Source organism: Protopterus annectens, chromosome 11.part0, assembly GCF_019279795.1.
Source record: "Protopterus annectens isolate FY-2018-M chromosome 11.part0, PAN1.0, whole genome shotgun sequence".
Classification (NCBI taxonomy): Eukaryota; Metazoa; Chordata; order Ceratodontiformes; family Protopteridae; genus Protopterus; species Protopterus annectens.
Window position 1 is genome coordinate 958,177,825 of NC_056745.1, and position 72,089 is coordinate 958,249,913.

Here is a 72,089-nt window from a genome sequence, read left to right on the forward strand (position 1 = left end):
ACTGTGGTATCATTCTGGGTGATGGTAGGATACTGCTCAGGGCTAGGGTCATACCTGCCTGTGCCACATAATCTGAGAGCTCCTCCATGTCTCTTTTCATGTTGTCCAGGAAGGTGTGTCTCAGGTCATTCACACCCACATGGACAGTGACAGAGTCATACCTGTACTTGCTGTGGAGTGACCTGAGTGTGTATGTTATGTGTCGGATTCTGGCACCTGACAGACAGCTGACTGTTACCTTCTCGATATTTAACCCAGTGAGTGGGACATCAGTGTGCCTCACTATCGAGTTACCTATGATTAGTGTATTGGGCAAGCTGTTTTGTCTTAAGGGCTTAGGTTGAGGGTCACACTGTGTAGGTGAGCTATGTGTCTTGTAGTTTGTACTGTGTTGTGGTGGTCGAGTGCATTCCTTGTCTCTGCTGTTTGGGTAGAATTCTATTGAGAGCCTCTGTGAAGGTGGGTGTGTGGTTTGTGTTTTTATGTGAGAGCTGTGATGGTGGGTGTTCTGGAGGGCTATATGTTGCATTTGGTGTGGTGCAGGTGTTGACCTTCTCCTCTTTACCAGCTGTTCCTGTCTTGGCTTGAGAGTGCATGCCTTCCAGTTTGGATATTTAAGTGCATCTTTCACAAGTCTGAGTGTTGGGAGGTAAGAGGAGAGGGTTATCTGCGTACATGACGCAGTTGCTACACTGCTTCAGAATGCCCACGTTCATCAGGTTAATAGGAAAAAGCACAAGGAACTAACATTTAGACATGCCAGGAGGGATAGTCATTATTACTAAGTACTGGATACTAGAGCTGTTTCATTATATATTCCTTTTAAAGGAAAAATGTCACTCAAGGTGTCTGAGTCTGTACAGAGCACTGCCAAACACTTCAGGGGAAACTAATATGAAGACCCTGACAATTTAAGGATGAAGTATTTAGGCAGATATTCTGAAGTTAGAAAGAAATCAAGCAGTGCTTACTGAAAAATAAAGAACTAGCTTGTCAAGAATGATGAAAAGAGGGGAGTCGCATGAATGGCTACTGCCTGGCTGCTACTAATGCTGATCTCAGCACAGCTTCACTCTGTTGGGATGCAATATTCCTTTGCTTCTTCTCTCACTAGAAGCAAAATGTTAGCACCAATCTTAAGACGAGAAGCAGGCCACGGCCTGTTTGGTGATCCACAGTCTTGTCCCAGATAATGCAAGGGTCTGCAGATGCTTAGATCCCTTACAACATTATCTGATTGAAGGTGTGTCTGTCAACTATATGATAGGATGTAAAAATATTTTGTTTTCTTAAGTGAACTGTAATGCGTTTTTTCTCATCTAATTTCAGACATTTGTCATTGCACTAGCAGTTAATATAGTCTAACCCATGTTGGAGCAATTGCGAGCCAGCAGAGTATTGAATACCAACAGTATGTTTACTGCCACCTACAAACTTAGAAAGCCACAGGCCAGGAATGTTGGCCTGAAGGTCTTAAGAAACAGATGCCAAATAGGAGAGACCTTGACAATAAGACACAAAGTATACCACCGTTAACTTTTTTTGCTTTCAGCAGGAATAAATGTGACTGTAATTGCATGAGTCTGGTAGAAACCAACTAGCTATCATCCATACTAGGTAGGAATTTAGTTTCATATTTAAAATGTTGTCAGTAATACCTGAATGGGGAATAGTGTCCAAGGCTTGGGCTAGGTCCAGCTATGCTGTATGTGCTGTATATCTGCTATTGGCTACTTCAGTGAAATTTTCAAAGAAATTAAAGAGGTTAAAAAGACAGGACCTGCATTTGACAATTCAGAACTGATGAGGGTCCAGTGATAAGAGATTTTCGATGTCTAAATTAATGAGGTCTGGAAAGATACATTCCATAACTCTACATATATGAAATGAATGGATTTATAGTTACCAGGGTCTGTGTTTAGGCTACCCCTGTGTAACAGCATTATAATGGTTAGTTTTTAGTTTTTGGGAATGTAACTTGTGGAGAGGCTTAGATTAAAGGGGTTAAGTAGAGGCTCATATAGGCCATATTTGGCAGAGGTAATCAAGTGACTCTGTATTGTTGTCAGGCCCTATGCATGTGGTGTTAGCATCTAAGGTGGCAGAGCGGACTTGCTCCATAGCAATTATAGGAGCTACATCAGATGGTGGAATCTGCAGGAGTTTTCCAACCTGTTGAAATCCAGGTAAGATTACTGCCTCACAATAGCACACAGAGTACATAGGTGAAGGTCAGCCTTCACACGCAGCATGGATAAGAAGCACCTCGCAGGTCACAGGTGACAATGGACATCTTTGCTGTGATGCTGGAGTTACACACTCAGGGTCCCTCTATAGGTTTCATCACAACATACACACAGCACAGCTGTGCAGCTCATATAAGTTAGTATATTGATGGGCAGTTCTGATATAATGTGCTGTCTTCCCACATACATACATTATGCATGAGATATATATGTAGTTAAAAGTTGCAGGTAGCAATAATACCAATTAGTTTACATACCTGTATTCTGTTCCATGGCAAGTGCTCATGTGTGTAACAAGCCTGAAAAGTACACCTATCATGGTACTGCAGAATGTTCTGTTCCTCCTAAAGGCTGTGTCATCTTTAAAAGATGCTTTCCTGCTGCAAAAAACTAGCATCAAAGCATTTTATTTGTGTTGCTGCTGTTGCTGCTTCTCTTTTGCTATGTGATCTGACATTTATAATGATCATGCAACCAATAAAACTAGAAATATATAGCAGCTTATGCAATATGTATCCGAATGAGGGCAAACTCCACACTTGTTTATGAGTTATTATACTTTGGTGAAGGACACAGATGATAGGAAGTAGGGCTAAGTTCTACAACACACCACTAATATGCCACGCTTGACAGTTCATGTAGAATACCATCATATGTGCATGCAATGTGGCGCTAGAACACAGTTTTCAGTCAGAAATTACATTTCCACTGTCAATCACAGACTACCACTTTACTACTTATGAAAGGTCAACCATTTTCATAGGTTATTAATAGCAGTAGATGCTAATGTTGGTGCTCTATGGATAGCACCTGCCTGATGTGATAAGGGTAGCATAATCATGCACTTTTTCCTTACAGCTGGTTGAGGGAGTGGCTGCTGGGAAACTATGTGAGCCCAAGTAGGAAGGTGGATGCTAGGGTCAACCTGTTTGAGCTACTGACTGGGGCTACTGGCATCCACAGAATGAATGAGAACTGCAGACACAAGATACATGACATATGACAGCACCACCCAAACAATCTCTGTCATTGTGAAGTGGGGGTTAGACAAGGATGTTCCATTTGGTTCAGTAACTGTCTTTGATATTGCTATTGATTTTTTAAACTGCAACTTTGACTTTTTTTTACTGTCATTCACAGCTGAGTCCTTAATAGTGGTTGTTCATTTTGACAGAAACCAGTGCCACATGGACTATTTTAGGGCCTGAATCTGTGCTGTGCTATGTCAGTTTTGCTTGTTGATTCATTATACCACTGCAGTATACTGTGGAATTAATACACAGCAGTTCAGATGACATGGTTTGAGTACCATGTCAGGCATCTGCTATCTTGCAATTACATATGGAACTTCAACTTCATAGTGAGATTGTGGATACATTTCTATGAGCCTGCTATCTTGCATGTAGAATTGTACCATTGTTCTGAAGTTGTGAGCACCATGTCAGGTCACTGTCATCTTGCTTATACAGGACTGTGGGTTAACTTTGAGGTTGTTGGCACCATCCCAGACTTCTGTTATCTTGGGAATACAGGTGGAAGTTTAGGTTTGAACTGTTGTCTGTATCTCATATACAACTATATGTAAAAACTGTTATGTCCCTTTTCATATTCTCCATGTGGAGAGCAAGAGGCTGACTGTGCTGTCTGCTATGGATGCAGCAGTGATTTTCAGCATAGTGGAGGTCCTTTACCTATTACCTAATGACTTGTACTACACACAATGTACCACTTGTAGGACATGATCACTTATGCCACTCTTCCCATTGGCTCTCCCTCCCTCCTGTAGATCTTCTTGAAGCCACTGTGATGCAGGTGCATTGGCCACCACCTGCCTCTGCCATGGCTGTAGCTATAGGGGGTGGCAAGACTGTGAGTACCTCATCATGGGGAAATTCTTACGTCTTCCATGTAAGTATCCAGAGTGTATTGGCCGCTGCAGCCCAGTCAGTAATGTGGCACATGATGAAGGAAGCAGTTGACAGGACAATGACCCATGGGTTAGCCAGTACTGTATCTATCCTGGAGTAAATTACTAATTAACTTGACTGGAGATCCTCTGCTATTAGGCCTCCAGAAGTGAGTTTAGTCCTTCCAGTGGACACCTTGACCGCTCTCTGTCATAAACTATTAAGTGCTTTTGTCCTAATAACTTTCGGTCTTCTTCAGAACTGTTAACAAATAATACACAGCCATATTTAAAAGATAAAATAATAGTGCGGTACACATAATGTAATTACACAAATCTGCAACATATAAAGATGTTCTCCTCTACTAATACTTAAAAGTCATGCAAAAGTACCCATGAATACACTGATTTATAAATATTAGACTAAAATGTTTACAAATAGAATACATTTGTTTAAAAAAGTATAAATCAAATACTGGGTGCTCTTAACTTAAGGATGTTAATACATAAAGCGTTGTTTGATCCAGGGTAGTTAGACAGAGGGCAATCATTGCTGCCAAACAAGCTCCATCTCCCCCAATTTCATTTCCCATTTGCCAGACACACACACACACGCACACACACACACACACACACACACACACACACACACACACACACACACACACACACACACACACACACACACACACACACACACACACACACACACACACAAGCATTTACCCTCAAAGTGCCTCCTCACACTTGCACTTAGCTTACTCAGAAATATCAGTCTTTTACAGTTGGTAGAGAATAAAATTCTAAGGTTTATTTACTTATCACACCCCAAAGAATGTTCTTTCTTAACTCTTCTTAATGCTAAGTTTCTGCTAGAACAACGTTTCTACTGAGTACCCTGACAGATCGACTACTTAACTGCAGATATTGCCTCTTACCCAAATACATGCATTTAAAAAAATCCCTCCACAGTAGGAACAGCTGTTACAAACTGAGGAATAATGATAGCCTGCAATTAGTTTCATGAGATTCATGCTAGGTAGTGCATGGCCACCCCTTGCACTATGGCTTATGTGCTACTTTGTTTACTGTTCTTTAATGTAGTTCACTTATGGATTTTCTTACTCTTCTTTAATGTGGTTCACTTATGGATTTTTAGCAGTGCACCTCTTTCTTTACTACAGCTCATCTCTCTGCTCTGATACACACTTTTACCATTTGGATATTTACTTATACTTTGTTTGAATGTCTATGCCTGGAAAGCACCACTGGAGGACCTAACACCAGACTTATAAGAAGAAGAATAAAAATAAATATTAGTAAAAGAAAAAAAATATGACAGATTCCTTATACATTGCCTTTCAAGGTTATGAAATAAGCATTACTTTCTAATCAAAGAAACAAGTCATTTTTCTTTAAAAATAATCTAGATATATGGGGCAAAAATATATGGGATATCATAATCAAATTTCTTGAAGGCCTGCTAGGTTATGAGGTTCACAATCAAATGCAAGTACCTTTGTTTGTTTATGTACTATATGATTATGTGAGAACAAACATTGTCTTTTGATATCTTCTTACATTATATAACGAATTTTTGTCTGATTTGTATTGAAAAGGGTGATAAAATCCACTTTTAAATTTGAGGGATGTGGTATTGTGCACAATAGGTTGTAGGCTTATTATGAGGATTATTCAACTGAGATCCGCAAAATGGGAAAAGGGGTTGAGAATGGATGGATGGATGTAAGGGGGCTGGCAGAAGAGTTTAATTCTAAGATGCATGGCTGAAAGGTAATAGTCTTTTTTTAATTGCTCATATTTACTAAGCATTTTCAGCTATACTCATCCCACAATTCATGTCTCTACAACATCATACACCCATCAGAAGTTAGTTGCTTTTCAGTACTTTCTTCACCAGCTTGCCATACAGGTGGTATAACCCAAAGCTGATGATTACATCATTTTGTTTACATTTTATAACAAGCATTTATCACATTTTTAACCCAATCTATACTCCATAACAACACTAAAACCCTTTCAATTAATCAAAACTACAGACAAAAAGATAAACATACCCAAACTCCATTGATAAACTATATAACCCTGTGCGCTTTCAAAGATTTAACTTACAACCTTAAAACTTTTGGGAAATAAATGCCTTTCCTTCTCGGTTATGGAAAGCTAATGAGTTTTGGTAATGTTTATGGGAATATACAACTGGTAGAATTCTTCACTGAAGGGCAATAATTGATACAGTTACGTGTGGTTAAGGACAGGAAAAGCAGTTGCCTCTAAAGTTTCAATGTTGCTTGATTATGTAACTTGTCTATGCTGTGGAATATGTTGCAAGACAAATCCAACAGATGTATACAGACACTGGAAATGCTCATTGAAGTAGAAGCTTTTAATATTTCACACTGTTCACAAAGCTTTCAGGTATGGCTACCGTACTTCAGTGTGATAACAAAAGACTACATTTAGCACAATGACTTCAATATATAGTTAATTAACAAGATCACATGACACAGCCAAGAAAATTTTTAAAGAGCTAGCAAACTCATCACAAGCAAAGATAAATGCATTCAAAACATATGCAAACAAGTACATATAAACAGAAATAAAAACTATTAACACATAAAAAACATTTAAAAATGTGTGCAGGGAAATGCATGTGAAAAATAAATTTAAACTGCATATAAAATAATAACAAACCACTAGCACAAAATATCATGTTTCCTTTTCAATATGTTTTATGCTAACTTTTGCTTTTATTCCTGGTTCAGAGTCAGCTAGCAGCCATGTAATCCAATAATATTCAAAGATCTCTAATTTATTATTCGGGTCTCCACCTCTTTGAAACAATCTGTATCACCCTGAATTTAAATTCATGGTTCCTCCCTTTTTCTAAAATATGTTGATTTAAACCGTTGGTTGTAACACATCTTTGTATTTCAGACGTGTGCTCAATTATACGATCTTTGAGCTTATATGTGCTTTTGCCTACATAAAATGCAGGACAAACAGTGCACATAGCAAAGTAAACAATATTTACGGTATTACAAGTAGCACAACAGCTGAAGCTAAATTACTTATTTGTTTTTGGGTGTATAAAGCTATCATTAGTTATAATATAGCTATAGTTCACACAATTGTAACATGGAAAAGTCCCAAACTTACTCATCTTAGGATTAATTTTGGTTGTGTTATAAGAAAAATCTTTATAACATAAATGCTTCCTAAGGTTAGGACAATTCCTATATTCAAAGCTGGGTTTTGAGCCAATAATGGCTTTAAGCTCTGGTTTACCCTCAAGAATGCCCCAATTTTTTGATAAAATGTTTTTTACTTTATTCTCCCTGATAATGTAAGGTGTAGTATACCTTAAGTAATTTTGTTCTCTCTGTACCAAAACATTAGAATACATATTCTCTCCACCAAAATAAGGTATGGCTGAACTGCTCCTCTCTCTCAGAACTTTCAACTTTACCCCTTCCAACTCTTTCTTTAAATTCTTTGATCATTTCATCCATCTGTTTAATGCATATCTCATCACTGGTATTCGGTCCACTTACTCTTGACTTCTAGCTGTACCTGTAAATGTATGGGAGGCATGCATACTATGTGGATGTGTATACCTATTTGCCTGGATAGTCTTTATATATATATATATATATATATATATATATATATATATATATATATATATATATATATATATATATGTATATATAGACATAGTGATATTCTCATTTGACTAAACTAATTTCACATCCAAAAAGCAAATCTCAGTGGCAGAAAAGGTAGATTTAAATTTAAGAAAGGTAATGGTACTATCTAAATAGTCTATAAAACTAGTTAATTCACAATCATTGCCCCTCCAGATAAAAAAAAAACATCTACCACAAATCACTTATAAAAGGTAACCTTGGACCTGAACTCTTGTGGTGCATCAAATACAAACTGTTCTTCCCACTGATGAAAAGTAAGGTTTGCATAGGTGTTAGCAACTGATGTGCCCATTGCTACACCAAAGATTTGGAGATATAACTGTTAAATATGAACAAATTGTTAGTCAATACTAGCTATAATAATTCACAAAGTGTTTCAACTACTAGAAAAGCTCACCAGACTCTGTTACACTTTGCTGTGATGGAAAGGCTAGATTGCTTTTCATTTGTTGTATTTTGTATTACTTTATTGCCTTTTTATATTTTGAATACTGTGATTTTTGTTTTCTTTACCTTGTATTTTACTTGTATTCTGCTTTTAACTTCAAAAGAGACCACAGCTCTGTCTCTTGTGAGTCAGGCAGAAATTAGAACTGATCAAATAAGGACTCATACATAACATAGAAGAGGACACTTAAGGTTAATCATTTGTAAACTGAGGGGGTGGAGCAATGAACTAAACCTTCTATTTAAGGGGTACAATAAAACATTTCAGAGCTTTACTAGAAAAGCTCACCAGACTCTGCTATACTTTGCTGTGAAGGAAAGGTTAGTTTGAAAAAATTACAGTCAGCTGCCTGTCGGGTGCCGGGATCCGTAAAATAATACATGCACTCAAGCCACTCCACAACAAGTACAAATACGAATCTGTCATTGTCCATGTTGGAGTGAATGACTTGAGATGTACCTCCCTGGACTGTGAAAAGAGACATGAAAGAGCTCTCGGATCATGTGGCCCAGTCAGGTATGACCCTAGCCCTGAGTAGCATCCTGCCTTCGCCCAGAATAATGCCACAATATAAGGACAAAATGATTGACTTCAACAATTGGCTAAACTTCTGGTGTCATTCAAAGGGAATCCAGTATCTGTCTGGGATGACATGATCAACAGACCATGATGCTTTGCCAGAGATGGTCTGCACCTGTCACCCCTGGGATTCAAATTACTGGATAAGGATCTTGCCACCACTATAGTGCTTTTTTTAGGCAAAGTTCAATGGACAAAACCACTACCATAACAGGTACAAGCATGCAAATTCTGAAGGTAATGCTACTCAATGATAGAAGTCTAAACCTCAAAATGCACTCTCTCAAGGCACTCCTAAAAATGAAGAACATCAGTATCTGTGCAGTAACTGAGACCTGGTTCAAGGCTCCAGAGAGCACCCCTGCAATACCAGGCTACAGCTCTTACCACACTTTTCGGCCACCAAACCAGGACCGAAACACTAAAGGTGGAGGAGTGTCCATATTCACAAGGATATTCACACCACCAGGCTAGTTGCTCAACACAATGCATCTGAACATCTCCAGGTGCAACTAACACTAGGTAAGACTGCAATCCAAATTGTAGCTTGCTACAGATCCCCCACCATGCCCCAAGATTCTCACTACACCTTTCTAAACATACTGGAAAATATTAAGATACAACTAAACACCCCAATACTGGGTGATTTCAACTACCCCTGCCATTAATTGGGAAAACTACTCGGGTACCAACACCTTTGCCAAACGGTTCTTGGAATTCATAAATTCCAATGCCCTGGATCAACTAATCCATAGTCCCACCAGGGGCTCCAATATCCTAGACCTGGTCATTACCAACATGGGAAATCGATGCTCCACACCTATAGTCACCCCCTTGTTCGTCAGGTCTGACCATAAGCTAATCACCCTTAACATCCACATCCCACCCCTACCCCCCAGTAAGGAAACCTCCATAAAAAAACTTCTCCAAAGCCAACTTCATGCTACTCAAATCAGAAGTGACAAACTTCATGACACCCATGCAGACGGGAACTGAAGGTTCGACTGCTGAACCCTACACTAAGGCACTGTACAAGAACATCTGCTCATGCATGAATCGTGCCATCCCAAATAGAACCAAGATGCTCTCCTCCAATAAAAGGAAGCCAATCTAGAGCTCCCCTGCCATAAACAAACATTACAACAAAAGGAAGAAACTGTTAGAGAAAAGAGGAAAATCCTAGGATGCAAAAAACTCCCTTACCAGCCTCAGTAAGAAGCTGAGATCCCTCATAAAATCTTCAAAGCTAGTTATGAAAATAAAATTGCCAAAGATTCTAAAGACAACCACAAGGCATTCTATAACTATGTCAAGAATCTAAATGGCAATGCTCAGATCTGCTCTGTGCTACAAAAGAATGGCATTAAATTTACTGACCTCAAGGATATTGCCAATATCCTGTCAGTTCAATTCAGTGCCAACATCACCCCCCCCCTCACCCCCTAAATGGCCCATCTCAATACCAGAAGATTGCCAAATTCTGGTAATAATGGCCACACAGGTAAAAAACGCACTTTCCAAAGCTAAGAATACAGCATCCATGGGAGCAGATGACACCCCGGGCTGTGTATTACATGAACTACAAAATGAACTGACACCTCACCTAAGTGTCATGTTTAATCATAGCCTCACCTCAGGCTTAGTGCCCAGTGCTCACTGAGTGGTGCACAGCTACAGTTATCCCACTCCACAACGGGGGATCCACCTTGGATCCCGGAAACTACTGCCCCATCAGTCTGACGAGTCTGATCTGCAAGGCCATGGAACGTGTTATCATGGAACTTATAAACAAAAACATTGGCAACCTTCAAACACTGGACCCCACCCAGTTTGGGTTCGTGAATGGCTGATCTTGTCTCCTGAACCTGATTGACTTCTTTGAATCGGTCTCTATAGCCATGGATGAGGGTAAGACAGTCCACAAAGCCTATCTGGACCTTACCAAGGTCTTTGACACCATACCCCACTCTGGAATCAGAGATAGACTTACTAAGCTGGGCATTAATCCCTACATCACTCGATGGGTTGCCAACTGGCTTACTGACAGAACCCACACTGTAAAAGTAGCTGACTCCAAATCCAGCTCCAGATAAGTGAGAAGTGGAGTACCTCAGGGTTCAGTCCTGGGACCGCTCTTGTTTGGCATCTACTTCTCTGAAGTACAGGCCAGCACTAAGGGACTCTGGCTTACAAAGTTCGCAGATGACTGCAAACTGGGAGCCATTATTGAATCCCCAAATCATGTAGCTACTCTACAAAAGGGCCTTACAGAAACAGATGCTTGGTGCCAGAGCCATGGGCTCAAGCTCAATGCCAAGAAATGTATAGTTGTCCCCTTTGGGAAAAAAAAAATGTACCCGTGAATTACCACATAGGTGGCAGTACACTAAACACCGAAAGTGTGACTTAGGGACAAAGGTGGACAGTGGTCTCACCTTCAATAACCACATCGCCACAACAGTCAGGAAATCCTTCTATGTGGCACACCTCATCACGAAGGGCTTTTCATCCAGAAAAAAGGAGGTCATTGTCCCACTGTACTCATCCCTCATTAGACCCATTCTAGAATACAACGCCCCATTCGGTATGTACCTCTTAAGACATCTGCAACAACTGGAAAGGCCATAGAAACACCTCACTAAAAGAATCACAGCCCTAAAGCAGATGCCCTACGCTGACTGCTTTAAAAAACTCCAGCTATACTCTGTCACATATCATCTACTCAGAGGCAATCTCTGCTTAACATACAAGGCCATGTCAAACCCAGAGCTTTTGGACATGCTACACTTAAAAAATCCCAATCCCTCAGAGCCACACACTCCAGGGATCTAAATCTTGTCATTACAATAAACAAAATATGCTGGAGGGATAGGTTCCTGACCCAGAGACTCCCCAGACTCTGGAATAGACTGCCCATACATGTCAAGCAGAGTGCCTCTTTGGCCCTCTTCAAAAGGAACCTTGACGATTGGATGGGAGAAAGGAAATTCACTCCGGGGATCACATCAGTCACTCTGCTAAACAGGGGTCCAATGAAGTAAATAGTGTGAGAAGAAATAGCCAGGGAATTGTTATGGCTAGTCTTGTATAGGCCCTAGGGCTGATAGCCTAGTACCAACCTATGAACCTATGAACTTCTCAATTGGATAGGTCACTGTTATGATTTAGGAACTCACGTATAGCATCTAAGCCCTAGTCATTAGGGATGACTCTAAATAATGAGTTGATGTCCAATGTAACAAACAGGAAGTCATTATTTCCCTCATAGATATGCCATTGATGGAATTTTGTTAAAAAATCTTTTGTATATAACTTTTTACTTTAACAAGATATTTACTAAGCACAGACTGCAGGTTAAGAGATAAGGGTTCAGTAATCCATCCCCCATCAGAAACAATAGGGCGCAAATGGGGGGGGGGGTCAAACTTTTATTACTTTTAGGCAGACCATAGAGGACAGGAATTACAATCATACAAAAGACTCCAGTGGCAACGTTTCAGCTTTACAGCGTAGAACTTGAAGTCATCCCTCATGGTGTCAGGATCCTGAAAATGTCTGCTTCTGGAAACATTTATCCTGAGCTTTTAAAGAATTGGCAGGAGCTGAACTTGAAAGTAAGTACTAAGTACATAGTTCTTATGAACTAATTTTTTGTAAATGTTGAGATTGAATTGCAGGAAGAAATTATGAAGTTAGAATGTGAAATTACCAGACTTCCAGGGTTTAAAGAACATTTACCTGTATTCAACTTAATGCTTGATAAACTGGTTAGTTATGAACAGCAATTGGAACTAACAAAGAGGTGTAAGCTTCTTAGAGAAATTAATGATTTTAAAACAGGTAACATTTTTTCTTGGCCCAAGCCTTCACAGACTAAGAAAGAAACCCCCTTGAAGAAGGAGTCGCTTTATGCCTTAGACCATTTACTTTTACTGAATCCTCTAGGGCCAATAAAAATATTTCAGTGCAGTTACCTAGTGCTGGGACTTCTGTAACTCAAACTTCTGCTTCTCCTGATTCCAGTGTGACCCCGACCCTTAATAGTACTCGAACTTCTCATGCATTACTAGCAAATGAAAATCCTAACACTGCTGAAGATTTTCGATAACTAGCTCTACAACTGTTACCTCATTTACCAGAACATATACAGACAGGCAACAAAGACAGTCTAAGGGGTTGATTGAAGAAGAGCGGAAGTGGCTGGGTAGGACCAAATTACAATGGTCCACAAACTTGCAGCCACTCAGTACTTTGGGAATGTTAGAAAATAATGCTGTTATAAATTTGTCCAGTGAGAGACTGTCTACATTTAAAATTGCAGTTCTCAATAAAGGACTTCAGTATATTCCTTCAAATGTGGATATGATAGTAGAAGCACTTACTGATTAAGACTATTTGTGAGGAATTTAAGTCATAAGTATATCTTTAGAGACTCCACTGGTCTGGAAACTCAAAAGTGTAAAAAAAAATCAAGTACTTTTATACCAACAAACTGCCTAGTAATTAATGCCTTCTCCAATGTGTGTGAAAAAGAGTTTTGTGAACTGTATGAACAAGGCTCCAAAGACAGATTTTATAACTTGACACATGATGGATATGACGCTCTTATATTAAGTTACAGAATAACACTAACATCATTATTAAACAGACTGATAAGAGAGGTGCTGTTTTCATTCTTGATAAAAATGACTATATTGGTTCATAGGTTCATAGGTTGGTACTAGGCTATTCAGCCCTAGGGCCTATACAAGCCTAGCCATAACAATTCCCTGGCTATTTCTTCCCACACTGTTTACTTTCATCAATGAGTTCCTAGCAGATGACAGCATACCTCTCAAACTGGAATCATAAAAAATCTGGACGAATGCCCATGAAAAGTAGGTACAACAGGTCAAAAATCTATAACATTGATTAACATAAAATTTGCATATATAATTATGTAAACCCCACCAACTCCAGTGGAATTGTGGGATACCAGCTTTTAAATGTAAATTGAAGAACATTCAAAAATATTAAACAAAAAATATAACCGGAACAATTGTGTTTTATTTATGTTAATATTTGAACTTGTATCAAACTTTATACTTGTGTAAAACTAAAATACAATTTTCTTTTATAAAAATAAAATGAACTGCTCCTACACTAATATTAAATACAGTACATTACCAAAATGTTTATCAAAAGGTCAGCTTGTCATGTTAAAATATTTTGCTTCTAATACTACAGCCTTTCAGAACCAGATATGCTACCTAACACTTCAAGTGAAAGCAACACCATCTTGAAGTATTTTAAACTTCTGGTTCATGTTTAAATCATCTATCAGCCACAGTAAACCCATATAACAGCTAACCTGACACAGCAACTGCATTTGTTCTCAGGGAACAGACAGTGGTGACTGAAGTCCCTTCACTTCCCTCCTGTTCCCAAAATTATTACAGGACATGTCTTATCTCCACTCTCTAAAACTAATAGCACCTATGTTGGCCCAGACAATATGCCTAGTTACTTAATCAACAGCATCAAACACTCCCTCTATGAATCCTTCCTAAAAGAGTTCTGCTTAAGCATAGCCCCAAGTTCTATTCCTGAAATTTGGAAAATGGCTATTGTTATGCCACTCCAAAAAGGGGGGGGGGGCACCTCATATCCCCAGAAAATATACACCATTCAGCCAAATCACCCTAATTTGAAAACCATGGAATGCATAACTGGTGAGGCTCTGATATAGAAAAAAATCTTACTGCTCTAAATCTCCAAAAATATGGCTTTGTCAGAAGTGAGCATGCCTATGTAATTTAGTATACTTCTTTAGACAACATCACTGAAGCTGTAGCTAGCAGCCAAGTATTGCCTGAACCTGGCCTCAGCCTTTGACACTTTTCTCCTTGCTGGAATTATAAATCAACTTAAAGGCCTAAAAACAGGCCACTATGCTGTAAGATGGATAAGAAAACTTGCTGACCAAGCCCACATAGCTAAAAGTTGCAGGTGGACAGCACCCTAAAAGCAAAAAACATGATTAGTGGCATTCCTCAGGACTCACTACTGTCACCCCTTCTCTTTAGTATCTACTTCTCAGATATCCAAACCATTAACCCTGATATAAGATTAAATTTGACAATGACTGCAAGCTGGATGTTTTTATTCACTTAGCATCTACCACCATCCATGTTGCTACAGCAAGGGTTAAACCATACAAATCAATGGTATATTAGAAAAAGGCTTACATTAAATGCAAAGTATTGCAGTCACCTTTGTCAACAGCAGCTTATGCAGTACAGACAGCACCCCACTCCAGAGTGATTCATTAGAAGTGTTGGCACCATTAAAGACAGCTCCCTATCCTCTGTATACCACATAGTGACAGTAGTCAGAACTGCCCATCCCAGTTAATAACTAAAGCTATCTCATCCAGGTCAAAATAAATTATTTCTCAATACTCTGCACTGATCAGACCAATTGCAAAAATATAATTCTAATTTTAGTAATATCTAATAATTTAGTAGTAATTTAGTAATAAAAAGTATGGTTCTGACAGAAATCCAGCTAAAAAATTCTTGGTCAGCCTGATGGCTTGTGGAAGACTGTGTGTGTTTGCATCACTTGCGACCCAGGGTTCATATGATGGCAGCTGATGTTTAAGGGTTCAGGCAAAAGGTGGAAGAGGAGGAGTGAGTGGCAAAACAATTACTTTCTTTCTTGAGGGGCTAGGATTAGAAGGTATAGACTGACTCATAAATGAAGACAAGTATCACCAATTTCAAGCCTTTTAAGAGAAAGGAGGTGGGACTGGGGATCTGGGATAAGTTTCAATGTATAAAGCAGCACATGTGAAGCTTTGCACACAGCTGGCCTATAGTTTAACTGCAGCATATCTTAAATTCCAACATGGAAGATAATAGTAGGCAGGTCAAGTAACAAGGAAAAACACCCTCCTTTCACAGTGCAGTGGTCCTGGAACCTTGGACTTCAACTCTTGGAGGACAGAATCGGTTGTATTAGGTAACTTTTCAAAAGTCTTGAAGTCTGAGACCAGGAGGAGGAGCCCCAAAAAGAATTAGAAACTGTGTTTTTGAATGTATCATGTTCTTAGCACTGCATGGCATGGCATGACCTTCCAAATGGCTCAGATATGAGCATATCAAGAAGTCCAAATTAAGATAATTTGTGTAAATGGTGGTGCTGTTTTTAAATAGCAAAACTTTGAGATAAACAACTTAAAGATGGATAAGGCTTTAAATGAGAATGCTTAAAGTGTTCTGTCACAGTTTTACTTTTACTTTATGCACCATGGCATGTTGTGCCTTAAGCTCTGTACTCTCATTTCTTTTGTCATTGTTTTATGGTACCAAGACTAAAGTAAAATCCTTTGTAAAAAAAATTATTTTCCCTACATGATAGCACTGATGTGTTCAATGAACTTTACCCTCAGTGATGTCAATGTAGTGAATGCATTCATATACTTTAATGTATGTATTACAACACATGTGCAGGTCCTTGACCATTAGGGTATACAGATGTACTCAAAGCTATCCTTCAAACAATGTCAGCAAGTTATTCAGTAAAACTATGAGGGCATATTTTTAATTAAAAGTGTGCAAAGCTATTTATTAAGAAGCCACCTATACAATTTTGGTAAGATGGGGTGGAAAATACATCACAGCACTTTAGTTACAAAGTGCTGCAATGTATAGCAAAACTGCAATGAACACTAAAAAACAGACACCAACAAATCACAGAAGGAGTTTAAGCTGTCTGAAGAATCTATCAGGGGAAGCACAAGACCTTTTACAAGCCAATAACTGAATCAAAGGAAGAATACGTATATGGCAACTTAACCAAAGACATGGGCAAAAACTATGGAATCTCTCTCTCTCTGAAAAGTACTGTATACATACAAACTAGTAAGGCAAAGTAAAGAAGTCACTATGGATTTACAGTTCGAAAAACACTGTAAGAATATGCAAACAAAATTTTGTTGATTCAAATAACTAAGTATTAAGTAAATTAGAGTGCAGCTATGGACAAGACCTACCCAAATGCAGCAAAGTATATGGCAGAGTGTCAGCTGTACAAGACTATGACTCGAGTCCCAGTCACACTAGTCTACTATGAACGTAGTTCAACTAACGGTTATGTATGTTAAAAAAAAGGTAAACAAACAGACAGTCCGAGCTGGGAGAGCCCTATTTCGACAGGCTGGTAGTCTCACTCATGAAGCTGATGTCATTGCTCATGCCCTGCACATGATGACATCAGTAACAACTTCCAAAAAAAAAAAAAAATTCAAAAAAACCCAGGAATTAAATGGGCTACTCAGGAATTCATGGCACCCCATTATTTGGACCTCAAAACCGATAAATACCAAGAGATTTGGTACGGTTGAGAGGTATGGATGACAGAACTTTTAAGAAAATTAAATTCTGTAGGGTGGTGACTTTTATATGTAATATCAACATGCCTATCTATGATTTACAGCTTATGAATGATATAACTATTGATTAATTCAACTTTTTTTTTATTGTATCCTATCCTGTAATTCTTGTCCTCTATGGTTTGCCAAAAATTCATAAGAGACTGACTCACCCCTCATGTGCCCTATTTTTTCTGGCAGGGGATGGATTACTGAACCCCAGTCTCTTTACCTGCAGTCTGTGATTAGAAAATATCTTGTTAAAGTAAAAGTTCTATATAAGATACTAAAGATTTTTTTAACAAAATTCTATCAATGGCATATCTGTGAGGGAACTAATGACTTTCTGTTTGTTACAGTGGACATCAACTCTCTATTTACAGTCATCCCTAACGACCTTGGCTTAGATGCTACACAAGGGTTCCAAAATAATAACAGTGACTTATCAAATAGAAAAGGTGAAACACTTTGTGAATTACTAGAGCTAGTATTGAGTAATAATTTGTTCATATTTAACAGTTATATCTCCTAATCTTTGGTGTAGTAATGGGCACATCAGTTGCGAACACCTATGCAAACCTTACTTTACATCAGTGGGAAGAACAGTTTGTATTTGATGCACCACAAGAGTTCAGGTGCAAGGTCATCTTCTATAAGCTATTTGAGGACAATGTTTTTTTTTTATCTGGAGGGGTAATGAATGTGAGTTGACTAGCTTTATAGACTATTTGGATAGTACCACTACCTTTCTTAAATTTAAATCTACCTTTTCTGCCACTGAGATTTGCTTTTTGGATGTGAAATTAGTTTAGTCAAATGAGAATATCACTATGTCTATATATATATATATATATATATATATATATATATATATATATATATATATATCTTTTCTGCCACTGACAATTGCTTTTTGTTGTAAAATCAGTTAAGACAAACAAGAATATCAGTACAGCTATACATAAGAAGGAAGTCCAAGTGAATAGGTATATACAGTGATATAGTACTCATGCCCCTCAAACATTTAAAGGTATAGCTAGAAGTCGGTTGTTAAGAGTAAGTAGACTGAATACCACTGATGAGATATGCATTGAACAGATGGATGAAATGATGAAAGAATTTAAAGAAAGAGGTTATGATAGCGAATTCTTGGAAGGGGTAATGTTGGAAGTTCTGAGAGAAAGGAGCAGTTCAGCCTGACCTTATTTTGGTGGATAGAATTTGTATTCTAATGTTTCAGCACAGAGAAGCGAACAAAATTACTTAAGGTATAAATACAACATACAGTATGAGGAAGAATAGAGTAGAAAACATGATATCAAAAATTAGAGCATTCTTGAGAGTATGCTAAAGCTTAAAGCCATTATTGCCTCAAAACCCAGATTTGCATATAGGAATTGTCCTAACCTTAGGAAGTGTTTATATTATAAAGATTTTTCTTATAACACAACTAAAATTAATCCTAATATGAGTAAGTTTGGGACTTTTCCATGTTGCAATTGTGTGTGCTACAAATATATTATAACTAATGATAGCTTTATACACACAAAAACAAATAAGAAATTTAGCTTCAACTGTTGTGCTCCTTGTTGTTGTTGTTGTGTCTTTCGGCTTTTAGGGGTTGCCACAGCGGAACTCCGGTCTGCTAATGATTGGCAGTAGATTTTTACGTACCGAGTTGCCAGCTCTGATGCACAACCTTCAACGAAGGTATGCCCATTCACGCATGACTCCACATAGAAGACGCTTTAGCTGAGAATCGAACAGGACAACGTCTTACTGTGAGGCGACAATGCTACCTCAGCACCACCACCACAGTAATACCATAAATATTGTTTGCTTAGCTACTTCCACTGTTTTTCCTGCATTTTATGTAAGCAAAAGAACACTTAAGCTCAAAGATCATATAATTGAACACAGTTCTGAAATACAAAGATGTGTTACGACTAATGCTTTAAATAAACATATTTTAGAAAAAGGGAGGAACCGTGAATTTAAATCCAGGGTGATATAGATTGTTCAAAAAGTATAAGAGGTGGAGAACTGAATAATAAATTACAGATCTCTGAATATAATTGGATTACACAGCTGTTAGCTGACTCTTAACCAGGAATCAATGCAAAAGTTAGCATAAAATCTATATTAAAAAGGACACAGGATATTTTAAGCTAGTGATTTATTAGTATTTTATATGCAGTTTAAATTTATTTTTCACATGCATTTCCATGAATGTAATTCTAAATATTTTTATGTATGCTTATTTTTTTTATTTCTGTTTATATGTACTTGTTTAATCATGTTTTGAATGCATTTATCTTTGCTTGTGATGAGTGCGCTAGCTCTTTAAGAATTTTTCTGGTGGTGTCATGTGATCCTGTTAATTTACTATATATTGAAGTCATTTTGCTAAATGTAGTCTTTTGTTATCACAATGAAGAAGGGTAGCCATACCTGAAAGCTTTGTGAACATTGTGGAGCTTGAGCATTTCCAGTGTCTATATAAATCTGTTGGATTTTTTCTGTATTTTTTTCAGACCTTGTTTACCTTTGTGTTGGTCTTTTTCCTGTTATTGGATATGTTGCAGGGACAGGACAGCAGAGTCAGGCTGCACAAGATTTAAATAGTGTTTACTAGTCCTCCCTGGTGATTCTGGTTGTGAATAGTTTCATGAGTAATATGATTTGACATTTCAAGTGGTACAATACAGGACTGTCAGTTAGTTTAGCTTTATTTAACTTGCTATGGAACATGGCATAGTGTCAGCTGAAAATGCGAATTCAGGAGTGGAGACAGAACATTTGTCTGCATATTCTGTTGCCCATGAGTTTGAGTTTTATGAATCAACTCTTGTTTAACTTAATAGCGGTTCAGTTGGCTTCTTAACTGAAGACACTTGTAGAACCTAATGAAAGGATGCGCATGAGAAGGAAGCCATTTGACATCTTGACACTTGAATTGATGAGTGTTGAAATATGAAGACTGAAGAGCTGAAAATTTGGACTTACATGTAGAAAGCCTGAGTCTGTCATTTCTCAGAATATTTCCTTTTCACTGAGATATGGTAATAATGAGGTTGGTATATAAGTTCTAGGATTGTGGAGGGGGGGGGTTGCCTCCTTTCCCCCCTGTAAAAAAGAAATTTAAAGGAGAAGTGTGATGTCTGATATTTGCATTTCATCTGCACTTTTGGTCTTTTTTTTTTTTTTTTTTTTTTTTGTGATTAGATGTTTTGAGTGTCAAGATTTTAAAAAGGAGCTATGTGAAAACTATCATGTTGGACATGCTTTAAGGAAAGTCTTAATTTTAATTTTTGCAGTGCTTCTGTTGTACATGAGGCTTGGTAAGCAGGGTTGGAAATGACAAAATCTAGTTTTCTTTCCGGAGGTCTTATTCCCTGCCTTTTATTAAGGTAGTCTATTTCTTTCTTGTTGATTTATGGAAGCTATGTGAATAATGCTATTGACCTGTTAAATTATGCCAACAAAGAATTTTAGGTTCTTTTCATTTATTGGATGATCTAGGTTGCATTTCATTAATAGTATATCATCAAGTTTGACATTAATTTGAATGGTGGCATGGCCTTGTTCAATCTGCATGGTGTTTGTTTCCAATCATTTCCTTTTGCCTTCCCTTAAGGGTTTTTAGTGGGACAGTATGTTGCAGGGGCAAATTTTAGCTATTAAGGATGATGGACTTTGTTACGTTACTCAGGGCCATAAGTATACAAAATTGTCAAATGTGTATCTTTGCACGAAGCCAGGAAAAGTAGATTACATAAGATAAACATACAACACCAGGTATCTAACTACAAATGTATGGTATTGTTCTGTTATGAATAAATATTATATCATATTATAGGGGTTAAAATTCCATGTTGTTTTGGTCCTAAATCTAGATAATACAGAAGTATCGCCCCCCCCCTCAATTTGCTTGGCATCTCTCTTATGAAAGGTTCCATTTTGACCTAAATGTTTTGAGAAGAGGGCAATACCTTTCCAAAGGCTTCAGTATCAATGACTCCCTTAATCTTCTTTTTCTTTATTGCAATAGGATTCAGCATTTTTTTCTGTACAAGTAATATGATAAACTTCTTAGGTGCAGGGATGAGAAATTAGACATGATTTTATTACAATGTTTACGGCAGGTTTACATGTGAAAGGCAACAGGGACAGGAGCTGCTATGCACTTAATCTTTGCTCACAGATGTCAGCATCATGAATGACATGACCAGCCAGTATATGTTTAAAGCAATGCACACTAGTAGATTAGCATGTCTAACAAGTCTCCCCTGCAGCTGGTATTTTGTGAGATAAGATTTCTGGCATCTACAAAGCTTTTCAGTGTATAGAGACTTTATCTGAAATTCTGATAAGCATTCCTTTAATTACGGATTATTCTGTTGGTAAAGATGATTGTCTACTGGAGATGCAATTAACATGAAATGTTGATAAAGGCTTTAGCAAGAGTTTTTGTCATGTTCTGAGAGCGTATTAATCTGTATAGAGAGGTACACAACTTTCAGTGCTTCTTTCATTTAGTGACTGAATTTGCTTCCAGAATTTCTTGAAACCTGATGAATACCACTTCCTCCTAATGAATTGTATCATGGGAGTTTTAAATGTGTCTTACAGTCATCCCTGATACCAGTAAGGTGGTAGAATATTTATCTGTTATTTTCAGCTATGTTTTCAACAATGTCTTAGGTTTTGAGTTTATCTAAAACCTAGAGGAGATATTATAATATGATTTGCCATCACAATTTGCAGTACTGAGGCTTCAGTTAGTTGTCAAGACTGCATGCTGTTGACATATTTTTGTATCACATAAATAAAGTCTGAATGTGGTAATGCAAGAAAGGCAGTAATATATTTGATGTTTAGCCATGTTAGGATGGGGAAGTGGTCACTTGGCCGTGTCTTGGGTATTAGTGAGAGTGATATTTCCAGGGTTATTACAAATTACAATTGAGAGTATATGTAATGTAATTAGCTATACTTTGCCATGTGATTTCATGAATTTATTAATCAGGATTGTATACTAAGACAGCATGATTTTCTACCAGTATGAGTATTCTGAAGCTTACTTTAATGCTAAGATGTAATGCAAATGGTAAGTAGGTTTGTCAAAAGGCAGCCACAATGGGCTGAATTCATTGTTACCATAATGTGTATAAGGAGGTGTACATATTGTGGTACTATTTTGTTCTTCAGTAAGCATTCTTATGCAGTTCTCCATAGTCTTCCAACATGAAGACATGCAACACCACAAATGGCTGACCCCCACAGCCATGTTGAATGTTAATGATATATTCTGGGGGTGGGGAGTATGCTAATTAGCTGTGTGCTCTCTCCCTGTAAGTGCCTCCAGGAAGGTATCTACATGGTTGAGTGATTAAAGAAAGCACTCAGCTGTGTAGATCAGCATGGCCATCCCCACCACATCATGTTAGGAAAAAAAGCCAAAAGGCCATGTTCAACTGCTGAATGTAAATATCATGGGGAAGACCACTGGATCCCAGGGGTTACTTTAAAAAGTGCCATGATGGCACCAATATCAAAATGGGGTTGAGATGGGGAGAACCACTAGACACCAGGGATTAAAATTTAAAGTGCTTTACCAGTACCAACATTACTATGGGACTCGGGGGGGGGGGTATGGGGATACACACTCTACAGTGCTGTACCAGCACCAATGTTGCTACAAAGACTGGAGATGGAGGGAAACACTAGACATCATGAAAACTCCTAAAAGTGACCTAAGGTACAGAGAAACCAAAGGGGGATGGGAGGGTGGGGGAACCACCAGACTACTCTAAAGTGTTAAAATGGTGCCAACCAGAGTACAGGGATTGGGATGTGGGTGTTCAAACACTGGACACCCAGGAGGTAGTGCTGTAGTGATACTGGCATCATAAGGGGGGTTGGAGAGTGGGGAGGACACTACACTTTATGGATAATTCTTTACAGTGTTGTACTGGAACTGACATTGTAACAGGGATTGGAGGGCAAGAGCTACACTAGACCACCAGAGCCTGATACATATGTGCTGTGCTGTCCTTTAAGTATTACAGGTGTGTGGCGGAACCATGGTGGGTAGATAGGGTACAAACAGGCACAAGACCTGTGGTGTGTGTGTGTGTGTGTGTGTGTGTGTGTGTGTGTGTGTGTGTGTGTGTGTGTGTGTGTGTGTGTGCACATGTGCATGTCTGTGCATGCGCATGTGAGTCTATCTGTCTGTGTGTTTAAGTCTGTGTACTTGTGTGTATGAAAGCTTGACTTGTGGGAGGATGCCATTTTCTAAATGAGCAACAGTTACTACTGCAATGTGTAAATCAGTGTTAGTAACTGTGATTCCTGAAACATGCAAATTGGCCAATAATGACTTCTTTCCTCGCTGTGGATAGCAGGTTCCTGAATCACAAATGAGTACGACATGATAAAAAGGCCCTTCTAGCACAATCTGTAGGACCTTTAATAAATTTAGCCTAATATTAACATAATGCATAATTTATTTGGCATATGATCAATAATCTCTGAACTGAGAATTCACCTTTTGAAATAGGCAGTAACATCTAAAATATGGAGGCTGCACAAATGAGTATGAGGTTTGATTCTGATAAATTTAGTTTAACTGCACTGTCTGATAGCAATAGTTTTGGAGAACTTTGGTATTTTACTCCTTGTTAAGATTGTATAATTCTCTCAGGACCACCGTTTGGCTGCAAGAAAGCAGGCAATTATTTTTCAGCTTCAAGTCACCCACCCATTCATCTGTCAGCCAGCAGAGTTTTAGCGCTGTAAGTTGTATTTGCGATTTTAAACAGAATTCAGTAAATCAGTGATTCACTTAGCGATTTATTTTTCTAAATATATCAAGAAATTTGCATTCATAACATCAAACTTTCAACACAAAATATTCAAATATGCATAGCAATCAATCTCAGGTAAAACAAACTAGTGATGCCACAAAGACAGAAAAGCTGATGATAATTTAAAATTGTAATAGTTTTCAGCATAGTTTACTTATATGTGTAACTGCAAGTTTTCCCAACATCATGCAAGGTTAACAACAGTAATCCTAAAAAAGTAACTATATTATCCAAAACAAATAATTTATTGAACACATAAAATACTAGTCTATATCCTTACAAGCTCCCTGTACACCTGAAATCTGCCACTGTATTTCTTATTCTGCATTTTCAGACTATAATATAGCCTAGGTTTATTCATTGTCTGTAAGAGATCATATACATTTTCTGTCTTACTATTTAAAATGCCTGGAGATACATTTTAGTTTTTAGAATATTTCTACAGGCAATGATGCATTTCTTTCAACTAAATTCTGATTAAAAATATGCAGTGTTTTTTCACATTTGAAATGCTTGTTGTAGCCACATTACTGCACAGATTTAATGATTAATAAAAACATCCATAGCACATATCCAAGAAGCATTGACAAGGCTATGAAACAGTAACTAGAAAAAAGCAGCACTGAAAGTAACAAATGTTTATGATTTATAATCCCATTATACCAAATTTACATACATTATGGAATAATACTATAAACAGAAAAGCAGAATTGTTCAAATCTTAGAAAATCATTATGATATACTTTGCCAAATAATGTGTAAATACATAATTTTTTTGTGATTCATAATTAGTATGGAAGGTTGCTAAATTGTAGTTCTAATCAGTTTTCTGTAAGAAATAGTTTATTGCTGAATGTTATTTAGCATTACCAACAAGCATGACAGAGGAAGTGTTGTAAAGCTCAGCAATGCCTCTGGGGGAAATATAACATGCTTGATTCAAAATTAACAAGAAGGATGACATCTGTAAAATGATATTGTAATAGAAAGCAAACTGATATGCTTCAATGAAAGAGAATCTATGTATTTCTCTATGATGGTTATTCAGTTTTAAATAATTTTAAATAGCATTTGGCAAGGGTGATAACATGTAATAATTATTCAATATTTTGTCACGATCACATTAATCTAGCCTGACATTGTTTGTGTATTTATTTATTATGGTTCATCTGAATTAATTTTTTAAGCATCATTGAATATTTTAACCTAGTATGTAATTAATATTATCATGTGCCAGTACACAACTGATGGCGCGCAATCATTAACATAAACACATTTATATTGTGAGACTGTTGATATAAAGAAGGTATCACTACATTATGGCGATTAATGAAAACTGAATATGTACATTGAAATAGAGTGTAAAAAGTACCCCCATTCGCAACAATGATTTCTAGGGAGTATTTAAATGCACATAACATTTATTAGGATGTAGTGTATCTCATTTGTTCAAAATAGATTTCAGTAGATTAGTGTAAATTTCTGACCCATTTTACATCAGGGCTCAGGCATTGCTGAAATATTCATCATCTGGTAAACCAAGACAAATATTTCTGAAGTAAAAGAGATTCAGACAAATGCAGATATTTTAAGGAAAGCTTCCAATAGCTTTGTTCATAATACCACTTAAAAATAATAAAACCAAGAGCAGATATTACGTTTTGATTTGAAATAAAATGTATTTTGTAGATTGCAGTAAAAACATTAAACACCCAGTTAAAATAACTAAACCTTTGTTAACAGATAAATAAGACACAGTGGCACAACAGAGTAACATCCCAACTTAACCTCCAACCTCTGGGTCAAGCTTCCGCTATGTGTCAAACAGAGTAGTACCCTTTCCACCCTCAAGGTAAACCTATTATTTGAATGGGCAGGCTTCAATTCTCCAAAATTCTATCTTGTCTTACTCTCTTTGAAGCTGGAAGGAATTTTTGAATATGGGTTATTAGCTTGGCTTGTAATGATTTGCAGATTGGTTGCCTGGTACATACCTGTGAACTTAAAAATTCCCACTTACTCCACCCCCTCCCCATGGCTCCCACATGTACAAAGTCCCACTTATTCCCACTCCTTTCCCACGGCTCCCACGTGTACCTTACTCAAATTTGGCTATATGTTCAAACAAGAGTCAAACTCTCTCTCTCTCTCTTGCACACTCTCTCAGCATCCACCCATGCAAGCTGCAAGGCGCTCAAATTTTAGGCTAAGAGACTGCTGTGTGCAAACAGCAAGGCTCGGGCACTTGCAGTCTCTCTGCAAATAGACATAATTCCATTGCAATATTTTAATTTTAAGCAAGTACATTTTTAAAACAAATATCATATTCTCTTCATTTATATATTCTTGATCTCATGTTTTGTGCAATAGTTTAGTGTTCTGGTATTAAATTAGTGTTAGAAATGTTTATACTACTTACTGCATTAGTGGGTGTAAGCTGCTGGTCATGGCTTTGCTCAGTTTCTTTTTAAATCATAATTTATTTAATACATGTGAGGCAGTGCTACCAGAAAACTTTATGTGTTATGTGACAGTTTATTAAAGTCACAAAAATATATATTATTGAATATTATACAATTCCTCCCCTGAAACGTGCACGCTGATTGGCCAGCCCAACCAGCGTGCCCATTCTAAATCCCTCAATATACTAACGGAAAAAGGTCCGGTAGCCCGGACTTTTTCCGTTAGTATAAAACACTGTCTCGCTATGTTAAAAGATTTAACATAGTGACACAGGTTTAAAAAAAGCAACGGAGATCTCCGTTGCTTTTTTTAAAGCTGTCTCGCTATGTTAAACTCCTTTAACATAGCGACACAGTGTGTAAAAAGCAACGGAGATCTTGCGATCTCCATTGCTTTTTTTTTTTAAAGTTGTCTCGCTATATTAAATGGGTTTAACATAGCGAGACAACTTTAAAATAAGCAACGGAGATATCCGTTGCTTATTTTAAAGCTGTCTTACTATGTTAAACCCATTTAACATAGCGAAACAGTAAAAAAAAAGCAACGGAGATCTTGCGTTCTCCGTTACTTTTGCCTACAGCTCTGATGTACTGCGTAAGCATGCGCAGTACATCAGAACTGCCGCAGAATACCAGACAGCTGCGGAAGGGCAGTAAAGAGGCATTATGCAATGCCATTATTTAAGAAAAGTAATTATTTCTTTTCTTAAATAATGTCATTGTATAATAGCAATAACCCACTTCTGGGTTAAATCCAGCATTACCCACACCCAGGCATGGGTTATTGCTATAATCACTGCCCATAAAGAACAACAAATAATAGTGAATCAAACATTTTGTATCCCAGCAAGCATTTTCAATATGGCAAAAAAATATGGCAGAAACACATTTATCATGGGAAACTTGACATCGAGCAAGACATACATAAATGGAAATTGGAAGCAGATTACAAAATGTAGAGCATTGATTAAATTACTACATTATTGCTTCTATCTGGTTTTCAGTCATTTCTGCACGATATTCAAAGTGACAAAATTTGAAGCACAGTGTAGAATGTACAAATCTGTTAAATAGATATTTTGACTGCAGCCTTTTTTCAAGAACATTTCACCTCTATCATTGAGAAATGTTGTCAATGTTTGATTGCTGTGTATCTTCAGATTAGTTGGTGCATTGTCATATACTTTTCAGGGAATTTTCTTGTTAGAATTATCTGCAAAATATGCTTATTACCTTCTTGTAGCTTTAGGGTAAATGAACAGTGTTATCTTGAGTTTTAATGAAAAAGCAATTTTTAACATGTCATTTCTTATTCATCTATGAGAATTTGATCTGAAATTTGTTCTTTTGTGCCTGTAAGAATGTTACTGTCACAACCTGCTTGTTAAATGAGGTTTGGAACAGACCAATTTGTCCCGGGACATCTTCAGGTGGGGATCGATGGTGTAGCAGGAATTAATAGGATAAGGGAAGGAAAAGGCTAAATGGGTTGGAGGGATGTGTGGGAAGAAATGAGGTAAGGTTAAGGAGGGGCTTAATGGGTTTAGGCTAATGTTATTGGGGTAGGAGTCACATTCTGGCATGAACTTGCTACCCTCCCTCCCTTCCACTTTTTATTGTGGGGATGGTGATTAGTTCAGTTTGGGTAAGGAAGAAAAGAGGGGCAGGATTGCCCTCTTCTGTTCCCCCTCTGGTGTTGGATGTTCATTTCAATAAGTTTCGAAGGAAAGTGAGCTGTTGCACTACTTGATAAGTAAATAAGCAAGCAGAGCTGCTTATCTGGATGGTGGTGTAATTCAATAATTGATGGTGAGCTGGTAGGCTGCCTTGTAAATGCAAGGATAAGTGAGCAAGTAGGGGATGCTGCTTATGCAAGGGTGAGCAGTTATGCTGCCCTTATGATCATTTATTTTATGTTCTCTTTTCATGGATGTTATCCTCTGTCTCATGCTTAGTTGAAATTAATAACTATTGGTTGACAATCATGTTTATTTGAAGGTCAATAAAGGTCGTCAAATGTCATTCGGTGTTGTGTGTTTATTGAAGGAGAACGGGACAAATGTTTTGCCTTGTCTACTTAACTTGTGTATGATAAACACCTAATAGGGCACTATTTCTTACTGGTTTCTTTGTTGAGGGCAAGTTTTAAAACAGCGTATTACATAAAAACAAAATGGCATTTGTAAGCCATGCAATACAAAAAAGAAAGAAATGAAGACTTCCCTGTTGCATTACAGTGAAATGCATCAACGTGTCCACTTCAAATAGCAATTCTAGTCACAAACTGATGAGAAAAATAGCCATATTCATTTCCCTATACTAAGTCAGGCTTTGTGTTTTTAGGTGATGTTTTGGCAAGTATATTTAAGAAAGAGAAATTCATTCATGAAGTATACACCTTGAGTACACCTCAAGCTAACATTTTACAATTCAGAGGCAGTTCTAATATGGTGCTTGCTGTAGCATGAAGATATGCAGCACCATGCTGAGCTGTCTCTAAGGCAGTTGTTGTTGTGTCTTTCGGCTTTTCCCGGTTAGGGGTCGCCACAGTGGAAATCCGGTCTGCTAATGATTGGCAGTAGATTTTTACATGCCGAGTTGCCGGTCCTGATGCACAACCTTCAATGAAGTTATGCCCATTCACGCATGTCTCCACACAGAAGACGCTCTAGCTGAGAATCGAACGGGATAATGTCTTACTGTGAAGCGACAATGCTACCGATGTTTTGACAAGTATATTTAGGAAAGAGAAATTCACTCATGAAGTATACACCTTGAGTACACCTCAAGCTAACATTTTACAATTCAGAGGCAGTTCTAATATGGTGCTTGCTGTAAGATGAAGATATGCAGCACCATGCTGAGCTGTCTCTAAGGCAGTTGTTGTGTCTTTCGGCTTTTCCCGGTTAGGGGTCGCCACAGCAGAACTTCGGTCCACTAATGATTGGCAGTAGATTTTTACATGCCGAGTTGCCAGCCCTGATGCACAACCTTCAACGAAGGTACGCCCATTCACGCATGTCTCCACACAGAAGACACTCTAGCTGAGAAACGAATGGGACAATGTCTTACTGTGAGGCGACAATGCTACCGTGTGCTACATGCTAATGAGGCAGAAAGGAGGAGAGGCATATGCTAATTAATCATGTTCTCTCTCTCTCCCCCAGAACCACCTCCTGGAAAGCATCTACACACTGAACAATTCATAGAATCTCTTGGCCATGTAGATTAACACAGCTGATTCTACCACATTGCTGCAGTGAACACAGCCGAAAGGCTGCACTCAACCATCAAGGAAGACATAAGGACTGGGGAGTTTAGTGGTAATGTAGGGTATGGTTGTGAGTATGTAAATGAGTGTATTTGAGGGGTGTGTGTATGTGTGTGTGTGTGTGTGTGTGTGTGTGTGTGTGTGTGTGTGTGTGTGTGTGTGTGTGTGTGTGTGTGTGTGTGTGTGTGTGTGTGTGTGTGTGTGTGTGTGTGTGTGTGTGTGTGTGTGTGTGTGTGTGTGTGCGTGTGCATGTGGGTTTGATGAGCTTGTGTGTAAGTGTAGTCTGGGGTGCCTACCATACCTCCACACAACCCTAGACTAGTATTCTTCTTTCGGCTTTTCCCTGTTATGGGTCGCCACAGCGGAACTCCGGTCTGCTAATGATTGGCAGTAGATTTTTATGGTGTCGAGTTGCCAGCCTGATGCCCAACCTTAAAAGAAGGCACACCCATTCACACACACACCTACCTGCATGTCTTTAGACATCATTCAACCGTGGGGAGGACATGCAGACTCCACACAGAAGCTAGTTAATTTGTTGGGGGTGTCACTGTCCACCACACATAACTGCATAATGGAGATGGGAGGTCAACTAGCCACCACAGATTACTTTATATGATTTACACACTAATGAACCTTAAACCGGTTAGTTGATTGGGAATGGGGGGGTTGGCAGCATACAAAAGGGATATTGACAATGAAGTGCTGTAAAAGCACATACATAAAACATGCGGGAAGCATTACACACCATGGATTGTTTAAAATAAATAAGGAAGGGGAGGCAAGGGTTTTTTTACCATGTAGCCTTGATACAAATATCCTCTGCATTAGGCCAGTGCACTATCTGTTACAAATATGTCTACCTGAGGAACCCCCACAGATTGATCAAATCTTGGAAGACCCCTGATTTAGTTTCCATTTGTGAGGGTCTGCCCTTATCCTGCTCAGCTTTTCTGTCACACAGTTTTGCTCTGATGGAATGTAGGATGTCTGTAGAGATTGTACTATAAAGATATATCCCAAGCTAACATGGCTAGTCTGCAAAGGGGGTAAGACCCAGTTTGCCCTTTCTTGTTACATACATACAAACAAATATTTCAAGCATGGGCATTAATGCCCTTCTAGCTTGCCATTATACCAAAACACTTGTTCCCAGAATTAGTATCCAGGCTGTTCTTAAAATATCTAAACTAGTATGTGCTCTAATGTAATTTGGTAGTCTGTTCCATGCATCAGCTACTCTGTCAGAGAACCAGTTAGTACACTTCTCATTCCTATAGAATCTCCTTCATATGTTGTCTGATGATTCTCCAGTACTTTTTGTTAAACCCAAACATTTCCAGAGGTACTTATCACTAAATACCCTATACACCTGAATAAGATCTCCTCTTAGATATCTGTAAGAGACACTGTACAAGTTAAGATATTTTAGTCTTTCGTAATAACTTTAATTTTCACATCCATGGATGCCCTTAGTATGTTTCTGCTGTACTCTTTGCAGTTTACTCATGCTTGTTTTCTTAAAGAGTTTCCATATTGTTATTCCATACTCAAGTTTGAGTCTAATGTGTTTAACAAACAATGATTTCATTATTTTTGATTTCCTAGACTTTATAATTTTTATACAACCTATAGTTCTATAACTATCATTAACCAATTGGTTGATATGATTAGAAAAATTCATAGCTGATTCTATCTATATACCCAGGTCCTTAAATGAATCTACAGTTTCAGTCATTGTGTGCTGTATTAAATATTCACCTTTCAGTTTATGCCTACCAAATCTAATATGTTTAGTTTTTGATGTATTTATCAGGATATTATTCTCCTGTGCCCAAATGATCAATTTAGTCAAGTTATTTTGCAAACATGCCTTATCTGTAACACATGTAATCAGTTTACCCAATTTCAGGTTGGCTGCATACAGACTGTAGAACACCTCAGATGAAAAAGTTAGGATACAAACTAAACAATTAAGGGACCAAGACAGAGCCCTGTGGGACATCCTGACTGTAACCAATGATTTTGCCTGTCTAATTGCTGTATGATACTTGCCATGTCCTATTTGTAAGCCATGCAGCTATCCATCTTATCAAGAGTACATCAATGCCTAGTTGTTCTAATTTATTGATCAGTGTTTTGTGTATGACCTTGTCAAATGCTAAAGTTAAATCTATATAAATTACATCACAGCACAATTTTTCATTCATAGCGTCATGTTGCAGGTGGTGATAGATATAGTTTCAACATATGCATGCTGATATATGGTTTCAAGTCCCAACCTATCCAGTTCTGGCAATAACTTATCTGATATTACCTTCTCCATTATTTTTCCACAACATGAAAGTAGACTTAAGGGTCTATATGACTCTGGGTTTGTCGTACTTCCTTTTCCCTTAAAAACAGGTTTAATAAGTGCATGTCTCCAATCTTGAGGAATCTCCCCATATTTATATGCCCTAGTGAATAATAGATATAATGGTAATGTAAGTTCTTGCTGAAGTGTTCTCAGGTCATTGTTACTAATTCCGTCTCCTCCCTTTGCATTGTTTGGATCCAGTTTGCGCAGTTCTTTTTCAATATAATCTAATTTTATTCCAGTATCTGGGGTTACCTGGATATCATTAGGACAACTTACCACCCCTTATGTGTAGCCAAACTGTTTTGCATAAGATTTTGTAAATATATCTATAATCTGTTGTGTCTGAGAATAAATTTTAGAATCTGCACACAATTTATTAATTTGTGTCTTTACTCCTTCCACATATTATGTATCTATAAAAAGGTTTCCTATTATTCTTAATATCGTTATATAAATTTTCTTCAAATTGATTTTGAGCTTGTTATGCTTAATCTGTTCGTCCAGCTTGTTTATTTCAGTTTTCAAAGTTGTTGCCTGACCCGTCTTCCATTTCTTATATTTTTTTGTCTTTTACCTTAATCAGATATCTTGTTCTTATGGAAATATATCCACCTGCTGTTATATGCCTAGATCCTGATGTTAAATATTATTTAGATTTTTGCACTCAAACAATGTCTCTTTCAAAACTGTTTACATTCCATCTGCAGCTTTTCTACTGAACACCTCACTCCAGTTAGTTTTACACAGTGACTGTTTGCTTCCATATAATCTGTAATTAACCTTCTGTACATTCGCTTAGATTTCAGTTTGGCAGAATTATCCAGCAACAAATTAACCTTTATAACCCATCCCACCCTTAGGTTTAGAATAGAACTTGACTTTTATGCAGATTGCAGATCCATGAACATAGTTTACTTTGCTTTTTGCCAAATTTGCCATGCCTTCTATATAGGGAAAATGAACAGATGCCTAAAGGACAGGATTTTAGAACATTAAAGAGATATCAAGAATAAGAAAGAAAAAAAATGCCTTAGCACAACGTACTATTCAGTTTGGCTCTGAACGCACCTTTAATTTTATGGTTTTACAAGTTTTAGACATTAGCATGAGAGGTGGGGACTTAGTTAATTAGACAGAAGGAGCTGAGCAGAAATGGATTTTGCTCTTTAATGATGAGAAACCACCAGGCTTAAATGGGGTTTTTACTTTAAAGCCCTTTTTGAAGTCATGCCCTCTGAAGCATTAAGTGTCAATGTTGTTATATGTTTTTAACAGGAATTTTTTAACTAGCTTTTTATGTATGGTTTACTGATTTTAACTCATGCTTATTATAAATTTTTCAGCATGCCTTAATTGTTTTTTATTTAGATTGTATTCTTTCAGGGTATTTACTAGACAGTTTTGTATTTTTGATATACTATGTACTAATGTTTTTAGAAGGTGCTTAATTGGTTTTAATACTTGATTGGCTGTTATTGGATATAAATGTAGGTTGTCTTTTTACTAGTTTGTCTGAAAGCGCTTACCTATATCTTTGGTTAATAAAGTGTTTGTTTGCCTTTCAGCCTGGCAGGCTCAGTATCTTATTTATTTATTTATTTATTTATTTATTTTCTTTTATATTTATATGCTTACATCTGTCCTTAGGGTGTCACACACCTTGCACTTTTATCCTCATGTAATTTCCCCCCCAAGGCATCAATGATGACTGACTGCATTGCAACAGGATGAGAGAAGGGGACACCTGGATTTAGGGAAATTTCCCATCTCCACCATTTGATTTTTCTTCTGACAAACCCCAGAATTGGAATTTGTAAAGACAACAAATACTGGTGCTGGAACCAAAGAGACTTTGGATACCATTGAGTCTTTCTCATGTGAAGTCTTGCCAGGGGTATCGTGAGAATCATAGATGACATGAGACCCAAAATCCTGAGGTATTCCATCAGAGTGACTGAAGTCTGAATAAAATTCTTTGAAATGGATCTAAATATAGATCTATTTTTCCTATGGTAAAAAAACTCTTTGAACTGAGGTCTCTAGCTGATACTCCAGGAACGTAATCCTATGTGAAGGAGTAAAAAAAAAAAAACTTTTTTAATGTTCTCTTCGAAACCCAACCTGTGTAATAGATCTCTCACTCAAGTGAGAGATTCCTGACAATTTGAAAAAGACTCTGCAAAGATAAGCAAATCATCTAAATATGGAAAATGTGGATGCCCTGAAGCCTGCAGTGAGCTATATGTGAAAATAAATACTTTGTGAATAATCTTGGTGCAGTGCATAGCCTAAAGGGTAGCTGATAATGTGATCCAGACACACAAAACCTTAGGAATCATCTGAAGTCTGGATGAATAGGAATGTGATGATGGGCATCTTTTAAATCTAGTTTTACCAGGAAACTTAAATAAGAAAAAACAGGTAACAGGTTGTGAAGTGACAGCATTTTGAACTGGGCACTATCACAAACGAGTTTAGAAAAGAAAGATCTAGAACTGGCCTCCAAGCATCTTCTTTGTTTGGCACTAAAAACAACTTTGTATAAAAACATTTTTCAACCTGGGAAGAAGGAACTGGTTCTATCACTATCTGAGACAGCATATGTTGAAGGGCAGAGAGAAATACTAGAGTCTGATCTAGTGGATGAGGCGTCACCCCCTGCAAAGGAGGAATTTCCTCCCACTGTCATCTGTAACTTTGATGAACAACTTTCAGAACTCATTTGTCTGAAACTATCTGTTCCAAAAGTGCAAAGTGGATGTTCAGACTTTCTGGAAGGGAAAATGGACTGCCAGACTGGGAGGGGGGGGGTGGTCCTTTAAATAGTCATTCTGTCTTGTTGGACTGTCCTTGGTTTTGGGGGATTCCTGAATTATTTTCGTAAACTTCCTGACATTTCTTTATAAATTCCTGTTTATACATATTTCAGAGACTGTTTTTTTTTTTTTTGCTGAAATTGGTGAAGGGTTCGAAAATCCTTGGAAAAGTAGGGCTGAAAAATCTTAGACATCCCCTGTATCAGCTTACATCACACTTTTTGATACCCTATGCAGCAGAGGGACAAAAACTAAATCTCTGTCTAAAAGAGAATTTAAAACCTAATTTTTCACATAATCTGGGGGGAGGGGGTGTCTGAGAATGCAGCCAGGAAAACCTCCTCAAAACAGTACCAATGGCCGTAGGCCTGGAAGAGGTATCAACTGAGACATGCACACAGTGTAGGGAATGCGCTGTGACATATAAAATCGGAGAAACCAAATAGTTTGAAGCAGATTTTTCCTCACAATAAGAAACTGCTGACAAAATATTCCTTATACTTTCACTTTAGTCAGAATAAACGTTAACACGTGAACCTGACAAATCAAAATTCTGAAAATCAAATTTGCAGAAGCATACACTTCTTTTCTATTACTTATCGATAATCTTCCCATCTTTGTCAGAAAATGTAGGATTGTAATTAACCAAATTTTAACAGCAATAAGATGAAATAAAGCTATATCTGCAGGGTCAGGTTTAGAATGTGCATAAAAACGTATTGAGAAACCTTATACATTATATCTGGCTTTTATTAGCAACTGACTCACTATCAAGAAAACTGCAGGCAGTGACACACACATTCTGGAAACTCCTTATGTAACAGTCTTACAAAACTATTCATATAGGTGTTTTACAACTGTGTTTCCATACAGTTGGTTCCCCTGAAGACTCCAATGTAGGTTGCCCTTAGAGACGCAGACTATTTTTGTTTCAACATTTTCTCATATGTTAATAACCTTGACACAATTATCTTAACAATCCCTCCCTAACAATACTTGTCATTGCTCTAGCCTGATGTTGTGTAACCCTGAGTAACATGGATCAGGGGAGATATCACATAAGGTCAGCTTAAAACACATAGGCTTGCTTACTGATATTATGTTCCTATCGTCTCCAGTAAAGACATCACTATTGGTTGTGTCTATATCCTTGTTACCCTACAGCATACCTTAGCAAGTTGCTGCTTTATAGTGTAATTGCCTCCCCAATATCTTCCATTCTGCATCCCTTTAAACAGGACTCAGAAACAGTATAATTTTGTATCTTGGGGAGTATATCTTTTAACCTTCTCAGCATGGAGTCATCTATTATTAGTACTTGATTAGACAGTTTTTGGGCACTTTTTGTGTTTTTCTGAACAATATTATGTTATTCACTATCTGACAAGTCAACCAGCCCTTTAGTTAAAATCCATAATTTTTCTCTAATTTGTTTTTTACCTTAATGAGCTCATCCTTGCAGTCAAGGGCTTTACTGTCACACAATAACTTTTTGTTATTAGGTGCTACATAACCTCAGCAGCTATTAACTAAGACATTACTAATGGTGATATTGTCATTACAATAAAAACTCTTATCATTAGGAGTAATACCTTTATCATTTGATTTATGAGAAACGCAAATACTTGAATTGTTTGTGGGACAAAGTATTAGTGGGGAGTCCAACTTTTCAGGGAAGCTCTCAGATCTAATCAGAAACTTGTAAGAATATAGACTGCTGTCATCATTTGCCTTGTCTCTATATTCATCCCAACATATCCCTCACCTCTGGAACAAGCTTACACTACCTGTCAAGCAGAGTAGCAGCATTGCCACCTTCAAGATAAACATAGATAATTGGATGGGCAGCCTGAAATTCTCTCCCAGTCTAGCTTGCTTGCCTTCTTAAGGCTAGAGAGAAGTTTTGAATAAAGTTTTTTGGCTAATCTTGAAATGGTCGGCAGACTGATTGCCTAGTACTTATCTGTGAACCTATGAACCATAATCAGTCTGTGCCTCAAATCTTTTATGTACAATATTGTCATTGTCAACACTTCTTCAGAACTTTTATGGTAACTTTTTGTGTTACATGACCTGTCCAGGCTGCATAGGTCTGACTAAACACTTTTGTCTAATGATTTGATGAAGAAGCTTTCCGAAGAGTGAACAGCTTCACTTTTAAGTACTCTAACACGTGGACAAAGATAACAGCTCAGTAGATTTAAGTGATTGCTTTACTACAGTTACTACATGTTTCTGCCCAAATCAAGTCAGTTGCTTCTCTACTGTGCATTTTATAATAAGTGCACATAGTTAAAAATTAACTGCTGTCTACATCACCCAAGCAAAAGTGATCAATTTAGCCCATAAAGTCAGGAGTTAACTGAGAAGAAACAGGTAAGCACAATTTAGTGGTAGGGATTGACAGGAGTACTAGCAGAACTGATAACTGGATTCCTGCAGGCTGTCCAATCCCAGCTTTAATTAGCACCTGCAATAGCAAACAAACAATAAAACAGAATATGGTAGTACTTACAAAACTTCTGACATGTTAGATCCGAGGTTACATTGCTTCTCTAAAGGGGGAAACATCCACTCAGCTTGCATCCACTTGTAAAGGGTTGAAGAAATAATGAGGTTGTTCATGGTTCATGGGTGAATACTAGGCTAACTACCCTCAAGGGCCATTTTACACCTAGTCAATAACCCAATGTTAGAATCAAACCCTGTACCTTGTGTCTGTGAGGTGAAGACATAAACCGTTATGCCAAACCCACCACCTGGATTAATAATGGGGTTGCTGTACCTGGATTAACAACAGAAAAAGTATTTCCCCTTATCTTTAGAAGGACAAAACTGTAGAGATAAAAACAAAATAAGATAAAAATGAGAAAAAAACTGTAAAGCCTGTAAATCAAGTGCTTTTTTCTTCAATCTGTAAACACACACTGACAGCTTTGTTGTCCACTTGTAAAGAGATAATGTGGCTGTTGCACATGGACTGGTTATAGTCCCCCCCGCCAAAGAAGAATGACTGCCTTCATTGCAAAATAAGTAAAATTATCAACCAAAACATCAATGCCTACCTTGTCCTTGTACATGCACATTTACAGAACTTAATTCCAGATGAATGTTACTTTGCCTTATTGGGAATGGAACTCTTTGGATTGCTTTGAGGTCTAAATGCTTATGGTGGCCTAATATTCTGACCCAGTATGATAAATTGGATTGGAACTTCTTTACTTATAGCAGAAATGTCAGATTTATCTCAAAAGGTTGTACTAACATAATGTTTCAGTGTTTCCACAATTGTGGACTTACCTCTTGAACATATTTAATTAAATAAGGATCTTTTTTTTCTAAGTACAGAGTGCAGATGTTTAGTTTAGTTAGACAGTTGGAGTCTTTGCTTTTCAGAGTGTTTGTTGGACTGCAGTTGAGAAAATATGTAACATGCTTCTCAAAACTAGCTAATATCTATGAATTTTGCCTGTGATTTTTTAGCAGCTGCTAAAATGGATAAAAAAGCCAACTGCAGATAAATTTACAGCTCTTGTCAGCTAGTTGTAGTGGCTGAATCAGCTATTAATATTTTCTTATGCCATCAGTCTGTTCAAAACTTCTAATTTCACATTTCTTTGTGTAAGAATATACTGTTGCCTTAATTTAAACATTTTATCGTTTAATTTATTTGTGTAAGGAATTTCTGTTGGCCATGTGCTACTAACTCATGACACAGCTGCTAACAGTGACTTGTTTGAAAAAGCAAATGCTCAAACTCCTACTAGCCAGATCTAATGTTTTTACATAGCTCTCCCAATACCCAACAATATACAGTTTTAAAAACATGCTAGAGCCTTAACTCTAACCCTAAAAACTCCCACCCAGTATCCAACCAGTATCCTTGCTCCTTTATTCTAAAACTCTACTTCCCCACACTATCCGCAAAGTCCTTGATTGATCCCTAAAGCTGAAACTTCCCACTCCCAACACCCCAAATCCTCCTCCCGCTCCCTAAATTTTAAACCCGCTCCCTCGCTGTGACTGCTTGCCCTAATTCATATAAGAGTTCAGGTGTAAGCAGCAGCCTACAAGAGCTAGAGGACACTGGTTTTGAGACAGTGGCTTTTGATCACTTAGGAATTGAGCGCTTGTAGTAGACCCAAGGATCTTTCATTATTATATTTTAAAAGTCAGTGGATAATTGTTTAATGATGTATATAATGTAAGTTGCATAAAATTGGTGCCCACCATTAACAGAGACTGACTATTTAGATTTAGCTACCATAAGCTAAAAGTGTGGTTTCTTGTTTTAAGAGCGTTTAGACACCAATCTTAGTGTGCATAGTTGGAAACACTGGTAAATGCATGTTTCCGTTAAAGAAGGAAGAAACAATGACTTTGCACACCGGGTTAATTTATGGTTCTATATCATATGAGCGAATCGCACAAATTGCAAACGCTCATAATATCGAATGTACTGGACCTCAAACTTCCTATTGTGTGCCCCCAACACCCTCCGCTAAATATATATATTCCAACTCTGAGATCGCACTTCAGTGAGGAAAGGGCAAATATCCCGTTCTTCACTGTACCGCAATCTCAGAAAAAGCACTTCCGGTAAGTCCGATATTATGAGCATTCGCAATTTGTGTGATTCACTCATATGATATAGACGTGAATTTATTGGCATCAAAGCCTCAAACACGTAATAACTGGGTTATGATCAGAGACCCAGTCATAATCTTTATAATACACACTACCCTGCCAGTGTTTTGAACTCCTGCTTTCAAAATCCTCTTCAGACTGTATAAGTTTACATTTCTTCTCCACATTTCACCAGATAGAAAGTGAAAAAAGTGGAATAAAATGTTATTTTTTTCTCTTTCCTGCAAGAAAACTTTCAGCAGCTAGTAAATGGATGTGAAGACCATGTTCATCTAGTGTGAAGGGGTAACAAATATTGAATCTGGAAGAAAGTTTTTAAGTAAATTTTATTCCAAAATCTGAAGAGTCCTGTCTTAGCCATCTGTCTTAAGTAATGATTACATGTTGCCAGGATAGGAAAACCAGCCTTCTGTACAATGAAAGGGATGAAGAATGAAATCTGGATGGACTAAAAAGGTGAAATAGCGTCATTCTTGCCCGAAGTGTCCTGCATTGAAATTGTCTGTTATGTAATTCTCTCATATAATCATATATGGTAAAGTCATAGCTAGAATCTATTATGACAAAAATAACAAATAATGGAAGACCTCTTAAAAAGTCTGTAGTATAACCTTAAAAGAGCAAGGTCTCCAAAGAGTTTGTCTGGTATAATTTGTAACTGTGAGAGGTGCAAAATATGTAGCCTATGGCCTACCAGATATGGCTAACATTTGAAGAAACCATGTATTTAACAAAAACTGCTGTAGAATTTCTTACAGCTATATGCACATTTAGAAAAAATAATTTTCTTAGAAATTAAAATAGGAAACAAGACAGCAGACAACAGCAATCCCTTTATGATCTTTCCTGTGAAATGCAGGTATCATTTTAGGTTGTCAGCCTGCAAAACATAATAATGGTAATGTCATTAAGTATTCAGTCCAAGTTTAACTAATGGGAATAGGTAAAGAAGAGTATGCCATGCAAGAATCAATATCAAGATACTAAGGGCAGTTGTTTTTGCTGTAAAAAAAAGTTTAACATATAAATGAATATAAAATGTGCACAATTAAGCAGCTGACACGCAGGTCTTATTTCTAAACAAAAATAGTTTTACTTTATAGAACATAAAGAAAAAGGCAGACTATGCCAAAAATAAGCATTATCTGTCATCTTAGCAGAAAAAGGAGCCACTTTTGAGACTTTAAGTATTTTTCCTCTGTTTATTTGCTAAGTTTTTCTGCATAGCCGCCTATTTTGAGCATTTTCTGGCTTGTTAAATTTGATTTCTGCATTAGTAACTGTATTTAGAGCACAACCTAGAGCCGTTTACTCAATTTCCTGTTTGCACTTATTTTTAAAATCGTTTTTTTTCTCAAAACTTGCATTTTATCTGTCTTTGGCCTAGCACTCTTGTGTGGGGTAATTTACTGCACTGTTATAACTTGCTGATACTTGTTAACCTCTGCTATCTCTGAAAAAACAAAAAAACAACAAAAAAATCTTGCTTTTTTCCCACTTTTCTGAGATTTAAAAAAGTTCAGTTACAGGCTTGCTATTCTTGAACTGTTTGTAAGTTTCTGTGAGGCCATTTTTTGCTTGGGCTAAAGGAAAGTCTCTCTGTTGATCAGTGGCAGTGAAAAACATTGAGCAGCCTGCCTGCCCCTGTGGGAGTGCTTACTGACTTGAAACTGTAGTTTTATTGGCCATTCTGGGTCAATTCCAAAACTCCTTCATCTTCCTCTCTTAGAACCTGGTTGACTCGTGGTTTTGGCGTCTTTTCAGGCATGTTGGCTGTTGGTGAAGCACCCACCAAGAGGAGAAAACGCTGAGAGAAGAAAGGAGCCACTTCTGAGACTTTAAGTATTTTTCCTCTGTTTATTTGCTAAGTTTTTCTGCATAGCCGCCTATTTTGAGCATTTTCTGGCTTGTTAAATTTGATTTCTGCATTAGTAACTGTATTTAGAGCACAACCTAGAGCTGTTTACTCAATTTCCTGTTTGCACTTATTTTTAAAATCGTTTTTTTTCTCAAAACTTGCATTTTATCTGTCTTTGGCCTAGCACTCTTGTGTGGGGTAATTTACTGCACTGTTATAACTTGCTGATACTTGTTAACCTCTGCTGTCTCTGAAAAAACAAAAAAACAACAAAAAAAATCTTGCTTTTTTCCCACTTTTCTGAGATTTAAAAAAGTTCAGTTGCAGGCTTGCTATTCTTGAACTGTTTGTAAGTTTCTGTGAGGCCATTTTTTGCTTGGGCTAAATGAAAGTCTCTCTGTTGATCAGTGGCAGTGAAAAACATTGAGCAGCCTGCCTGCCCCTGTGGGAGTGCTTACTGACTTGAAACTGTAGTTTTATTGGCCATTCTGTGTCAATTCCAAAACTCCTTCATCTTCCTCTCTTAGAACCTGGTTGACTCGTGGTTTTGGTGTCTTTTCAGGCATGTTGGCTGTTGGTGAAGCACCCATCAAGAGGAGAAAACGCTGAGAGAAGAAAGGAGCCACTTCTGAGACTTTAATTATTTTTCCTCTGTTTATTTGCCAAGTTTTTCTGCATAGCCGCCTATTTTGAGCCTTTTCTGACTTGTTAAATTTGATTTCTGCATTAGTAACTGTATTTAGAGCACAACCTAGAGCTGTTTACTGAATTTCCTGTTTGCACTTATTTTTAAAATCGTTTTTTTCTCAAAACTTGCATTTTATCTGCCTTTGGCCTAGCACTCTTGTGTGGGGTCATTTACTGCACTGTTATAACTTGCTGATACTTATTAACCTCTGCTATCTCTGAAAAAACAAAACAAAAAAAAAAAAATCTTACTTTTTTCCCACTTTTCTGAGATTTAAAAAAGTTCAGTTACAGGCTTGCTGTTCTTGAACTGTTTGTAAGTTTTTGTGAGGCCATTTTTTGCTTGGGCTAAAGGAAAGTCTCTCTGTTGATCAGTGGCAGTGAAAAACATTGAGCAGCCTGCCTGCCCCTGTGGGAGTGGTTACTGACTTGAAACTGTAGTTTTATTGGCCATTTTGGGTCAATTCCAAAACTCCTTCATCTTCCTCTCTTATAACCCTCTTTTGTGCAGTTTTGCGCGTTTTTGAGCATAGCGCAACAACGGGCAGCGCCGCCTAATTGGGTTTAAACTATTCCTGGCTCCACAAAGTCTGCTCTTCATTTTTTCCCTTAGAACTGCTCTATCTCTCAATTTAAACACCATATTCTCATTCTAAGGCCCTTCACTGGTCCAATTAATTAATCCTACAAGTTAGCACTATTAAACCATAAGCACTACTTACACTTATACTCTCTACGATTATCCTGTCCTCTATTGGTCCATCTTAAATTCAGTTTCCCTATTACTCTAGCATGTCCAAAGGTCAGTCAATGGTTTCCTCTCCAGTCCAGCTGGTGAATCTGGGAATTTTGAGGCAATGTTACAACTGTCTCATGTACACGGACAACCCTCTCCTGCTCCAAACAGGTTCAAATATATGTGAGAGATGTAACTATTTAGCCAAACTGGAGGCTGAGCTCTCTCGTCTCAAAACTGGTGTAACCAGTCAGGAGGAGAAGGTAACCTCACACAACACAATTCCAGTATCACATAGCCCCACCACATCAGTGAACCAAACACATAAATACACAAAAACATACTCGGAGGCTCTAAATAAAAATCTACCTAAGCAACAGAGACCTCCAAAGCAGACATCCAAGCAAACGCTACCTCAAAACAAAACACACACAACACATAACCCACAAAGTCAGTGTGCCAAGCAGCCACAGCCCTTAAGGCTGAATAACACATCTGATACTCTTGTTATAGGTGACTCTATTGTCAGACACACTGATGTCCTGCTCACCAGGCTGAATAAAGAGAAGGTCACAGTGAGCTGCCTGTCGGGCACTAGGATCTGCCACATAATGCAAGCACTCAGGTCACTCCAAAGCAAATACAAATATGACTCAGTCATTGTACATGCTGGTGTGAATGACCTGAGACGTACCTCCCTGGACTACATGAAAAGAGACATAGAGGAGCTCTCTGATCATGTAGCCCAGGCTGGTATGACCCTGACCTTGAGCAGCATCTTACCCTCACATAGAATGATGCCACAGTACAAAGACAAAATGATCGATTTTAACAATTGGCTAAAATTTTGGTGTCATTCAAAGGGGATCCAGTGTCTGTCAGCCTGGGATGACATGCTCGACAAGCCACGTTGCTTCGCTAGGGATGGCTTGCACCTGTCACCACTGGGCTTTTGGATATTGGCAAGGCTCTTGCCACCCCATAGTGCCTTTTAGGCAAGGCTCAAAAGTCAAACCCACCCCCATAGACAGCACAAGGAACAAGAAACTAAGGGTAATGCTGCTAAATGCCAGAAGTCTTAACCTCAAGATGCATGCACTCAAAGCTCTCCTCAGTATGGAGAACATCGATATCTGTGCAGTGACAGAAACCTGGTTCAAGGCTCCAGAGAGCACCCCAGCAGTACCAGGTTATACCTCATATCATGCTTTTCAGCCCCAAAACCCAGACCGAACCACAAAAGGAGGGGGAGTTTCCATATTTATCAAGGATATCTACACCTCCAGGTTAGTGGCATTGCACGAAGTATTGGAGACCATCCATGTGCAACTGACAGTGGGCTAGACTGCTTTTCAGTATATAGCATCCTACAGACCACCCTCTCAAAGTCAGGAATCCCACTCGGCTTTCCTGAAAACATTGGAGAACATGAAGATCTCTCTGAACACCATTATATTGGGTGACTTCAACTACCCAAACATTGACTGGAAGCACTACTCAAGCCCCAGCACCTTAGCCCAAGGATTCCTGGAAATTATAAACTCAAATGCTATGGAACAACTAGTCACCACTCCCACAAGAGGGGACAACATACTAGACCTGATCATTACCAACATGGGGACTCTATGCTCCACACCAGAAGTATATCCCTCATTGGTAAGATCAGACCATAAATTAATTTCACTGGATGTCCACATCCCGACCCCACCCCCAGCCCAGAAAACCACAGTGAAAAACTTCTCAAAAGCGAACTTCTCACTTCTCAAAACTGAAGTGGAATCCTTCAAGGCCCCAGGGCCAGTGGAAACTACAACCCAAACTGCAGAATCCTATATAAATGCATTCTACGGACATCTCCAGGAATGCATAGATCATGCTATCCCAAACAAAACCAAGACCCAATCATCCAAAGGCAGGCGTCCAGTCTGGTGGACCCCTGCCATAAATAAACTGTACAACAGAAGGAGGAAGCTATTACATGATAGAGCAAAATCCCTAATAGGGAAGGCATCTCTGATCAGTACTAGCAAAAAATTACGATCCCTCATAAAATCCTCCAAGGCCAGCCTCGAGAGAAAAATTGCACAGGACACCAAAGACAATCATAAGGCTTTTTTCAGTTATGTTAGAAACCTGGGATGCAACTTCCAGACTTGTTCTGAGTTGATTCTAAATGACAAAAATACACTGAACCCACAGACATCGCCAATATCCTGGCAGACAGGTTCAGTGCAAACTTCTCCAACCCCTCCCCCCCCAAAGCGGAAGTATCTATCCCGGCAGGGGGCTGCCTCCCCAACATCTCAGATGCTCGCGTGAAGGCTGCCCTCTCCAAAGCAAAAACACTGCTTCCATGGGACCAGATGGCGTCCCAGGTTGCGTCCTACATGAACTACAAGAGGAACTAATCCCTCAAATAAAACAGCTATACAATCTCAGCCTCACTACAGGATATGTGCCCACAGAATGGCGTACAGCAACAGTGGTCCCACTCCACAAAGGTGGAGCCTCACGGACCCTGGAAACTATCGCCCCATAAGCCTGACTAGCTTAGTCTGCAAGGCTATGGAGAGGATCATCATGGAGCTCATAAACAAAGACATTGGGGACCTACAGACACTAGATCCTACCCAGTTCGGCTTTGTCAAGGGCAGATCCTGCCTTTTGAACCTGGTTGACTTCTTTGAAACAGTCACCAAAGCCATAGATGAAGGGAAGGTAGTCCACACAGCCTATCTGGACCTTGCAAAGGCATTTGACACAATACCCCACTCGGGCATCATAGATAAGCTATCCAGCTTAAATATAAACCCCTATGTCACAAGATGGGTCGCAAACTGGCTCAAAGACAGAACCCACAGAGTGAGAGTTGCTGGAGCCATGTCAGACTTGAAACTGGTCACGAGTGGCATCCCACAGGGTTCTGTCCTGGGACCACTCTTGTTCGGTATATACTTTTCCGAAGTACAGGCAAACATGGGAGGACTATGGCTCACCAAGTTCGCAGACAACTGCAAACTGGGCACCATAATCAACTCTCCAGCTGACACAAACATCCTTCAAAAGGTCTCACAGAGACAGATAACTGGTGCCAGTGCCATGGTTTAAAGCTAAATGCCAAAAAATGTATAGTCATACCCTTTGGCAAAAGCAATGTACCCATAAATTACCACATAGGCGGAAACCCATTAAGTAGAGAGAAAGTTATTAGGGACCTGGGAACCCGAGTTGATAGCAATCTCTCCTTTGAAAACCACATTGCCAAAGTGGTTAGAAAGACCTTCTACATAGCCCATCTCATCACAAAGGGTTTCACATCTAAATCAAGAGAGGTAATCGTGCCCCTTTATTCATCCCTCATCAGGCCCATCATAGAATACAATGCCCCTTTTGGGATGTACCTTACCCGATACCTGCAGCAATTAGAAAGACCCCAAAAGTATCTCACCAAGAGGATCAAGGGTCTCAAACAGATGCCATATACTGCTCGGTTAAAAAAACTCCAGCTCTACTCAATTGCATACCGCCTACTTTGAGGCGATCTATGCCTGACATACAAAGCTATGTCAAATCCAGAATTAATGGATATGCTCCACCTCAATAAATCTAAATCCCTTAGAGCCACACGCTCGAGGGACTTGAACCTCAGCACAAAAATAAATAGAACTTGCTGGAGGGACAGGTTCATAGCCCAGAGGCTCCCTTCGCTCTGGAACAGAATTCCAGTTCATCTGAGGCAGAGCACCTCACTGAATCTCTTCAAGAAGAATCTCGATAAGTGGATGGGGGATCGTAGGTTTGTCCCAGGGATTACTCCCGTGTCACTATTAGACAGAGGCACAGTAAACTAAACCTTAAAAAGGGCACAGTATACTCAAATCAAGGGGTGGCGTAAGCCATACAGAATCGGGCTAGGCTTATAATTGCCCCAGGGCAGATAGCCTAGTATGAACCTATGAACCTAAAAATGTATGGTATTTATGGCACCTTTAACAACTCAAGGGCTGAATAAAAGTGAAGTTATGGCACACTCTCTGATTCTACTTCTCTTCCTAGTAACATGGCACTAGAGCTTTGACTGGTATAAGGTCCTTGGTAAATGTCTTTTCTTCAGAGCCAATACTCTGGGCCTCTAATTCTCCCTTTTCAGTCTCCCCTGATATATAGATATCGATATGCATGGGTCCACAGAATTATGTTGACCCAAAGCAATGTTGACCGCTGACTGATCGACCACATTTGGTCAAGATATGCAGATAGTCGACAGGCATGATATATTGATAATCACCAGGTCAGGGAATATTCCCTTTACTGAGGGATTGTGTGAACTTGGAGTTAATTTATATAATTAGCAGGGTGTATGAGAGGCTCCTATGGACTCTTGGGATGTGCTTGTCTCCTGCAAAAATCAATTTTTTTTGGTCACATGCAGAGTGGATTTCTGACTGTTGGTGCTTCTGTTGTTGACCTTTTGTAGTCAACAATCTTTCTATTTAGCATTGTGGTGTGTTGATGTACTATGGTAATCCTATATATATGTGTGTGTGTGTGTGTGTGTGTGTGTGTGTGTGTGTGTGTGTGTGTGTGTGTGTGTGTGTGTGTGTGCATGTTTGCGTGTATACACACACACATACACACAGTATGCATCTATATGTATGTGTATATATGCCTACATTCACATGCAAGCATAAAAGAATGAAGTTTTACCACCAAGTCTCAAGTATTCTTAACATGCATCATAGATATTATCAATAATAAAAAGACAGAAACAATAAAAACTTTTTCAAGAAGTTTATTTATGCAGTATACCATAAACAACATATCAGAAGTACTGGCTTCAAATTCAGATATAGCCATATTGGAAGCAGCTGTACTTAACCTAATCATCAGATCATTAAAAGAATCACATCTATTCATGAAGAAGAAAAAGACAGACCACATCTGTAATAGACTTACTAATTGCTAATGCAGTTGTATAAAATTATGAGCAAAGAAAATGAAATGTTCTGACAGCTATAAATTAACAGACTGCTCTGTCATATGTCTTTTACAAGTTTAAGCTATCTTGAACAACATAAAAAGGGAAATCAATTACACTAGCAATGTTATAAAAATAATGTACAAGAATACAAAATGCACCATAAACCATCCTAAAGCAGAAACACAAATCATTAGAGACTTTTACTATTCCATCTGATTTATTATGACAAAACATAAAATAAAAAGCTAATAGCTTAATTGACAACAGATGGTGATTTATTTATAAATTATTTCATTTTAACTGCATTTTCTCCAAACTATAAATCTGGCAAATGTGTATTTAGAAAGAGTGAAATATAACAATACATCAGGCAATGCCTCAAGTTCATGTATCTCTGTAGAGACACAAGAATAGGCATCACTATCGCTAGATCTGTCTTAAACAGAGCTACATAAAAGGAGATACTAAATCCCCTGGCAATTCCTTTTCTGAGTAAAAACAAATTCAAAGAAGTAAAGCTCCAGTTAGTTTCCTAGGAAGAAAGTACAATAATAATAAAAAAGTGCCACGAAACCCTTACTGCAGTGCTGATGGGCAGGATAGCTGATGTTATAAAGTAAATGTTAAAAGGTTAAAATGTATCAACGGCAACTGTCAAGCCACAGCAAACTTCCTTAAAATTAACCTAAAAGTTATCTATGTAAAAATACCAGATCAAAGTATAATTAGTAATACTAATAATAACAATAATAATATAAAGTAAAAACTGCTATGCATTATCACACAGATCAAAGTCTGGCAACTTCCGATGCGCCTACGAACTTACAGTTGTAGGAGAAACTTCAGCAGAGCTGCTTTATTTCTGGAGCAGCAAAATACACCAATCTGAAAATGCTGCTGTTTGAATCTTTCTTTTTACTTTAGTTTTTAATCTTTTTTTAAAACACATGAGCACTCAGCACAAGCTGAATCTTTTTATTTCTTGTTTTTAATCGTTTCTTAACTTGATGTGTCCACTGAAAACACGTGCTTGTTTTTTTCTGGGGCTTTTGTAAAATGGTATACTAGATGAACTGTGACCTAAGAACTGGATAAATGTAACTGCCAGATAAATAATTTGCTCACAGTCATATTTTAATAAAATTGAGACTATGGAATCAAGTCTATGACTACAGGATGGACTGAGTTAGTAGCTCTCAGCACTACTCCATTGTGTTAAACTGTTTCAGAGTGGAAAAAAGAAGAATGTTCAGTGCAGATGTTGATCACTTTGGTATCTGGGTTTGTGTTGTTGACTAACAGAGCTATATTAATATACACAGAATACATAGTGGCAATTGTCCACTATTACAAGTAGTTGTCTTAGATCTTATATCATTGTATGAGATTAATTGAAGTAGTCCTTTAAAAGAGATATCCATTTTTCAGTATCTGAAATCTAACATTTCTAAACAATATAATTTCACATTTAAGATGTGCAACATAGCATGCTCCTTATTCAAAATGTGAAATCTCTAATTGACATTCTATGACTATGAAAATAGTATGAAAACAAAAAATAAAAACAAAACTTGAAATTCACTGTAATTTTCACCCCTGACATGGGAGATTGCACCTCCCACACTTTTCTTACTTGCAGGGTATCACCATAGTTGTTGCAGTCTTGCATTTTCAGTAGGAAACCAAGGTGGTCAAATTTCACTGTAAATGTCCAGGTTCTGACAAATGACTTTTTGTTCAGACCAACTGGACAATTTGATAATGGTGCTGAATTACTTAAAAAGCCACAGCAGGATGCATTTTCATGGATGAAAGATTTCAAAATAAAAGTACATGAAAAACTATATCAAAAATTTTAATCTCCACCAGAGCTGATAGAATAGTCCTAATGTTGAAAGTGTAACTACATATTGCAGGAAATTTCTAATGGTTCACTCCAGTCTATGGACAAATAGCCCTTTAATAATTGAGAGTGCATAATTTTAGACATAGTGAAGAAACTGCTTTTGGTTTAAAAAGTAGCTCACTCCTTATATCGTCCCTCTGGTAATTCCCAGAGGGAGCCTTTTGTATGACTTATTTGCCACAAAGAGGTATTTCTTTTAAATAATTTCCCAGATTATATATGAAATGCATATATTTCTTATGTATTGCAATAGACAGGATACAAGCATATAATCAGGCACTCAACATCAACACATTTGTTTTAAATGTTCTAGAGTATTAATGAAGGACTGTCTTTCCATCAGTATAGTTTATCTTCCTACAATCTTGTCTGAACAGTTGCTTTTTCTTCTTACCTTTTCCCATAATGAACACTTACCTTTCAAGGCCAGGCAAAACTATACTCCAATCATTGTGTACTATATTTCATAATTCATTATTTTAATGGTTTCATTATAATTCAGCTTGTGTTAGCTAAATAAATCCTGTTGGCAAAAGCTTATTTTGCAGGTATCACCTAGAAGCATTGTTCTTTTTATGTAAGAGTCAGCCACATGAGATACAGTTGGAAGCTATGTGGGCATACAGTGGACAGCTCATCAGCAACCTATTATCTCAGCCAAAGAGGCTAGACTACCTTCTACCGACCACAACAAATACAGTTTGCATTACCTGTTATCAGAGTATATCATGTTCCGCTTGCTATCTAGATGTGAATTGAAGTCTATTCTAATATCTCACTGTTCTCTGAGAAGAGGGGGGTAGCTAACAAAATAAGATAATATTTTGACACAAAAGAGTAAACACAAATATCACTGAAACTACATGAAATAGCCACACGAGTTCTCATAGCTGTTTTAGAGCACCATTTCAGAAACTCCATTAGTGTCCACAGAGGTACTGACATCAACATGTAAGAGCTGATACATTTTATAAGATCATAGGATCATAGGAGGTTACTAGGCTAATGAGGCATAAATGGCTAGGCTTAAAAGTATATGAAACTACATACTTTTTAGCCTATCCATTCATGCTCCAGATCTCCCAATATCAATGCCCATGGGCTAGAATAGCTTTGGTATATGTCTGTGTCTTAATGCATCTACAAATTTTCACTGTTCATAAAAGCCACAGGTGACAAGCCAGGGGGGGATTTGTGATTTCCCATCCATTGGTCCAAATTGCATTTGAATAGGCTTAGTGAGGAGATCTGTTTTACATTAATGGGGAGTCTTTTCCAGAGAAGGGGTAACTTCTGAAACACATACCTGTTCCTCCAGTATGTTTAGTTTATGTAATGTAACTGATGAGGTTTAGATCCTTAGATAGGTAATTATATTGATGTTTGTTTTGTAAATGTGTAGCAGATCCATTAAGGCTGGATTGGAGAATGCCTTGCTTTTTGGTTAGATATAGATTGCCCCTCAGTAGTCTGTAGAAGACTGAGTGCAGGGACAGGGCTTTGAGGCGGTCCACATAGGGCATATTATTTACACCCAGTATTCTTTTAGTAAGGAAGTTATGTGACTGCTCCAGCTGTTGCAAATGCCTAGTTAGGTGCATGCCAAAGGGTGCATTAATTATTGGTTTAATGATGGGTGAGTATAGTGGGACTATGAACTCCCTTGATCTAGATGCCATGCCCTTACTTATAAGTTGTGCCATGTAGAAGGATTGTCTCACTACCATGGACTCATGGTTATCTAAGTTCAAGTTATTGTCAACCTGATTTCCCAAGTCCCTTACCATTGGGTGTACTCTTAGGGGACTGTTATCAATGTTGTAATTTGCAGGGGTGGTCGTCTTTCCAAATGGCAAAGTTATGCATTTTTTTTGCATTGAGTTCTAGGCCATGGTTCTGGCACCAGTTATTTGCCTGTGACAGACCCTCCTGGAGGATATTTACATCTCTGGGGAATTCAATAGTTGCACCCAGCTTGCAGTTGTCAGCAAATCTGGTAAACAAAAGGCCCCTAGAGAAGTATATAACAAACAGGAGAGGTCCTACTGCTGAGCCCTGTGGGACACCACTAGTAACAAGCCTCTTGGTGGAGTTGAATTCCACCACCCTAACTTCATCTGTCCTGTCTGTAAGCCATTTGGCTATCCATTGAGTGACAAAGGGATTTATGCCTAAATGTGTGAATTTTTCTATAACGCCTGAGTGAGTTATTGAGCAAAGTGCCTTTGGAAAGTCAAGGTAGGCAGTATGTACTGTTTTGCCCTTATCCATTGCTCTAATGACCTTCTCAATGAAGTCCACCAAGTTGAGTAGGCATGACTTGCCCTTGATGAAACCAAACTGGGATGGATTCAGTGTTTGAAGATTTTCTATGTCTTTGTTTATCAGGCCCACAATAATTCTTTCCATGGCCTTGCATGTAAGTCTAGTCAAACTTATGGGTCTGTAGTTCCCTGGGTCCACTGATGGTCCACGTTTCTGTAGAGAGATGACAGTTGCATTCCTCCATTCCCTAGGGAAGAAGCCTGCCTGGAGCTGTGGTTAAGTAGAGTTTCTAGTGGGCCTGACAGGTCATGTTTCAAGCTACTAATGAGGTATCCTTGGATATTATCAGGACCCATTGATGCAATGTTTTTATCCTTGGAGAGTGCAGGCCTTTTCTTTAGGCTATTTAGTTGGTGGAGAAATGGTAGAGAGTATTGCCTGGTGGAAGTGGGGATGATAGGTGTTTCAAATCCGAGCTAAATTAATTGGCCAGCAAATTTGCTATATCTCTCAGTTCAGTATAGGAAGTTCCATTTACTATTATGTATACATATCTACCTATCACTATATATATATATATATATATATATTTTTTTTTTTTTTTTTTTTTCAAAGTTTTTCCCCACAGAAATAAATGCATTAGTATTCCATGTAATGTTAACTCACTGGGTCATCTAAGAAGCAGACATTCTAAATGTTATAGGGTATCTCCATGTAATGTTTGTAGAAGGTATCATCCCATCTGCAAGTAAATATTTGACGGTCACAAAGTGAAGAGTCATATGTACAGAGACTACCATATAAGGCTCTGAATTTGTGTAATGACTGGGGATATTAACAATGACCAATTATTTAATCCTTTATTCCAGTTGTAGTCATCCATCCATTTTCTACATGTATTTCCTTCAGTACAAGGCTGTACGTAGTGGAACTTCTCCTAGCTTATAACAGCTGAAATTCAGGAAATTAGTGCCCACTGAACACCATTCTAATGCATGACACACACATGCATACACACACACATGCATAAACACACTCACAAATACATTAAAAGGATAATTTAATAAAATTAATCAGTCCACCAGCATGCTTTTAAAGGATGAGTCTGAATTAACTGCAACTTATTTGTCCCAAAGCATCACCCGGTGGAACAAAGTCTTGAAGACAGATTTACTGCCATGGTATATGCAAAATTAAATGCGATTTGCAAGGGGGCTGTGCCCTCCTGTATCACCTAATATGGTAGAGCTTCTGCTATAAATCTTGTCTTTAAACATACTACTTCTAAGGCTGTACCATCTTGAAGAAAAATGACATACAATTTTACCTTTTTCTTCAAGATAGTGCAAACATGGAAGCATTATATTTATAGATCAGGGGTATGGGGAATGAACTCCTATATACATAGAGTAGCAAATTCCAATGATGGGAAAAGGGGACACGTTATTTTGGTCCATGAGATGTTGCATGGGGCAGACAATCTGTAGTAGCTTTAAATAGATTCCTTATGGAATGTGGAAAGAAGCTTCAAACAATTACAAAAATCCAAATGGACAGGGGAACAGCATACAGATTCCTCTGTAAAGGACATTAAAGCCCCAAATCACTTCAATACTTAAGCAGAGGTTTGACTAGTGTATTAAAGTTCCAGCTTAAATAACTCTTCATATGGCTTGCACAGTACTGAAACTCCATACCCTGTCTAACACTTTTGGAGGCTACAACCATATATAGTATCCATTTATGGACTAAGTCATATAAAATTCCAGAAAAAAACAAAGGAATGGTATGGCAGCAGGAAAAAGGTACGGAGGTACTGTAGAAAGTACAGTAAGACCAAAAATATAAAGCTAAACTCATGTTATTTTTTTTCTGCCATAATCCTACTCCAAATTTGCAATGGCAATAATTGTAAATCATCAGGGACAGCCTTTTGTCAATTTGCCCCTAGGCAAAAGGGTTCTGCAGCACCCTGCCTAAACCACCCGGTGCACCCATTCTGGCTTACTCTTCAGTTTTTCCTGTATTTGTCCAACACATTAAAAAAAAAATTTCCTACAAAAAAAAATAAATAAATAAATACTGGAAAAGCACCCCTGCTAGAGCAATGCCCTAGGCAGCCACCTAGTTGGCCTACGCTTAAGACCGGCTATGTAAATCATAAGTATGGTTACTCATGCTGCTTGATTTCACTAATAAACAAAACATTTCAGTGACCATGTTATCCCCTGAAACAAGAGAATGCTAAAAATGTAGATGCTTAGAAGCATAGCATGTGGAGAAAAATACCATCAATGTAATACAAAAGCTTAAAGTCCCATGTCAGAGCAATAAGCACTTCAAATACATGGTTCATTTAACTGTTCAAGGCCAGGGAAAGACATGCAATTAAATGGAAAAAAATCTTGAGAATATTGTTTGCTGCAGTAACCATTCGCTATATGTTTGGGAATGTAATAGACATGTTCCTGCTTCAACTGACAAGTGATTGTGATGGCCAACCTTGGTTGCTTACTTCATTTTTTATGAGGAAAAGAGTTGCTGGCCACTAAAGTCATATTCATTAAAAAGGCAGACCTACCAAAATAATTCATCAACTATATAGAACCTTAAATCAAACTTCTTCCTGACTAATACAAAACTAACACTCTTAAATCAACATACAAAACTTCAGGGATCATAAACAATGTAGAAGAAAAGCAGTATTAGTTCATAAAGTCCAAGTTCTTTATTCGATAAGCGCTTTCATGGGAATGACTCCCACTGCTTCAGACCATTCAATAAAATGCATTTCAAAGCAATCCATTTATATAAAGAAAGCATAATTTAGTGCCAATCAAATCAGAACCACACCTTTTCCCATTCTTAAAGTGATAAGCATACCCAGGTACATTTAAGCTAAAACTGTATTCATATATATATATATATATATATATATATATATATATATATATATATATAAATATAAGACATATATAATTTCTCATATTTTATAAAACAACATATATTATCACAAATTCACAAAATTCTTCACATATTGAAAAGAATATATAGATAAATAAATAATATCTATGAATGTTGGTGGGGATATATAAATATATATAAGTCATATAAATACTATTAAAATTCTATACTAACAATTAAATAGTGATATAATACATAACCTATTGTTTATGAATGCTTCTATTCTTCATATTTATTTATAAGTAATTTATAAGGAACATATAAGTGTGTATAAGCCATACAAGTACTACTAAAATTCAACAATAACAATTAAATAACATTATAATACATAACCTACTATTTATGAATGCTTCTGTTCTTCAGAATAGGCTTCAAGGAAACTCTATCATTAAGGCCACTACCCCTGTCAGCTAGCAATCGAATGATCCATCTCACTTCTGAAGTCTCTGTTCTATTGTTGATGTCCCCCCCTCTTTCATTCTCATTCACTATTTCTATAACCATAAACTTGAAAAAGTGAGTTTCTCCCTTTTCCAGTATATGTCTAGCTAGGGCATTGGTTTTGTCCCTATTCCTAATACCCAAAAGGTGCTCTATTATCCTGTATCGAAATTCTGTTTGTTTTTCCTACATAATAACCTAAACATAACCCACAAATTGCTATATATACAACATTCTTAGTATAACAATTAGCTGTAGCCCTAAGTGTGTATACCCTATCTGTGTCAGGATGTTTAAATTTGTTAGTGGTACCTATCCATTTACATTGATTACAATTTTTACATGATATAGTTCCTTGATATTCCCCCATGGATCCATTCGTTTTAGGCCCATAACATAGTAATCTCTTTAAGGATTTCTTGTTTCTAAATAGGAAGCTGGGTTCATCCCCTACAATTTCCCTAATTCGGGGTTCATGTGTCAATACTAGCCAATACTTCCTTACCTCATCTTTCATAACATTAACATTACTAGTATAACTAGTAAATATTCTCATTCTATTCCGAACAGACATTTGATACAAATTGTGTCTCTTCTCTATGTGAGAAGTATGGTTTCCCACTTGTATTTCTCAATGTTTGGATCTCATTAACTGTACCTCTGATGTCATTATACTTACAGCCTCTTTTTCTGAACCTTGTGCAAAGTTCATTCAACTCCTCTTGAAATGTGTCTTCCTCTGCTGTCAATCTAGACACTCATAAGGCTTGACCCTTTACTACATTTTAAATATGTATTGGGGATGCATGCTATCTCTATCTACAAAAGTGTTCCTATGACAACTTTGCCTATAAACCTTCATGGACCATTCCTCTCTTAGATCTATCTGTACCCTAACATCAAGGAAATCAATAACGTTATGTGAAAATTTCAACTCGAATTTTAGGAATGAAGTACTACTATTCAACTTATCATGGAAAGCCAGCAATTCTTGTTGCATCCCCTTCCAGAGCAGAAAAAGGTCATCCACAAAATGATTATAAAAGACGACCTGTTGCCATCTATCATTTGTCACATATTTCTGCTCCCAATTGGCCATAATTATATTGGCATAACTGTTTGCAATAGATGTACCCATGGCCACTCCCTCTTTTTGGTGGTACACTATGTAGTTGAATAACATCACATTATTTATCAAAACCTGTTCCATAAGTAAACATATTAACTCTATCCGGCTTCAAGTATATGTTCCATCCTCAGTTAAGTATTCCCTCAACATCTTTAGACCCACACTACTGGGTATATAGATCAAGAAACTTTGATCTTTTTGGAAAAAGAAGCCTCTGAGAAAGTGAAAAAATATAAACAACAAAAGCTAGAGATATTTGAGAAATATAAAAAAGAAATATGGACATGGGAAAGAAAGAGACATCTGATATGGTGCAATATTTATGCAAAGGAGAAAGCCAAGTTAGCTAATATATAGAAAGCAGTTTCAAAGATATTCGAAGAAAAATACAGGCAAAGGCATGCAGATATTGAAAATTTCACAATAAAAAGATTAAAAGCACAAATATTTAATGTAGAAAAGATGACTAGTAAAGTAGAAGTTAAAGAAATAGAAGTTATGGAGTGTCTGCAAAGTGAAGGATTTAATATAGAAGGTCTAAAACAGACTAAATTACAGCATGATGGAGTGAGTCCCGAGTATAAGGAAAAGCAAGAAGATCAGGAGACGTGTGAAGAAGAAATATAGACAGGGGAAAGGAAAAGAGATTTAATATGGTGTAATATTTATGCAAAGGAGAAAGCAAAACTAACCAATACAAAAAGAGCAGCACCAAAGATATTTGAAAAAAATATATAAGCAAAGGAATTTGGATATGGAAAACTTTACAATACAAAAAATAAGAAGACTAAGAGGAAAAGTAGAAAAAGAGATTAGTAATGTAGAAGTCAAAGAAATAGAAATTGAGGTAATGGAACAGCTGGAAAGAGAAGGATTCAGTGTAGAAAATCAAATGCAGAAAGCACCACAACGGGACAGAGCAATGGCTATCCAACTTAAGAGGAAACCAGGGGAACAGGAAGCAACAGGTCAGGTGCCATATCAAGATATTTTAGAGCCTTCCACAGGAAACCAGTATAAAAGTTCACTTGAAGCTAGAAAGGGAGGAAAGGAACAGGAAACTGTGGAAACTCTGATGCAGTCAATGTTGAGGAGTGATAGGCCAGTGAGTTTCCCTATGACAAAACAACAGATGACACAGGATGAAACTGAAGAGAATGTGCCACAAGAAGATGCTATAGAACTTTCTATAGAATCGCTGCAGGAAATGGAAAACAAGGGATGCGCCCTCAGTATGGAAGAAAAGGATTTAAGAGAAGAGTTGCTTGATTTAATAGACAAAGACAGATATATCAAGATCAATGAGAGAAATAGACTACAGAAGGTTAATAAAACCCCAAAAGTCAGATGCTTGATAAAACAAATGAACACAGTAATTAGGTCTGTCCATAGAGACCCATGCGATATAACAGACGTAAACAGAATATGTCACTGTGCTGCTAAATTATTAACTGATAAAATTCTACCACAGGAACATAGGGTAGTGAGGGAAAAGGGGGGAGGTGAAAGCAAATACCATCATGGAAATATCGAATAGAGAAAACTATAAAGCAGCTGACAAGAAATGTCATTGTTAGAAGATTATAGAAGAGCGAACAGATCAACAAAAATATTAAGAATGATCGATGTGATAAAAGCAATGTGCAGTATTAGAACAGACCAGGATCTATTATGCACTATTGGAGATAACAAACTAAAAATTACAAAACAGGTGGAAAGACTCTGAAGATATGAAGATAAATATAAGGGAAAAGCACAAAATAAGCAATTTATTGATGACCCAAAAAAGGTTTTATAGAGAATTGGGAAATAAGGTAAAAGGAATTGATAGACTGCCGAAGAAAGAGGAAGTTGATACATTTTAGAGAAGTATCTATGAAGATCCTGTGGAACATAACAAACATGCTAAATGGATAGAAGAAGTAAAAGAACGAATAAGAAATTTAAAGGTACAGGATATGAAATGGAATTAAATAACAGCCAAAGAGATTCAAACAAAGTTGAGAAAAGCATCTAATTGGAAAACCCTAGGCCCAGATGCAGAACCTAACTTTTGACTTAAAGTATTTACTTCTTTACATGAGGATCTAGCCATGAGTAAGAACTATTTATATGCACACCTCAAACAGACATTGAATTGGTTAACAACAGGAAAAACAATGCTTTTACTTAAGAGTGAACCTGCAAGCTACCCTAAAAATTATAGACCAATAACTTGACTTCTGACAACTTATAAACTATACACGGGGATTGACGCTGACAGAGTTTATAGTCATTTAGAAGAAAACTCAATTATGGCAGTAGAAAAAAAGGGCAACAAAAGAAAGTCATATGGAACAAAGGATCATTTGTTGTTAAATAAAGTTATAGTGGAGAACTGTAAGAAAGGGAAGAATCTAAGTATGGCATGTATTGACTATAAAAAAGCATTTGATAGTATCCCACATTCATGGAGAAAAGTGTGCTTAAAATGTATAAGGTACATCCTACACTGATTGACTACATTACAGTAACTATGAAACAGTGGCAGACCACTTTGCAATTAAGCCATGATAAAGGACAGATTATTATCCCAGGGATAAAAATCCAAAGGTGGATATTCCAGGGTGACTCCCTGTCACCGTTGCTATTTTGCCTTGCCATTAATCAATTACACTGTTTACTTAACAGCTTAGGTCATGGCTATAATTTGGCTTCTAGAAAACAACAAAGTATAATAACCTCTCATCTTCTCTTTGTCGATGATTTAAAATTGTATAGCTCATCAGATGAGGAATTGAAAGCACAGCTACAGGTTGTCAAAACTTTTTCAGATGATATTGGAATGTCATTTGGTCTTGATAAATGTGCAAATGCAACCTTTAAAGAAGGAAAATTGAAGCACCAAGAAAACATCAGTTTGGGACAAGAATGTGATATGAAAAAACTTGAGCAAGAGGAGGTGTATAAGTACTTGGGAACTGATAAAGTATCAGCAATAAAACATTAACAAATGTGAATAAAGCTTAGTAAGGAGTACTTTAGAAGACTTAAATTAATCCTAAAACAGCCTTGACACCTAGTAACAAGATCCAAGCTATAAATCAATTTGCTCTTCCTGTCCTAACTTATAGTGTTGGAGTGATTGACTGGCCCCAAAAATTGTTGGATAGAATGGATATTAAAACAAGAAGGATGTTTCATGCTTACCAAATGATTTGTAAAATCAATGTATACCAAGACTGTATATTCCCCATTCTGAAGGACGGATGGGCCTCCTTGAAATTGATTACATGTATAGATCTGCAATTGTGGGACTCCACACATATCTACTGACCTCACAAGATCCAAATGTGGCGAAAGTTTTGAAATATGAGGAGAATAAATCTAAGATGACATCTCTGCTTAATTTAGCAGAAGCATATCGATGTCAAGCAGGAATGGAAATCAAACCAGAAGTGGATAAAAATCAGGCAGCAACTGAATGTGCTAAAAAACAAAAGACAGAATATAAGGTGAAGGACCAGATGAGAAGGCAAGAAATGTGGAAAAAACATAAATATAGTCGCAAGTATAGAAAACTTCTGGAAGGCCCTCGTGTTGATCAAGAACAAACGCAGGAATGGTTAAGGAGAGGTGAATTTACATCAAGAAATGAAAGGTTAATATTGGCAGCCCAAGATAGTGAGCTACATACATGCTGGTTTACTAGGTCCATTGAACATGTGGGAGAAACAGACATATGTAGGTTTTGTGGAACCGAATTGGAAACGGTCACACACCTTATTGCTGGTTGTGACTCTCTAATGGCAGAGGGACTGTATACTGAAAGGTATAATAATGTGGTGAGATTGTTACACTGGAGATTGTGCAAATATTATGGTATCAAAGTGGCTGAAAAATACTGGAAACATGATCCACAGAGAATCATAGAAAATGATGAAGTTTACATCACATGGGATCACCCAATACCAACAGTCCAAAAGATAGATGCTAGAAAACCAGATATAGTGGTCCAAGAAAAGAAGACAGAAGTAGCATTGATTATTGAAATTGCCACACCTGGTGACTACAGTGTCTTGCGTACAGAGAGACACAAACTCATAAAATACCTCGGTTTGCAGGCAGAAACAAGAGCCATGTGGAAGAAAGATAACCAGACAGTTCCAATAGTAGTAGGAGCAACTGGTCTTATAAAAAAGAATTTACAATTGTATTTAGATATGTTATCAATTAATGTAACACCATACAAATTGCAGAAGGAGTCATTATTGGGCACATTGCAGGTGCTGCGAAGAGCACTTTTGGCTAACATCAAAGAGTGAAATAATACTAATTTCATGAACTTTAATCGTAGTTTGACTTAGGAATGGGATCCATTCCTGTCATGGTATTAGAAACTCAAAAGACTTGGAGAAATTAAAAAAAAAATTGGGTATAGACGTAAATAGGAAGTTCACATCCATTGTTACCATCATAACAGAACCATCATTGTGACTTAGTTTTAATATGTTCAAATAAATCTATCAACAATTGTTTAGTATCACTTAGAATTATGGTATTCTTATTGATCAAAGGTCTCAACTGTGTTTCAATATACATAGATATAGGCTCAGTCAACCAACCCCTCTCTGAGACTATAGGTTTCAGGGGTGGGTTGGCTGGGTCCTTGTGAATTTTTGGAATCCCTTGAATTAAGGGTATTATTGGATGGGGTACCAGAAAATAATAATACTGTTTAATAGTTATCCATTCATCCATTAGACATTCATAAAGTAGTTTACTCAATTTATCTTTTATATTATTGACAGTATCACTATTTATAATGCTATAAACACTTCTATCAAGCAGTGATGTTTCCATTTGATTTTCATAGAATGCTCTATCCATTGCAACTATGGGGCCCCCTTTATCAGCCACTTTAATTATTATGGATTCATCCCTTTGTAGGGCTTGTAGGGCTTCATATTCCCCTTTATGCAAATTATTCCTTCTAAACCCCTGTTTATCACTATATAATTTGTCATATAACTTTTGAAAATGTTTACCATCGGATTGCTAGGTGGAATAAATGTATTAGTTTTTTTTTTAAAACACATTTATCAAAATTACAGCTATTACCATAGAGCAGCTTGAGTTGCACATTCCTAGAAAACATTTTAATATCTATAATGCTATCAGTTGCCTCAGTTCTTTGAGGAGGAATAAATGAGAGTCCTTTACCCAGTAAGTTCACTTCATCAACTGTTACGTTCTTACAGGAAATGTTCCAAACCAGGTAATCATTAGTTAATGCTGAAACCAATGTCTCTTGGCTGTGCGTTCCTCTAGAGATTCCTGCACTCCCTTCCTTTTGAAGCGCCCTCTGCTCTGGGACCTGCCTCTCATGTCTCTCCTTGGCACCGTTGTTAACCTTCTAGGAAGAACTGAAAAAAATGGTTCTTGGGTTGTTTTATTGCCATTAGACACATCCACAGTTGGTTTTGATACATCCGAATCACTGTTCATGTTCATCTCATTTGTTCTCCCTGCATTCTGGCAACTACTCTCACCTCTCAGCTCTTCATCTCTCATTAACGGTGGTGGTGCCGTGGCCTTTAGCCTTGCTCCCAATAACTCATGGTGTGATGTTTCCCTTTCTGCCGTTCGTTGAGTCATTCTTATTTCATCACTCGTTCCTTCATAAGGTGGTATCTGCAGTATTTCGCATATTCTCATATGTTCTTGGCCAAACGAAGACATGACCTACCTTAAAATCTTTCCTGTCTCATTCAAGCTTACCCAACTTCTGCTTTCTTTATATAAATGGATTGCTTTGAAATGCATTTTATTGAATGGTTTGAAGAAGTGGGAGTCATCCCCATGAAAGCGCTTACCGAATAAAGAACTTGGATTTTATGAACTAATACTGCTTTTCTTCTACATTGTTTATGATCCCTGAAGTTTTGTGTGATGTTGTAGGCTGCTATTTCCTTTGGGATCATTTTACTCGAGCAACAATCTTATTTTTTGTGTGTGGACTATTGACTTTTTGGTTGAGGCTCGAGACAATGGAGGGAGAAACTACTGCTGGAGCAGTGAATACCAATGGCGTAGAAGGTATGGTGATACATACTGCAAAAAAGACTGAGATAGCACAAAAAGATTTTATTGAGTTTGCTCAGAGAAAAGCCAACCCTTTATTGAATAATGTAGCAACTGAATCAGATACTGACTATGCATATAATGATATAGACTTTCCTGTTTTATGAGAGAAGTGCACAAACTAGAAGATAATTTGTATAAAATTAAGAGCGTACAAACTGAAAGGTATCATATAGAGACTTGCCTAAGATATAAAGTCATCCCTCAGGGACTCAGAATTGTAAAAATGCCTAACCAGGGAGAGAGACAACCTGAATTACTTCGTAAGTGGCAACAGCTGAACATAGAGCTCAGCTTTAATTATATACGTCTCCTGCTTGAATATGCTGATAAATAAGAGCAGTCAGTTTTGGACAATATAAATTGGCAACAAAGCAACTTGTATAGTGAATATCCGAGCGATCTAGTGCACAGTAAATTATCATCAGTTACAGACTCTGTCTCACTGTTTGAAAAGAATCTTTTGAGACAGGAGTTGGGTAAGCTTCAACGAGACAGAAAAGTTTTTAAGGACGGCCATGTCTTTGTTTGGCCGAGAACATATGAGAATATGCAAAATACTGCAGATACCACCTTAAGAAATGAAGGAAAGAGTGATGTAATAAAAACGACTCAATGAACGACGGAAAGGGAAACATCACACCATGAGTTATTGGGCACAAGGCTAAAAGCCACTGGATCAACACTGTTAATGAGAGACGAAAAGCTGAGAAGTGAGAGTAGTCACCAGAATGCAGGGAGAACAAATGAAATGAACATGACCAGTGATTCAGATGTATCGAAACCAACTGTGGATGTATCTAATGGCAATAAAACAACACAAGAACCATTTTTTTCGGTTCTTCCTATAAGATAAACAATCGAGCCAAGGAGAGACATGAGAGGCAGGTCCCAGAGCAGACGGCACTTTAAAAAGAAGGGAGTGCGGGAATCTCCAGAGGGACGCACGGCCAAGAGACATTGGTTTCAGCATTAACTAATGATTCCCTGGTTTGGAACATTTCCTGTATGAACTTAACAGTTGATGAAGTTAACCTACTGGGTAAAGGATTCTCATTTATTCCTTCTCAAAGAACTGAGGTAACTGATAGCATTAATGATATGAAAATGTTAACTGGGAATGTGCAACTCAAGCTGCTCTATGGTAATAGCTGTAATTTTGATAAATGTGTTTTAAAAAAAACTAGTACATTTATTCCACCTAGCCATCCGATGGTAGACGTTTTCATGCGTTTATGTGAAAAAGAGTTATATGACAAATTATATAGTGATAAACAGGGGTTTAGAAGGAATAATTCGCATAGAGGGGAATATGAAGCCCTACAAGCCCTACAAAGGGATGAATCCATAATAATTAAAGAGACTGATAAAGGGGGCCCCATAGATGTAATGGATAGAGCATTCTATGAAAATCAAATGGAAACATTACTGCTTGACAGAAGTGTTTATAGCATTATAGACAGTGATACTGTCAACAATATAAAAGATAAATTGAGTAAACTACTTCATGAATGTCTAATGGATGCATGGATAACTTTTGAATGGTATAATTATATTCTGGTACCCCATCCAGTAATACCCTTAATTCAAGGGATTCCAAAAATTCACAAGGACCCAACCAACCCACCCCTAAGACCTATAGTCTCAGGGAGGGGGGTTTTGACTGAGCCTATATCTATGTTTATTGAAACACAGTTGAGAACTTTGATCAATAAGAATAGATACTAAACAATTTTTGATAGATTTATTTGAACATATTAAAACTAATAGTCACAATGATGGTTCTGTTATGATGGTAACAATGGATATGAACTCCCTATTTACGTCTATACCCAATAGTGTGGTTCTCGAGATGTTGAGGGAATACTTAACTAAGGATGGAGCATATACTGGAAGCCGGATAGTGTTAATATGCTAACTTATGGAACAGGTTTTGATAAATAATGTGATGTTATTCAACCACATAGTGTACCACCAAAAAGAGGGAGTGGCCATGGGTACATCTAGTGCAAACAGTTATGTCAATATAATTATGGCCAATTGGGAGAAGAAATATGTGACAAATGATAGATGGCAACAGGTCATCTTTTATAAACGTTTTGTGGATGACCGTTTTCTGCTCTGGAAGGGGATGCAACAGGAATTGCTGGCCTTCCTTGATGAGGTGAAGAGCAGTACTTCCTTCCTAAAATTCGAGTTGAAATTTTCACATAACATTATTGATTTCCTTGATGTTAGGGTACAGAGAGATCTAAGAGAGGAATGGTCCATGAAGGTTTATAGGCAAAGTTGTCATAGGAACACATTTGTACATAGAGATAGCACGCATCCCCAGTACATATTTAAAAATGTAGTAAAGGGACAAGCCTTAAGAGTGGCTAGATTGTCAGCAGAGGAAGACACATTTCAAGAGGAGGTGAATGAACTTTGCACAAGGTTCAGAAAAAGAGGCTATAAGGATAATGACATCAGAGGTACAGTTAATGAGATCCAAACACTGAGAAATACAAGTGGGAAACCATACTTCTCACATAGAGAAGAGACACACTTTGTATCAAATGACCCTGTTCAGAACAGAATGAGAATATCCACTAGTTATACTAGTAATGTTAATGTTATGAAAGATGTGGTAAGGAAGTATTGGCCAGTATTAACACATGAACCCCGAATTAGGGAAATTGTAGGGGATGAACCCAGCTTCCTATTTAGAAACAAGAAATCCTTAAAGAAATTACTATGTTATGGGCCTAAAATTAATGTATCCATTGGGGAACATCAAGGAACTATATCATGTAAAAATTATAATCAATGTGAATGGATAGATACCATTAACAAATTTAAACATCCTGACACAGATAGGGTATACACACTTAGGGTTATAGTTAACTGTTATGCTAAGAATGTTGTATACTTAGCAATTTGTGGCTTATGTTCAGGTTATTATGTAGGAAAAACAAACAGAGAATTTGGATACAGGATAGGAGAGCACCTTTTGGGTATTAGGAATAGGGACAAAACCAACGCCCTAGCTAGACATATACTGGAAAAGGGACAAACTCACTTTTTCACATTTATGGTTATAGAAATAGTGAATGAGAATGAAAGGGGGGGGGGGCATCAACAATAGAACAGAGACTTCAGAAGTGAGATGGATCATTCGATTGCTGGCTGACAGGGGTAGTGGCCTTAATGATAGAGTTCCCTTGAAGCCTATTCTGAAGAACAGAAGCATTCATAAATAGGTTATATATTATACTGTTATTTAATTATTAGTGTTGAATTTTAGCAGTACTTGTATGGCTTATACACACTTGTATGTTCCTTATAAATTACTTATAAATAAATATGAAAAATAGAAGCATTCATAAATAATAGGTTATGTATTATATCGCTATTTAATTGTTAGTGCAGAATTTTTGTATTATTTTTATGGCTTATATATATATTTATGTATCCCCACCAACATTCATAGATATTATTTATTTATTTATCTATATATGTTTTTTAATATGTGAGGATGTTTTGTGAATTTATGATAATATATGTTGTTTTATAAAATATGTGAAATGATATATGTCTTATATTTATATATAGGTTATATATTTATATATATATATTTTCTATACACACACACACACGCACACACACACACACATATATATATATATATATATATATATATATATATATATATATATACATATATATATATATATATACAGTTTTAGCTTAAATATACCTGGGTATGCTTATCACTTTAAGAATGGGAAAAGGTGTGGTTCTGATTTGATTGGTACTAAGTTATGCTTTCTTTATATAAATGGATTGCTTTGAAATACATTTTATTGAATGGTCTGAAGAAGTGGGAGTCATTCCCATGAAAGTGCTTACCGAATAAAGAACTTGGATTTTATGAACTTATACTGCTTTTCTTCTACATTGTTTATGATCCCTGAAGTTTTGTGTGTTGTTGTATGCTGCCATTTCCTGTGGGGTCATTTTACTCGAGCAACACTCTTATTTTTTGTGTGTGGATTAACACTCTTAAATGATGATAGTTAATAGAATTACAGAAGTTATCAACAAGATCATGACAAACCTTATATGGTGATTTATATGACTTAGGAAAAATGCTATATGATCATGCATTAATGAGGAGATTCTCTATATGTGCAATAAACATAGTACAATCTAAGCTAAAGTATTTTCATATCAATCCGGAATTCACACTCATCATCAGCTACTTTAAAAGTTTTATCCTACTGCAAGGAATGACCAGGATCCTGGGGCTTTTCGGGCAAAACAGTAGCTGTGAGACAGCAAATGTGGATATGAAGCACTGCATGAGATCAGCATGTAAAAAGAATACAGTATGCCTGTGTAATTGTAATAATTATGCTGTGACTACTCACTTACTTACATTATTGAAATATCTCTAAAACAGCGTTTTTATGGTGGCTCTTTTAACCTGATGTCTTTATTACAGTTTATAGCTGCAATAAACAGAAGGAGATAATAAAAAGCAGTAAAATAATAACAAAAAATGAAACCATGGTGCTAGGCAAAAAATGACACTTGATAAGCACTTTCATCTTCACTAATAAAGACTTCATCTATGCCATTCTATGTTACACAGATGGCTTTATTCCTTGGGCAACATGTCCATAAGGTATTTTGAAAATCTGGCATGTTGTTCTTAAACATTAAGTCTTGGTGGCATATACATGCTAGTCTGACACAGCAGTATACAAAAAGGAAAAATCATCTTCAGAAACAATTAAATAAATTATACCTGAAGTCTAAAAGAAAATAGGACAGGATAATGCACCAGTAGAATATACTATACTCAGCCAACTACTTCTGGAATCCTTTTGCTGTATATATAAACTGGAAAAACTGAAAACAAAAACACACCCGGCAGAAACGGAACCACATGACCACAGACAAATACTTTTAACACATTCAACATTATTGAAAAGACTTCATCGGAATGAACTACCTTACTGAAAAAAGTTGCTTAAAATACCCAGAAACCTCATCACATGTTCTTAAAACTTCAAATGAGGAAAAAAAAGTATATTGTATAGTCATGCTTTTTAAAAATATATACATTTTGAAACAACTAGATTATAGCCTTGCAGCCTTCAGTTTTAAAGCCCATCTAATATTCATCATTATTTGTCATCGAAAAATACTAATGGTCTGATTCCGGTTGCGGACCGTTTCCATCAAAATATATTCCGATTTAAAACACTGATTAATATATGTTAAATGGGTTTTTAACAATAGCGAAACAACTAAACAAGCAGCGAGGAGATCTCCGTCTGGCCCCGCTGTTCTCGTTTATATATTCGGGCCATTTGCTTATAACTGGCGTTTATGAAAGTGTTTTAAAAAGCAACGGAGAAGCAAGATCTCCGCCAGCCTTTGTTTAAGCTATGTTGTTAAAATAGCTTTAAGGTTTACAATATGTTTGTAAACAGCGGACATCTCCGTTGCTTATTTTTTGTAATTGTCTCTTTAAACCTTGCATTCTTATATGAGCTAAAAAAAAAAAGAGATCAAGATCTGCTCCTCGCTTTTTTGCACTCGTCTGATTGCCTTTCTCTAAGCAGCTCAGTCGGTACGCTGCTGCGCCGAACATCTCTTGGAAGGGCAGTAGGCAGGATAAGGTGGCATTATTTCGCCATTTAAGAAAAGTAATAGATAATGTCATGGTATAATAGCAATAACCCAACCGTGGGTAAATTTAGCATTACCCACACCCAGGCATGGGTTATTGCTATAATACTGTACATTCAGTCATGGGGTGGCTGTTGCATGTAATTTTAGCTGCCAGAAATAACCTTTAATATCTAAGAATGTCCACATCACAAACTTATAAATTATTTTCTACATAATCCAACATAAAAAATGAACCTTTTTAAATCTTGTACACACTTCTGAATGTCTTTACAGTGCATCATTTTTGTCTGTTTTTGATTACATTAAGATATTTATACATGCTGACACCTTAAAAGACATTCTAGAATATTTTGCAGCTGACTCAGAATGCCATGTATACAACAAAAGTAAAATTGCCATCAAAGTATTTCCTCAATCTGCATAAACGATTATGATTGGGTCACAGATTATATCCCACTTCTATGTCTCACTCATGGATACCAAACATTCACCTCAAGAGCATAGCTCAATAGGTGAATCTTGGTATCCATGTCAAGAACACATAATTTAGGGTTATGATTGGTGAGACAATCATAATTGTTTGTAGTGTATGGAGCGTTATCTGCTCCCTGTACTACTAGTTAAAAGGAAAAAAAATGCTAAGTGCTTTCTTGCCTTTCAAACCCTTAAAACATTTAGCAAGCACTGTCAGAAAGCAGTCTGTTACATTTACACTTACCTCCATACCTCTCAACTGTCTAGATTTTCACAGGACATCCAGATTATTGCTTCATATTTATGGTCTGTACCTCATAAAATATGTGATGATCAGACAAACCACTGAGGCTTGAAGTCACAAAATAATTTCCTATATTTTAGTTTCAGCATATGCATTCTTCAGATTATGCAGGTGACTACACATCCTGTTATTCCACCAACTCTCTTAAGTATTTATGGACATGCTAAGGGTATGGACAGCAGGTAGAATCAAATATTTTGTTGTGCCACTGTCATTTGCTAATCATTACAGGCAGATTTTATTGCTTACTGTGGGACCTGACCTTAACGATTTTCACAGGGGTGCTTAACATTTGTTATGGTCGGGTCATGTGCCATTCTTGCTCTTAACTGGTTTGTCTTTTTTCTGAATATCTGAATACCGTTAAGACCAATTTAGATGACTGGATGGGCGATTACACATTTTCTTTAGGGATATGTGGACAAAGTCTGCTTAAAGGGAGACGCTGTTAGCCTCCCGCCAGTAGTGGGTCATGTGGCAGAGCTTCTTAGTGAGCTTGTTTGGCAATACGTTTTGTAAGCACCTATGAAATCAGTAACTGAGGTTAGAAATCAAGTAAACTTGCTCTCAGTTTTCTTCTTCTTGCATAGATTATTTAGGACAGACTTACATCTAGTCTTTAATCAAGTTTTAGATCCATTCTGTTTGAATGTCCATGTATGAAGTATGGTACCTCCGGTGCTAGAACTAGATCTGATGATCTTCTTTTCTTGTTAAAAATTAATTTTATTAGCAACAAAAAGATGTACATAGTGTGTCCCCAAAACTCCCCACTATACATACAAAATGCCATTTTCTGAGTTCAAACATCAACTTGATAGTCACAAGGGAGCTAAGAAATACAATGACATTCAAGCAAATTGATGGCCAGAGGTTCTAAGCTTTATCACTTGCCCATTGGTTAACATAGGTCTTACCTATCTCATAGCAATGAAAACCAGAGCTACCTGATTTTCCAAATCAAATTCTTTGAAGGAAGGTTTCCAAATGAAGTAATATTAAGGATAATGCACTGTAGTTATAAAAAGGTTAAAACATCAGACAGATACATGTTTCACATTGTTATGGAATTACTGCCTGGTATGCCATAGGTCATCGTTATGTTCTAGGCCTAGAGTCATATTCTAAACAAGGAAAGAAAGCAGAGGAAGGAACAAATAAATGAAATAAAGGAAGGAAAACCTAAAAGGAATATGGAAGAGAAAGAAGGGAGGATAGTGCTATGTAGTAGCTGAGAAGGTTTTTCTATATCCTACTTGTTTAACTTGTTTGGGGCCCTCCTGCTGGTTTTGAGCCCTCTCCAAGACAAACTGCTTGTTCTTGGTCAGTTTAAGGTTTTGCCATGTGTTTTCAAGGAAATGCTAGACAAAGCTCAAACAAGATGAATATAGCTAGTCAAAGGTTTAATGCAAAGGTAGAACACCTAAAATAATTACTTGTACAGTGGGCAAGCCACCCTGTACCAGTTTTGCTTTTATCTATCAGTTCCACAGTTGCAAAACCACAGAGAAAAGAAAAGTCTCAAAAAAAAAGGTTAATCTCAGCTGGCCAGAAAAAACTTTCCTGTCAGAAAAAGTAACCAACGGGTTGTAGTCATAGAGATTTTGGTTAATTTGTTTATTGTAAAGTCAAGTATGTTAACTCTTTAGGGTGGAATAGTAAAAGGGATTAATTTAGGAGGACATGAATAGTGTGAAAGCTTTAGTAATGTGAGATTCCTCTGACCAACATCAGCACAGAAAGGGTCAGAAATCAGTGTAGTGCAGAACAGGAAGCTTATCTATGTTGCTTCAGTGTAGAATGCTAGAAGCCTTAGAACAGAATTCATGGGTTGCCTCTAGTAGGTCTTCATTGGTTAGCAAATGCTAAATGAATGCATGCGTCCAGATAGACATGCATAAAGACCAAGCACTGATGGATTCAGTTCAGTTTTTTAGTTTAATTGTACTTTTCAGACAGTATGTTGGGTGACTTTACCTCAAGATGGATGTATTTTCATTCTGTTTGTTATAACCAGGTAGAGATACGGATATCAAAATATTGGTGTAAGTAAAAATGAGAAATTAATGAAGCCATTGACATATTTGTAGGAGTACTAGTTTAAGTGACCGTGGGTAATGACTGGTTTACTGCCTTTTTTTTATGTCTCCAAGTCAGATGTTTTATATGCATGTCGTGTGAATGTCATGAACAGACACTAGAGGGAAGATTTAACTTCAAGACAGACCAGAAGATTTAAAAGACAATGTTCTGTAGCTCTGCATATTTTGTTGGAAGAAATTCACTATCAAAACAGAGATTAATAGCTTGTTTTCCAACATGTCCTGAAAGAACAAGAGAAAGAGAGAGGAAAAAAGAATATATATATTAAAAGATATACATATATATGTGTATAGAGAAAATGATAAGTAATGTACTAGTGAATATGAAGTTAATTTGTATAATCTGAAGTAGATCACAATATTACATCACAGCAAAATAAAATACTCAGAAAAATGCCTGCATTGTCTTATACAAAGTCCTAAATCCCTGTTGCTTAAGGGACTGCAAGTGTTCCTCAAAATGCACATTTTTTAAGACATATAAGGGTTATGTTTTCTTGAATATACATGCTACCTTGCCATATCCTATTTTCTTGTGCTTGTTTTGTACATTCTAGTGAGTTCTTTGAATTACATTTGGATTGTTTCCCCGTATATTCATTTGTATGATACCAGTAGTTTATAGTTCATAGTAAGTACTAGGCTAGCTGCCCTTGCAGGCCATTTTGAGCTTAGCTAATTTCC